Consider the following 55964-nt stretch of genomic DNA (forward strand, 5'->3'; position numbering starts at 1 on the left):
CTCAGGATGCCACAAAAATGGCTCCTATAGTTCTTGCTTTGAAAAAGAAGAAATTCATACTGACAAATTGATTCTGAACTGGAAACAGGACAAAGAAGAGGTGAAAACAGCCCATTCTTTCCCTTCCAGTCATAGCAGATCCCATTCAAAAGCTAAGATTGCCTAAACCAACCCATTAACCTGTGTTGTGGGTTGACACAGAGATTACAGTGTGCCAGATTTCTAGGTATGGTCCGACGTCTTAGTCATTTTTGGTTAAACATTAATTAAACAAAGGGCTTTATTGGTTAACAGGTGGACTTCTTACTGACACAAGTACAAAAACCTTTCCAAAGGAAAAGATCATTTTGTGGCTACACCACAAGGATGAACCTTTGCTGCTCTGATGCAGAATTGCCCTGTACATGTAAGCGGGTCTTGTGAAGTTCCTTGTCCTTCAACCTTATTGGACAAAACCTGGGTAAGGTAAGGGATCCTGTCTTTTATTATGTGACTTGATACACTTGGAAAAAGGAGCCAAGCTTTTGAACTGACAGACCTCATCAGACCCCAACTCTACCCATACCACAGGTTCCAGTTCTATCAGTGGGTCTGGAGAGGTTTTACCTTCCCTGCAAACCTTTCTGCCTCCTGTCCTCAGACCATCCAAGTGTAACAAGAGGATTATTTGTCCGACTCTCTGGAGCTGTTGAATGTGACTGTGCAAACACATAGTTACAGTCCAGCACATTTTTATAGTCGAGTACATTTTTATTGGCATCCATACCTGGAGAACAAGAAGAAGTGATAACGACAGAGGCTCGTATGGCTGTGAAGTGGAGAAAAGCCTGTAGTACAGCAGTCTGAGTTCTGCCTGAGGCTGGGAGAGCTACCAGAGCCCACACCACTGCACAGATGCAGTAATCAGCAATGTGAGGGCAGAGCTGGAAGCAGAGCTGATTACATGGGGCCGTTCTAATGAACAGCCTTGTGAAAGTCTCTTTGCAAGGCAGTTTGCATTTTGGAGCTGGGCTCATGTTTTAGGCATGTACACTCATACTTGGATTGGAATCCTTTGGTGATGTTTGGTGCCCTTAAAACCATTTCATTAAATAATGGAAACTATTACATTTGTGATTTTGTCTGCCACTGCCCAGAAACAGGCCGTATGGTACAGAGATGCCTTTCATTTTTTAAGTGCTGCGTGGTCTCAGCTTGCAAGAATATTTGATAAACTGTAGCTAAACTATAGGGAAATAAATACTTTCTTTTAAATCCATAGCTGTTTTTTGAACTTGGGAGCAACCAGTTAAGCTAGATGGATTTTGAAAGGCCCTACAGTGTTTTTCTGTTGAAATACCAAATGATAAACACCATTTTTCTTGTGTCCCTGCAGAAACAAGACAGCCCGGGGTAACATAAAATTTTCTTTTACTTCCTTCCAACAATGGCACATTTCTTCTTTTAGAGGCTGATTAATATTTATTAGTGTAGTAAATGGCAACTTAAATACATGCTAGCAGTTCTGCAGTATATCATTAATTTAAGAAAACAGGACACCTACTATCAAACTACAATGGGTCCTTCTACAGTGAGTAATGGTGGTGATATGGCAACCTTTTGAAAGGAGTTACTGAAGCATCCTGGTAGTGATTTAAATGGCAACATGTTACCACGCGGGAGCAGGTCGCTCCAACTATGATTACATGGGCAGTCAATGAGTAAGGCACCTTTGGGTATACACAGCAAGTGGCAACACAAAAATAAAGTGGGAAAACAGGCACAACCTGGACATGAAAATTAGTGTTCTCCTCATAAAGAATACTGTGAGAAGTCCTCATCCTTTGTCCACCCTAGGGGTGCAGGAATGCACTTGGCAGGGCTAGCGGGCATTACTGCGTGTTTTGCGGAAGGCTAATCTTAAATTCTTCCAAAAGAGGGTTTGAAGTTGAAGCTGGGAAGGACACTTTTGGGTCTGTGTTTCAATTAAGAAGGCACTTTGAAGAGGGGAATTTTTGGGTTTGAGTGTTTTTCTTTCTGGGATACCTGAGTTGTTTTCAGATGTGCCCTTTGGAAAGATGAACAAGGTCTCTTAGTGTCATAATGAAAATGTATTTAATCCATAAAATTACTCTTCTTTAGAAGCATCAGATAAGGTTAGTTCTACTTTGTTAATGGTTTTATTTTTCAACTACAATGATCTGCAAAATTACTTTTGTTACTTTTGTATTCATAGAATCGTAGAATAGTTATGGTTGGAAAGGACCTTAAGGTCATTCAGTTCCAACCCCCTACCACAGGCAGGGATGCCTTACACTAGACCATGTCACCCAGAGCTCCGTCCAACCTAAGAATTCTCACTCAGGTAGTAAGGATCTTAATGCCCTAACACTTCAGTCCTCATGTAAAGACAAATCCAGCAGCCTGATACAGAAACATGCAGGGAGGGTGACACAGATACCTGGTGCAGGACCAAACCAGAAAGCAACTACTTTATATTCATGTGCTTATAATGCACAATAAGGAACTGGCATTGCTGGATCAAGAGGTCTCTGCCATTTTCAGGCTAAAAGATTTATAACCTTGATCTAAACTGTTCCTGCTCCAGGATGGTTTCACCATGGCTTAAGCACCACAACTGGCTCCCATGGTCATTCCAAAGCTGGCCTTTGTCTGCCCTACCACCCCCATCATCTCAAATGCCTTGTCTGAACAATGCCTTCTAGATCCATCTACTGACCTTCTACAGCCACATATGTCAGCTAAACACAGCCCTTTGCCCTGAAACCTCCTTTCTGGGACATTTCTTGGTTTCTTCATGTACGCCCACAGCTTTCTCAAGAGGGTTTGCCTCATTCAGTTTCCTCCCTTCCCAGATTTGCCTTCCTACCAGGTGGACAAAGCCACTGCTTCCCTGGCAGCATGGCCACCTGGGCAAGGGATGCTAATGGAGCTTGAGAGGATCGTGCCAGGCAGCCACCTCCCAGCAGGTCCACTCACATGGGAACAACTGCCTCTGAGCAACATGGCCAAGGGAAAAGTGGAAAACAAGTCTTTGATTCAAAATAAAATGGCAAAAAGTGTGATTCATTTTCTTCATAAACACTCTATGTCATTTCTTACTTTATGGATAGACTTACAGGATTCAGAGACTCAGACTGATACATGACTTTAAGAGCTTTACTCACTACAGATAATCCTTTGATGATGAAACTAAGTGCGTAAAGCTTTGGAAAGAAAGACTTTTCATGAATATAGCCAAATTAGGCAACCCATATCGTAACAGCTGTGGTCATAACCACATGTATTGCTGGTTTATTTTTTTAATCTACATTACTGGATCTATTTTTGACTACAAGCAAGATGACTCATTTGATCACAACCAGTGAAAAAAACATAGTATGTTGCCACAAAATATGTCTTAGACTTGATGCGGTATTATTTCTTTCTCACCACTGCAATCATATATCACTTTAAAACCAACCATGGGCAGAATCATCCCATAGAAGAATTTGGCTTGTTTTATTCAATAATCGACAGAAAAGGAGCTGCCTGGATTTAATTGTCATTTGTCTGCCTTTCTGATTTGTTTCTTCCATTTATTTTCCTGTCCTTTTGCTTTCATTGCTCTGCTCTCATTGAGTCCAGGAGATCAAAACTTCTTCAGAAATATTTCAACTAAATCTGTAGTTTTACTACTACTATTCATGGAAGAGGGGCAAAAACTTAACCAAAAGCAGCTGCAGAGCAGTATTTTCTACTTCATTTATCCCTTTATGTTTGTACAAAAGAGAAAAACTGAAAATTAGCCAAGAATGTAATACCGCAAATTCTCTCACTAGAAAACACAGCATAGTTTGCAGTAATCCCTTTCACCATTGCATTAGCTGCTCTCAAAGAGGCAAAGGGCTTTGCCAGCTCACACAGACTCCTGTGTCGTTGGGTATGTGGTGGTTCACACCAGCGCATCGGTGTGTGCTCCCTGGGTCTCCAACTAGCTCATGGCATGATAAATTTATAGTTGTGGCCTCTGGACCAGATTTTCACTTGCACCAGTCAAGGAGCAAGTCAGGCAGCAGTTTTACATGCACAGTATCAGTGTGGGTCTACTTTGGGTAGAGCAGGGCCAGGGCTGTGTGAGGCTGAGGCCAGCTCTGACAGCCCAGCAGCATCAGCCTTCTGGTTATCAGCGAAATTCACATCCAGCTCAAAGGTTTTATTCCTCTTTCTGCAGCGGTGCCTTTTATTTCTTGAGAACAAAGCAGTTCAGCATCAGTTCCAGGCAGAAATTTGGCCCTTTCCTCCATGTGGGATTCCTGAAGAAATCAAGACATTCCTAAGAAGATCTTTGTGCTCCTTCAGTACTGCCTTTCTCCTGCAACAGGACTTCAGCCTTGTCCATCTGCTCTCTCCTAAACCCCAACCCCACAGCCTAAACCCAACTCCCCAACCACGAAGCTTCAAGCCGACCTTGCTCCATGTCACCTCTTTGCCTCCCCTGAGACTCATCCTGTTGCCCTGAGATGCCTGAGCAAGGAGATGATGCCTGTCTACATCTCAGCACTTAATGGGCTCCTTTCCTTTTTCATCCTCTTCTTCCCACCTTTTGGTGGACCTCTGCTGCATGAGGATAAAGCCTTGAGCCAGGCTCTCCACCTCGAGGTGCAGCCCTGATTAAAACTGGATCAGGATTAAAAAAGGAGATCCAGGCTTGGCAACCTGCTCCTCTCTTCTGAGTGGAGCATCTGGTGAGAGTGTGTGGGGTTTGGGAAGGGCAGGGACGATTTGGCCTGCATCCCCCAGATTCAAAGTCAGAAGTGCTGGAAAACCGCTTGCTCCATTCTTCAAAGCCACGGCTGAAACAATACGAGTGGCAGGAATATAAATGAGGAATAAAGCTGCAAACTCAACTGAATTAGACCTTGCAAAATCCATCTTAGAAAGTACAGATTCTGACCTAAGAAATGAGTATTGCTTAGGTTGCTCTAAATCACAGAGAATGATGCCCAAGGAGAGACAGCCCTCCACAGATGACCTAATATGTCTTTTCCTCCCCTGTCCTCAGTGACTTCAATAAACTCCTGACCTTGCAGGCTGATAAGGACCAACCCAACAGAGACGGGAAGTCTGGATTCACCCTCAGCATCTTGTCAGAAGAAGCAAGGAGCTGTGTTCAGGAATTATTACTAATGCCAGCCTTTTGCTGCCATTATATCAGCTAGCAACTATTTTTTTGTTCGAGGTCCAGGCTTCTGCCTTCAGAGCTTAGCTGACCACTGAGTGCACTTCAGGATGCAGTAGTCTGGTGACACCTCAGTGAGGATAGTTTTGCCCTGATAAAAGTGGCTGGTGAATCAACAGGAAGCTGAAATCCCTGTTTCTCATAATTGAGCATCTTTCCCCTTTGTCCATTCACTGGCAATTTATGGGGAATGACTACTGCAGAGATTTAGCTGTGTTTAGTCATAGGATGATTTTGTCTCTTCCTAGCAAAGAGCTAAGTATAGCACAGACTCATTATTCAGAGGCCGTCAGTGATAACTACCTCTGGCATCCTTCCCGAGGCACAGTGTGAGAGGCCGGGTCCTCCTCAGAGCCGTCTCCAGCTTGCCTTTGCCTCTCCCTGACTGCATGTTGCTCTGCATCGCAACCTGCCGTGATGCCAGAGCAGATCTCCTTCTCAATGGCAGCTTCTATGGTTGTCTATTCCTGAGTCATCATTCCTGAGGCTGAGTTGTTCCAAAATCTATAAACTATAATGGTTACCATCCAGCTTGGCTGAGTTTCCCAAGTCTGAGAGCACCCACCATCAGGAGCTTCTCAAGGGGGTTCTAAACATGGGAAATAATCTGCCCTTGATTTAGCTTTTCGCTCTGGCTACACTTAGCTATCACTTGCCATGACTTAATTGGGTTACCATGAACTACAACAATTCCAGATGCAAATATAAGCATCTAGGGTGTTTTTAAATCATATTCTGATCATGGGGCTGTATTATCTTCCAGTATTAAGAAATCATAGAGCCTAATGGAACTTTTTACAAGGGTGTGTAATGACAGGAAAAGAGAGAATGGCTTTAAACTGAAAGAGAATAGATTTAGCTTAGATAGAAGGCAGAAGTTCTTCCCTGTGAGGGCGCTGAGGTGCTGGCACAGGGTGCCCAGAGAAGCTGTGGCTGCTCCATCCTTGGCAGTGTTCAAGGTGAGGTTGTATGGGGCTTTGAGCAATTTTGTCTAGTGGAAGGTATCCATGGAACTGGATGATCCTTAAGTTCCTTTCCAACCCATTCTATGATTCTATGATTCTAATTACACACTGCATCAAGCATTGTTTCCATGCTGACGAAAAGCCTTTGCTACGCGGGGAGAGCCTGATCACTACCCTGGCACCCAGAGCCTGCTGGTGCACAGCTTTACAGCTGCTATTTAAAACTAAACCCAAGAAACTAACATCCCCCAAACCCAGCACTTTTACATGTAACATATCCCTACAACACAGATTTGCCTCCCACAAATGGATCACTTTCCCTCCATGCTGGTTGGAGTGTTCTTCCCGCTGTGAATGCAAACAGGAGCTGATGGGGACCTGCAGTAGCTCTCCCTAGGGCCGTGTGGCAGCGGGCCAATGTCAGCACTCCCTGGGGTGTCCTGGCCTCTCATCCCATGCCTCGTGGCTCCTAGAAATCCCTTTGTATGTCATTGCCTATTTCCCAGGTTGCTGTGTGCATTGGGAAAGGGAGCTAATGTCACCTCATTGCCATTTCAAGTGTTTCTTGTGGCTGCCAAGGTTTGAAAAGCAGCATGGGTTTGAAAAACAATATCCCTGGTGCTGTTCCCTCTACTCACTCCCAAAATGCCTCTGGAAGGTCAGGTTCAAACATCCTCCCCAGAGGGACTTCATCGCTCCAGAATTTCTCTTCTGACATTGCTTTTTAACCCAGATTTTTGAAAGATGTTAAAATACTTCTAAAAAAGCCACAGTCATCCTCGCTGTGTGTCAGAACACATTCCCAATCCCAGGGGCTTGCTAGCCCCTCATGCCTCTGGCCTGCTTGTTCTGTCAGGCCAGCATCTCCTACACAGCTCCATCCCAATTGCTTCTCTTGAACAGACTGAATCCCTTCTCTCTGGGCTGGATCCTAGGAGGCAACAGCCGCTCAGTCCTGTGCTGGAGCAGAGCACCCAGCACTGTGCATGGCTGTGGAGGAAACCTCCGAGCTCACCAGCTGTGGAATAGCATTGCCACTGTCCCTAAGTGGGTTTAAGGCAGGACTGGAGAATTTAGAACTCAATAGGCACCCAGTTCCCCATAACACTGATTTACCCCTCTCTGCATAGACCCAGGTATCCAATCCCATGGCTGAAAGAGGCAGAAACCCTTTTCTTCTTCTGCAGACTGAGGGACATTGTAGGAAGCAAAGCAGAGCATGGCTGGAGCATGGGAAGGGAAAGGCAGGCAACCTGCATTGCTTTCCTATCTCTTCCAGTGAGGTACCAGCCTTTGCTGTCATTCACTCATTTTCTTTCCACATGGCTGCTGTAAACTGTATTCCTTCTTTTTGTCCCTGCCCGTGGCAGAAATGTTGGAAGCAGATGATCTTTATGGTCCCTTTTCCAACCCAAACCAGTCTATTGTGTGATTTTCGAAAAGCATATCCAGGTGCTGGGGACAAATAAATCCTGCCAGGGTCACATGAGTGACAATGAGGGAAAGGGACACAACTAATCATGAAGTTCCCTCAGAAACTGAATACAGAAGGAGCCCAGGATATCTCTTTCCTTTCTCTGCAGGAATATACGCAAGAAATCTTGGGAAAACATACTGACATGTGAGATATTAAATCAACACAAGACTTTAGGATTTCTTTTATCTCTTCAAATTACAGTTGTAACCAGACAGTTCAGCCCTGGGCTGTGTTTGTGTTCTTGCTCCTGGTAGCTCTGTGTTGATCACAGAGCATGAGCAGGCAGCTGGATCCTGAGTTCTGCTCTTTCAGCATGGGTTTTTCCTGGACTCAGGCATGAAGAGGAAAGAGAACAGCGGGAGACAGGGAAAAGGGAGAAACCAGGGAAGAGAGCTGGGAGCAGGAGCACACAGAGCCCTCTCACCCTCACCTGCACAAAGGGGCTTTGTGCTGGGCCTCCTGGCCAATGCAGGAATGTCTGTTGAAAGCTATAAAGAAGACTTTGTCATTTCATGTGAAAGCAAAGCCCCCAAAAGCAATAATAGATTATCGTTCAACGCTTCACATATTGAAATAACATAAGGAACACGGTTTTGGAGAGTTTCTTTTGAAAAAACGTTCCTCATCTGTCTTCTGTGATAAACATTTTCCCAGCATTTTCCTGTCTGATTTGGGAAATCCATTTCCCTGTGCTTGGTGTCAGGGGCTGGGACAGCAGGACAGAGGGACGGTGGGACAGAGGGACAGCCCCAGCCTGGCCATGAACGGCTACTTGCCTTGAGAGGGGCCAGATTTCCAGGCCCCCAGGCCTTTCCAATCTCCCCCCCATATTCCCGCTCTCCCCCCTCCCCCTCCCCCCGCCGCTTCAGGAAGAACCTCCTAAAACCACTTTTATTTTCTCTTTTTCTCTTTGTCCTATTTTTTTTAATTAATTAAGGCCCGGGCTCTGCTTTGGGGAACTGGGGGGGGTTGCGCTGGGATGCGCTGGGATGCGCTGGGATGCGCTGGTATGGGGGGCGCGGAGGGGTTCGGCCGCATACACGTGCGCGCTTTAGTCGGAACGCTCCGCCCCTCGGCACGCCATTGGGCAGGAAAGTTTGTCTCCGGCGGCGGATTGGCTGAGGGCGGCTCGGGGCAGCAGCGATCGCCAATGAAAGGCGGCCGTCGGGCGGCGCGCCCAAGGCGAGCGGCGGACACGGTTCGGGATGGAGCTGAGCCCCGGGGTGCAGAAGGTGGGTCCGTGCGAACAGGCAGGTCGGGGCTACCCGTGGGCTGCTGCTTCCCCTTCTCTCCTCCTCGCCGGGGCTGCGCGGTGCCGGGGGTGGCTGGGTGCTCGGGAAGGCGCGCCAGGGCTGTCCGGTTTAACCGGCTCCGCTTCCTTCGCCCCCCGGATCCCTTCGCCTTCAGTCATCTCCTGTGCAGTACCAGCGGCTGCGATGGGCGAGGAGGAGGGGGCAAAGCACGCCCGGGGCGAGGAGTGGGCAAAACTCATCTCTGGGTCTGCCCAGCCACACTGCATCTGGGTTTGTTTCTATTGCTGTATAAGAAACTCACTTCAACAAAGCTTTTGCTGAAAAAGCAACTGTTTGTCGTCTAGGCTGACTTGTGTGAGTCTCTGACCACCACTCTTCTGAGCCTGTATCCTTGAGGGAGTTGCTGGTCTCCCTTTAGACCCGCTGGAAAACCTTTGTTCCTCATGGCTCTGGCTGTCAGAGGCTTGCTTTCCCTGGGATATCCTGGGTCTTGGCCACAGTGTCTTTTGATGAGCAAAAGAGCCAGAATAACTAAAAGGCCCTCTTGGCATGGCTGAATGGAAGGGATTTTAATTGCTAAATTAAAATCCGTGTGGAATGGGTTGTCACGGAGCAGCTGCTCCTGTGACCTTACTTGCTGTACCTTTGTCACTGCATGATTAGGAGATGAGTTAAACACCTAATGTCAGCACTTCTCGGTTTCAACATCGTTGTAATCCCATCTCTGATGCCAGATGGCCCTGTCTGCGTAGTACCATGTGCAGTGCTTGAGACTGGCCTCTGTGGCTCTGTTGGGACCTTCCTGGTGCTGGATGGCACTGTGTGCTGAGAGCTTATTGAGATGTTTCTTGCCAGTGCTGTCCTGGGACTTCCCTCCTGGACTGTCAGGATGGGGAGCTCAGCCTGTTTGCTGTTGAGGTGTAGCTCCCTCTATGCTATTGGGTTTGAGCTGTGCAACTGCTGGATCTGAAGAACTATTTGATGAGTTCTGTGTAAAACAGGATGCTCCTTAAAGGCTGTCCCGGGCAAATGTTGGCGTCTGGCAGCAGGGCTTCTGTCTGCATTGCAGTCTGGGTGGCTGGGGCTGTGCAATGCACTGTCCACTGCAGCACGATGCTCCAGCTCTGTGTCCTGCCTGAAATATCTGATGCTGTGAGGTGGGATTGAGGGCTTCCTCCTTCCTTCCCTCCTTCCTTCTTGTGCCCAGCTCTGCCCATCTCCCCTGTCCCAGCTTGGTGAGGACCTGCTGGGGAGATCTCTGGTGTATCATCCCTAGAGATTGAGCAACGTGTCCTCTGCCAGAAGGTCCCTGTGGCTGGTAACCTCTTAGGCATGTCCATAGGGTGCTGGTTGCTGCAGCTTCCAGGGCAGGGGAGAACATCTTCAGATGCCCCCTGGGGAAGTTATCACCAGGCTCTGGGTGGAGATTGATCCTGTAGGAATGAAAACTGACCCTTTCTCATGGGTAACTGCCCCTGTGTGCTGGTCAGTCTAGTTTTGTCCGACAAACAGAAGCCCAGTTCCTGCCTTGCCTAGAGTGCTGCTCATGGGGTTTGGAGGGTTGGAGTAGGGTAAAGCCCTGCCAGCAGCCCCAGGGTGGGGGTATCTTGTAAGGAAGCAGGGCTAGATATGAGCAGCAGGGAGGGCTGAACAAATCTGTGCTGCTGAGCTTAACTATGCCCTAGTAAAGCTGACACTGCATTGGGCCTGTCTGCCAGGAGCTTCTTGAACATCGCTCACAGGGGATGGAGCAGTGAGGCTGCATAGTGGTACAAAAAGGGCTTGCAGTGCACCATGAGAGACTTGTGACTGCAGAAACCACTTTGTGAAACATGTGGCAGGATCCTTGGCTCCCCTTGGTGGAAGCGCAAAGAACAGGACATTGTTATTAATTTCACTTAAATCTGTGCCGTACAGACTGTCTGCAGTGGAAGGGTGTAGATCTGCTGTGAGATCCACTCAGAGCACTGGTGCGGGGCAAAGAGCACATGATGCCCGCTGTCCACATAATCCCTCTGGTGAGCTGCCTGTCTCCTGCCACCTGAGTGAAACTGGGCATGTCAGGATTAAAAAAGGAAAAATCCCATCTAGGTTGCCTTTCAAAAGGGATATGAATGACATAATAAAGATAGAAAAATACAGACCCTGAATCACTGTCTAAATAATGCATGTCCAAAGACAAATGGACGTCTTTGCAGTAGACGGCTGTTTAATTTCCTGAATCATGAGAAGGGCACTTTTTCTGGGCATGGGGTGGAATGCTGTCAGATTTTAATTTGGCTTGGCAGTGCCGTGCAACCAGTTTGAGCAAGTCGGGGAAGGCAAGTCTGGAACTCATTAGGGCCTGTTGCAAGGCCCTGAAAATTCGATTTTCAATCACTGTTGGGTTTAATTATTGTTGATGTCTTGCCTAGCGTATTATGGGATTCTTTCTGAGGAAATTAAAACAGCATGAGCGGGCCGGCATTCTGTTTGGCAAATGGGTTGTTTAGATTAAATTCTAAATGGAGAGTTAAAACGTGAAACAAAGATAAAGCGTGATGGCTGGCATTTCGTGTGTTACTGGAGCTGGTTCAGCTGGACCGTGCAGGCAGCAGGATTTGTGTACTGTTCTCACTAAACTCAGTCCATTTTTGTCAGGGGAGGAAAATAACCCACTAAGCTAAAAACACTGCTCAAAGCCAAGGTAAAGTTTACTCAGTTAATACAAATTTTGGTTCTTGAACTTTTTCTTTCTGCAGTTCTTTAGCAATGGGTTTTTGCAGGCATCTGAAGGAGACGTAGGACAGGAAAAAGGCATTGCTGCTGGTGTGATAAATTGGTCCCAGTGCATGCAGGAGTCTGTGTGATGTGGGTGGAGACAGAAGCCTCCCTTCTCCATCAGCAAAGTATCTGGACACCTGAAGACTCCTCTGCATATGTATCTGCAGATGTGAATGGGAACACTATTAAGAGTTAGGAAGTTGTCCTTTCTAGAGGCCAAAAATGTAGAGCTTTTTAAAATACTTGAATGCACTGGAGACGCAACTTCATTTTTTTCATGAACTGTGTCCCTTGATCAAGGTGTGCAGGGCACTTTGCCTGAATCCCTACCTGTGATTTCACCTTGGAGTGGTGAGTACTCGGGTAGATGGCTGGCATCATGGAGAAAAGTAGCCTTAAATAATGGGGGCTATGCCCAGAAGTCATCTTCTGCAGGACACATCTGAGAGACCTCTATTCTGTCCAAAACCACTTCTAGGCCATTCAGAAACACAGTGATAAAGACAAGCGCTGTAAACTGCAGTGAGTGCCTACAAAGCCATTTTTTAGTTGTTTAAATGTGCTAGGGCTTGTTTGTATAAATGCTGTCAGTAATGGTACAAGCAGTTTTACCTCTGCTGTTGGAAGTTGGATCTCATAACTGGTAATTAGACCACCAAATGTTATTCATCCCTTGTAGACTTCCTTCATGTTCATGCTTTCTGGTTATAGTCTCCACGAGCAGAAGCTTGGGTTCATTATGAAAAGGTGGTGCCTTCCCTATAAATCCTCCTCTTGATGGACAAGGGGTTTGGTCCCTGTGCTGGCTTTTACCTGGCTGATGGCTGGGGAGATGGCTGTTATCACCCAGTGTGCCCTCTGAGAGCTGTGGGACTGAAACCCTGCCCAAGAACAGTGCCCTTGTGTTGGAGCCCAAGGGAGGAAGTGCTGCTGCAGCTGTCATGGGGAAACAGATGTTGATCTTAATGAAGAAACCCGCTTAGCACTGAACAAGTATTTATAGATATGAAGTCATAAAGCAGCACATGGGTTAAAGAGCTTATTTGGGACTTGGACTCAGAGCTAAGCTCAGCCCCATAAAATACAATTTACAAGTTACAAAATCCCGCTTGTCTTGTAGTGGAGCTCTGTCTGGAGTATTTGTTTAGGTTGAGAACTTTTTATTGTTTTCAAAGGAAATATTGTATTTCAGCCATTCAGGAAAAGAGGTATTAAGATGTCCTAGCTTGATGCCCCATTTAAAGATGGGGCTCAGAGAAAGGGAAAGATTTCAGGGCAGCTATTTGCAGTTTTTGGCAGAACAAGAACTTCCTGATGCTGGTTACCAGCCTGATTCCTCATACTTTTACCATCTCACCTACTCCTAACCCTTTGACTGCACCTCTTCAGTTACTAAAAGCCTCCAAGCTGCTCCAGAGCTGCTATTTCCTTCTGCAGTGGGTACTCTCTCCTTTCTGGGTGTGCTGGCTTTGAACTCCCCTTCAGTGTCCCTGCTCATGAGTTAAAGCCTTAAAAGCAGTTGATACAACTGAAACAAAGAGCAGCTTTGACTTAATTACTGGAAGATAAGGCATTGTAAATTGTTAATGCTTAGTTCACTGGGTGCGATATTTCAAACCTGTTCAGGAATGGCTCCCCTGAATCAGAGGGGCAAGGGAAAGGGAAGCTGTCCCTTCTTTAGCACAAGGGACTGAGTGATCCCAGTGAATTCAAACAGGCACTAGTGGACAGGAGCATGTGTGCCAGCTGGCTCAGTTAGGTCAAATGGTACAAATAAAAACACTAGGGAAATGGAGGGGATGGCTGAGTAGTAGGAAATAAGGACAATGGAAGATGTTTTTCTGCTAGTACTTAATTGTAGATGCTGTTAGCTGTAGCTTTCAGACAAGCAAAAATACATGCCTCTTGTGCCTGCAATGTTAAAGCTGCAATAAAGAGAAACACTGAAGCATTAAAGCAGCTGGGTAACTGTTTTATACAAACTGCTGTTCAAATATCATTATTAATTTCTAGCACAGTTGTATGTATCTGTCGGAAGCTTTAAATGTTGGAGGTTTATTGCCTTACCTACTAAGAAAACAGGCTAAGTTCTGTTATTTTACACAGTCCTTGGAAAATCATTCCAGATAGTGTTTCAATGGGAAGGAACCTGCCATAGAATGAAAAATCTGTTTTATCAGAGGAACATGGGGAAGCAAATTCGCTCAGAAGTGTTGTGGCTGGTTGCCTGTCCCTTAGCAGTAGTTGAGGTAGCACAGCTCTTCAGCATCTGCAGTAGATTTCGGGGCATCAACAGCCACAAAATTAACTTGAAATTATTAATTTGTTTTTTTCTGAAGACCTAGAAACCTGTTGCTCAGAACCACCTCTCTTTGGTTTATTCACTCTCTATAAGAAAGCAACTTCTGTCAAAATTACAAAGCTTCAGAAGGTGGAAAAAGTATCCCCTGTTTTCCCATCACACATGCTGCCAAGTCTGCTTAGACTACTAAAGAGCATCTTGCAAGTGTCAGCTACAGCAGGGAGTCTGCAGAAGGGCAGCTAGCAGGCTCCTATCTGTCATGTGTCTTAATCCAGAGCATCAGGATATAATAACTGATCAGTATTTCTCCTAGCTTAAAGTAGCTGCCCTGGATCTGGACATTTAAGGTGGGAACACAGACCTGTACACCAGAGGCTGAGTAGCTTCTCAGTAGCTGTCAGAGCTGCTAATTCACTCTACCTTGCCTGTTAAATGCTTCATGCCCAAACTATCTTTTTTTTGTCATTCTTGTACAGCTGGATGGGCCTTTTGAGAATTTCGGAATTGTTTATGATAGTGACAAGACCGTATAGAAATGCTGGAGCTGATCCAGTGAGGCTGTAGTGCAGGGAGGATGGGTGGAGGAGAGGGATGCGTGGTCCAGCCATGCTTCTGCCCTTTGCTCTGCTGTGAAATGCTTTTGTGCCCTTGGCATGTCGTTAGCTCTCTTGTGTCTTGATCGTTGGTGTGAAATGAGAATAGTAGAGGTGAGAAGGTATTTAGGAGGACCAAATCAATTATGTTATATGGAAACATGATAGAAGCAGCTCCTGAATTCCAACATGTGAATGTACCCATAGACCCCCATTCCTGATGGAAGTTCAGCATCTTTTCCATGGGCTGGAGGTGGGAAGGACAAAGTGAAGGTAAATGGGGATTATGATCAGACACTTACCTGAGCACTCTGGAATCCAGCACAGCTGCTGTTTAATTAAATTTGGGTGGTTTCTTCCCATTCTGTACACCTACTCACAGCTTGACTTGGTTTTATAATTAAGACCAAGTGTCTGAAACACTGTCTTGCTTGTGGAAGAATCTATTCATCTTACTTTCCAATTTGCCCTTCTCTTATCATTAATTCACACATTGTTAGTGGAGAAAGGAATGCTGCCAACTATGTGCTCTTGGAAGAGCTAGTTATTTGCAGAGGCTCTGGTTCTGTTGTATCTCTCATCCTGTAGGTTGAGATCTGGCAGCTCCGTTGAAATACATTTCTCACATACTGGTGCCTTTTCCTGGTCTTTATGTTGCTAAAATAAAAGGCAGCAAACTTCTCACTCTGGAAAGTTTAATATCAGTAAGTGCTTCCAGTATTCTGGACAAGACCAACTCATTCACTGGTGACTTACATCCTATGGGGAGAATTGGAGATGAAAGACAGTCTTTTGTTAGTGATTTTTTTCTGTGAGTGTGATAATTTAGATAACTGCTTACTCAGAATCTGGCAGGGAAATTAATTGTTTTCAGGTCATGATTACAATAGATGTTTTCTGTCTATGAAAATGAGAAGAAAAAAACAATCCTTCACTGTTCTCAGTCAAAATTATAGTAGCAAGTATGTGTATTAAGAGTAGTCTGTTGCCCTTGCACAAATCTATTCCACTTGCAGATGCTGGCAAGGAGTTCCCTTCTAGTTTGTCTAGCAGAGCCCAGAGTCTCCCCTCCTGCCTGCCCTTCTGCTGGTCCAAGGTATGTTTTGGACAGTTTTCTTCTGTGCTAGTGCTGGGAGTTGACTCCTGAGCAGACCTGAACCTCACTGGGCATCAACTATTGTCAAGGAGGATGTTTGGTCATCAGCAGGCGTGGAAAACAAATGTAATGCCCAAGATGTAAAACTGTTGGACAAGTTGATGTGTTCCAGGAGCAGCGGTTCTGCTGCTGTGGCTCTTCTGCTCTCTTGTAGCAGTGTCCATAGTGCTGACACTGACAAAGTGGAAAGAAAAATCCACTTCCCTGGGATCATCTCCAGAGCTGAGGATTTTGTACTTTAGTTTGTCCAATTTTGAACCATTGTTTAGCTTATGCCTAAGTGAGGATTGACTCTTGACATGTTCTTCTCTTGTACTTTGTGAATGCAGAGCTCAGGCTTCAGCATTGCTGAGATGCATGTTTATGGATACCCTAAGGAGTGCTAGTGATAATTGCCCTTGCACTTGCATGTACATGCAAATGCTAGCCAAATGATTAGAGGGCCTTATTTAACCAAGCACCTGTGAGTTCAGATTTGTTGGACTAACGTGAACCTTTTGCCAGCCTAGGATCCACTGAAAGGAAAACAGTCTTGGTAACTTGATCAGGTAACTGAGAAACTTAATGCTAGTGCATCTGGTTTTCTGCTTGAATTAGGAAATTAAAATAAGACTGAGACTATTTCATATGGGGTTTCTTGTTAGTTCAGTGTGATTATTACTTAAATGCTCCTTTACTGTGTATAGCTATTAGAAACAATACCTTATTTAAGATTCCCAGTAGTGTAAAGAACAGTATGGGTTCAAAACTATGGTAGGTCCAGTTAGTAGAAGATTTGCAGGGAGCCCCATAAGATATGTTCATTGCTAGAACAAATGTCCTGCTGTGCCTTAAGTTTAGGGCAACCTCATAATGTGCATGCCCCAGGCTTGGTTTCGGTGATGGCTCTGCTCCTGCTGCTGCTTTGCAGAGACAAGTCTTTCAAATGAGGTACTCTGAAGGAAGCTTTGGATGCAGCCCCAGGTCAGCCCAGGGTCTCTGGGGCTCCATGGAATGACCAGCCCCAGGCTGTCTGGCAGCAGATGAGCTTTGCAGATCTCTATGGTGGGGAGGTTCATGCCACTGTGTCCCTGGCCATGCCAGAGAAGATTTTCTGGCCAGTAGCTGGTGTTACATGTGAGGAGAGTGTTGGAACTCCCTGGCTTCGGTCAAACAGACTGCTGGTCTTTCCCTTCCTAGAGGGGAGGCAATTGCATGTATGCTCAGACATGTGTAAGATAGTTGGGTGCAACACATGGTCATGTCTAAGACACAGTTATAGCAAATTTGCCCTGCTGGACTCAGAACAGGAAGGAAAATGCAACCAAAGAGGCTTTTGGCGTTCACAATCTGGTTTTATTCCTGCTTTTAACTGAAACACAGACCTTTGGATGTGTTAAATCAGTTAAGCCCAACAGCAAAATATTTTCTGCTGCAGCCCAGGTAAAAAGTTTCTTAGCTTTAATGGATGATGGTGTAGTTTTCCAGAGCTTACAGTGTTCCTATTGCTGTGATACCTCTTCTGTTAGATATAAACACTTGCACTCTCCAGTTATTGAAAATCCTTAAGGAAGTTTGAGTTAGCTCCCTATTATTATGTAAGCTTAGCTCTATTATAGTCAAGTAATGATGACAAATTAATTGCCATCTGTCCAGCTTCCTAAACTCCTCAATTGTGCTGAGCAAACTGGTCCCACCCGTGTGAATCTTGTATGACATTTCCCTTTTTCTTTGTTCAAGGGACTTTCTCAAAGTTAGAGTTATTAATCTTCAAAATGTGTTGCAGCTGGAGGAACCCACCCAAAGTGTTCATGTGCCCCTTTTGCTTCACTTAAGCTCTCTTCTGCCCTGACTGTGATTTATTGAGGTAGGTTATCCAACACTAAGACTGCATGATGGCCTTCCAAAGGCTGGACAGAAAGGTTTACATGGGTGCTGGGGAGTGCTTGGGAGAGGTGAAATGAGGACCTCTGCTCTGAAGGGCTGTTGTGAAGTTGTAGTAACTTTTCGGAAACCAGTTTTTCCTCTCCTCTCCCTAAAAAGGAGGAGAAAACATACTTGAGGTAGTGACGTGACTCCATTGCCATTTTTAGTCTCCAAATAAGGTGCTGTGCAATAAGTGCTTTTGGGATCCAGAAGCCTCCACAGAGGCAGGAGGGCCCTTCTCTACCAGTCCTTCTGGAGCGCTGGCTGCAGTGGCTGGTCCCCAAAGCCCTTTCAAAGGATAGAGAGCAGTGAGTAACACACGCTGCAGTGCCAGGGAGGAATAAGGCTCTTGTAGGGTTACCCTTCAGCCCACTCATGGATCTGCTCCAATGGTACTTGTGCTCTCTGCTGGCATTGAGCATGGCAGTTTGGAGCAAGCAGAGTCCTGCCTCATGTCCCATCACTGTGTGTGAAATGAACTCTTGCAGAAGGGTGTATGTTCTTTGAGTCTTCAGCAGCTCTTGGTTAAAAACCACATTGACTAAACTTACCACAACTCTGAACTCTATTTCAGGTTTGGTTTGAGGATGCAACTGCAAATTAAAGTGTCAGCTGGGTTTGTGACCCTTGTGACAGGTCCACACCTCCATCCACAGCAGCATGATGGACAGTGCTGCTGGCCAAAGGGCTGTTTTCTTCCGTCTGAGGCTGCCCTGCACTTTGCTGTGATATGTGGTGTATGTGCTGCTAATGGCAAAACCATCCTGTGAGAAGATACCTTGGCTTTTCAGGGAGTTTGTCTTCTTAGGAAGTATGGTCCAAGCATCCCTGATCTGATAAGCATCTCCTACTTCAGTTATCATCCTTTGGTTACAGTGACTGATTTAGCAGCTGGAGCTGACTCCACTTTCCTCTTTCCACCTTGTTTGTCACTTAACCAAGACCCTAGTTTTGTGTTCTCATGACATTGTAGCATGCTTCTGCTGGAGATCAAAATGAACTTATCAGGCCTGTCTTGATGGTGTGCCTTGTGCATAGCTGAAGGAAGATGATGTAAGGAGCAGACAAATAAAAGTAAGCATCACCAACACGCAAGTGCCAGACTCATGACTTCATTTCCCTTATGCGGTTGCAGTGGCAAATTCTTTAGCAAAGGTGGGGACAGGCTGCAGGCAGTGAAACAGCCCCCATGGCACATGCTCACTATATGTGCCTGTGATAGCTGGTGTGTCTGAGCACAGGCAGGTCTGAGTTAAGCCTATTTGTGGTCTAGAAGCTTGGTCTCCTTGTCTGTAGCATTAGCATGGTTGTTTCTAGTGGAGCCTTTGCTGGGAAACACCTAAGCTTAGACTGAAGTCTCCTCTTGGGTACATTGAAACTCTGGCACTGAGCTGGTTGTGAGTGTGAGAAGCTTCTACTTGTTGGAAGGATTTTCAAGTCATGTGGATGTAAACCCCATCATTTTCTCTATGTGCCATTGAGGATGGTCCTTTCATACCAAACTCCATTGTCAAGCTAACTTCAGTACACTCTCTGGCCAGGGGTCATTAGCCAAAGTGTGCTGGGCTGGTCAGGGTGTGATGATGCACAGCAAGAACCTTCTGGAGTCTCAGCTGAGCTGCAAATGGAACAAGCTGGTGGAGTTGGGATTCTGACCTGCTCATAGCTTCCAACCAGAGGTCCATCCTGACAGACCTGCTTTGGAAGCTCAGTGCTCCTTTCCAAAGGAGTCCTCAAACTGCAAACCAAGGTGGACCCATGTTTGGATGTTTTCCTTGTCTCTTGTCGTAATAGGCTCTTATTTTCCAGCCACTGAGTGAACTTACCAGTGTCTAGGATGGCCCTGCCTTTGGCGAGTGTAATAGTGAACCATGCTATTACTAGTGTATTCCTGAGATTATTCAGAGATGTTTCTGTGGGTAGAATGGCCTCAATTTCCTATCATTTCACTAGCGAAGAATTTCCTCTGCACTGGTTTGCTTTCTTGCTTTTAATAGCAAGAATACTATAAGACACAAAGCCAAATCAGAGCTCTCAAAATGTGTTGTATATCTAGTCACGGTGAGCAGAATTTGCTTTTCTTCCAAGTGGTTTGTTGACACAGGCCTGTTTTTAAAGGCATTACAAATGTCTTCAAATTCTTAAACTCCAGTACTGCCTTGTTTAACATTGCTGCTCCCAAATGGGCTTGGGCATAGGTGGAGTCTAAGATAGTCAAGGGAGCATTTGTTTCACATTATCTTACTGGGTTGGGTTTTTTTTTTAAGTATCCTCTGTCTGTTTCTTAAAGAAATCTCCTTTTATGCATATTCAAGGAGCCGGAGCAGAGCTGTGAGGAGAAGCTCCATATCTGGGCAGGAAGTCCTGCTGACCAGGCAGTCCAAAAACCAGTCAGCGGCGCCTGTTGTGTTTGGCCCCTACAAAGAGATGGAAATGAGTGGCTCAAACCTCCCTCCACTTCTGAGGAAGCAAGGGATAATGCTGTCCTCCAAATAGAGATGTGGCTGTGATTTGGTCAGCCATGAGGAGATGCTGCCCAGAGGGCCCTCAACTTGTAGTGCAAGGCAGAGCAGCAGTCAGTGGTTATGTGCACTTTCCCCATCTGGAGGGGCTGTGCCACCCTTTGGCTTGGAACTACTTGTTGGACTTGTCTATGGGTCTGTTGTTGTTCAGTCCACAGTGATGTGGGGCACCACCCTTTTGATCCCAGCTCTGCCAGCTGGCAGGCTTTGGGATGCTCACCCTGCCCTTGGCAATGGACAGTCATGACCAAGCCATTACATGGCAGTGTTTGGAGCTGGATAGATGTCTAAAACAGATCCAACAGCTTGAAGGCAGAGATCCTCCAGCTAATTGGGGTGATGGGTAGTGCCAGCCTGCTCTGGAAGGCTGGCACAAGAGTGTTCTGGGAGTGCTGATTCAGTAGATAGTTCCATGGGTAAGACTGAGTAAACATCAGTTACCCTCAATTACACTTGGACCTAGGACATGAACCAGAAGCCATGGTTGGACAAGTAGAATGAACTACCGAGACAGGGGCTTGTTAACACTGAGGGCACAGCGTGAAACACTGGGTGTACATATCAATGTGGAGGTCACAGGCTGGTAGTCACCCCAAATGGCTGTGATGTCCTGCACAGGCACTTAGACTGTGAAGTATCAGGCAGGTTATGGGGGTTTCATGTACTGATGATTGCTACTGATAAGACTTTTCTCTTTGCTTTTCCTCTTGTATGTAATGAAGCTTTTCCAAATGAGTTTATTTAATCCAGATGTCTGTATCTTAAATAAACAGCCATTCACAGTCACTTGCCCATACTCAGCTTCTAACTCATTAAGATCAGAGTCTGTTAAAAATCTCCGTCAGTTAGTGGGTACTGAGCACACGATTCCAGAACTGGCAAGATTGTGTGGTCTGTGGGGATCTTAAACATCTCTCTTCTGGAGAGCTGGCACATAGCTGAAGAATCAAATGGCCTATTTCTCTGGGGCAGGGTGGAGAGAGAGAGAGAGAGAGTGTGTGTGTGTGTGTGTGTGTGTGTGTATATTAAGGCTGTTTTAAAGACGTGTTTTTATGAATTCCCAGAGCGAGAGGTCTTTTCACTGGCTTCAAAATATCTATAAAAGCTGCAGGTGAAAAGAGGTGAAAACTACAGGTGAAAGCAGAGGCACAGATGAAATAGCAATCCCGGGGGCTAAGTGAGCTGAAATGGGCCATTTCATACCCTTTGGGCTGTGCTTCTCAAGGGCAAGCAGCCTTGTGTGGAGGCTTGATAGTTCTGTGCAAAAACGACTATGTAAAGGCTCGTTTACCTTAAAATTGGCAAACCAGTACCCAGCTCTTTCCAGAACCATCTGTTCATGAAAGCTTTGTCCTTATTAGCAACACTAGGCTTTCCAAGTAAATTAAATGCCTTTCCTAACCAAGTGCCATAAAATAACCATTTTTTTTTCTCTTGAAAACTGGAGTATGAGTTTGAATGTCAGAGGAGACCTTGGGGGCACTCCAGATCCCTGCAGGAGCTTTGAGGAGCCCAGGAGCCACTGCTGAAAGCTGGATGGGTGGATCTGGGCAGGAACAGGAGGAAGGAGCAGCTGCCAGTGTCATCAACAGCTTTGCATCCCAGTGGAGCTGTGAAGCCCAGTGCTGCTGGGCAGAGCTTAGGGCTGGTCACCAGCTACACCACTGCCTGCAGTGCCCAGCCACCCATGCAGGATGCCTGCAGAGCCTCCTCAAAGGGGGATTTAACCACCCACAACACTGCAGAGGGAAGCTGAGCACGTTCCTTCACTGCATACTTTAAAAATACCCTCTGTTCTTTTACTGCTGTTGATTCCTCCCTTGGAATATGGGCTTTGGCAAAGACTGCCTCTACCCCATCTAAAGCTGTGGAAGCCTCTGCTGGGGAGGGAGGCAGTGTGCATGGACAAGGGCTGTGAGTTGCTGAGTGGGGGAGAGGGGCTGGAGCTGGGTGAGGAAGATGAAGAGCTGGTGCTGGAGGCTTACGTAGTCTTTCATTACAAGATCATATGCTGTCATAACACAGAAGCTCATATGGACTAGATTAATACTGAACAGGCAAGCAACAGCCTCTTCAGCATTAGAAACTTCTGCAGCCTTAACTGTCATTCTGATGGGCCCCTGTAGAAAGACCAAGGAGGTCCAAGCTGCAGTAAAGCAAGCTCAGCATCAGGTTATGACAGCACACTTCATGTCCCACTGGAGGAAATTTTACTTGCACAGAATCGTTTGCAAAATATAAGGTAAATAAAAATAGCATGTTAATGAGACCAGAGGCCTCTGTGTATGAGATTAAGCTGCTATCTGGGGTGTGTGCATGCTTCACTGTGCTTGAATTGTTGCCCCCCTGCATTGCTCCGGACATGCCATCTTCTCTTTTAAGGTGAAAACCTTCATCCCAAGCATCTCTAAATAAACTTGATCAGGTCTGCATGGACGGTGCTCAAATGGCCTCTGGGAGGTTTGAAGTTTCACAGGACATAAGGCATGGCTGAAGAAATCATTTGAAGGACAAAACACAGAATTAGTCTTCTAGTCTCAGGTAATCTTTGAGGATAAAGCATTTCCAACTCCAGTGTCTTGTTCTTTTCCAGATGTCGCTGAGCCAGCCGCAGTCAGGAAGAGGTGTGCCTTGTTTACGCTGCAGAGGGATGTGCACGGGCTTTGAGCCACATTCTTGGAGGTAATGTCCTGGTCCTGATGACCCTTGTCCTGACACTGTGCCTTTGGTCCCGTTGATGTTCAGAGTCCAGTGACTGCATATAAAGAACTGCAGAGCACTTGAGGTGTGTTGGGAGGTGCAGAGGACACAGTCTCTGGCTAGGACAGCTGCTGAGTTGAGGAGATGCTCATGCTCCCTGCTCTCCATCCCCTTTCCCTCACTGGTCCTGTTTAAACCAAGCTGGAGCTCTCATGCCTGGGGTTTGGGTTTCTTTTCCACTTCTACCATTGTCCCCTCCCTGGGAGTTGACTATCTCTGCTAGATTGGTCACAGGTCTTGTCAGCAAGATGTGGCACAGGAACAAAGAGAACTGGGTGAAGAGATAGCCCATCTTGTAGAAGGGTCTCACCTGACACGGGACCATCCCTGGCACAGCACTGCATGGCTGGTGCTGTTCAGTGGGATGTTGGAAAGGGAGCGTGGCCCTGAAGCTTCTGCACATGGCTCTGCACAAGCCACTTGATGCCCTGCATAGTGTGTGCTCTGAAGTATGTATCCTCTGTGTACAGGATCTTCTGCCTGCCACATGCTGCCTTCCCAGCCTGTCAGATTGTTTCGAAATCAGTTTCTGAAAACAATTATGTCCTCGCTCGTTTTGGAGGCAGAGAAACGATGACCAAAAGGACAATCCTGCCCTGTTGGCAGGAGGTGTGCCAAGTGCCTGGCTGTCACTGTTGTCCATGAGGGCTTTGTGGGTGCAGAGCTGGCGCAGTGAAAACCCTTGGTGGGGGCTCAGTGCTGTGTTCTGCTTGGCAGCACCACAGTGGCTGTTGCTGATGGCCATCCTGAGCATCCAGACAGCTGAAGTGCCAGAAGGGTCTTGTTATTTGACACTTTATTTTCTGCTTTTCCACTTAAAAACACTAATTAAAGTAAATGGCCACCCATATTAGTAGCTGGTGGGGGCTGACCATACTGGGTGTTTGACTCTGGGCAGGGGCAGCAGGCTCCTGCCCTGTCTGCTTGCAAACCCAAATGGGAGAAACAAAGGGGGCTTTGAAATGGAAGGGACCAATCCAGATGTCATTAATTAGAAAAGAATTGGTGCCCTCTGAGGCTGTCTTGCAAAACACTGGACTCTTTTCTGTGAGCCTGGAGAGCTCCTGAATGCTGTGGGACAACCAGGTCCTATCACAGTGGCACATGGGAGCCTGAGGTCTTTAGGCATGCTGCTGGCAAACTGCAGTAGGCTTCACTGTGTGGTAGTGTCCTACAGGCTTCAGTTCCCGAGATCAGTGCCTCAGCTGTGTGGAAATCCAAACTTTAAAACACATTTGGTTAATCACTACTTTTTTAATTGACTTAAAGACTGGTTTGCTTACCGCTTGTCCCAGGATCCTGCTGAAATACTTGGGGTTGCATCAGAGTTACTTTGTCCTTTTTGCTGTTAGCATTGATTGAAAAGCTGGCCAGCAGAAAGTGGCCTTATAGACTCAGCTATAAATCATAAAGATGTGATAATTAAAATTATAGACACTTAAGTATCAATTCCTTTTAGCAGTCACATTTGTAATGGTATGTAAAACTTTGTAAAAGGTAATGCTGGCGCTTAACTCTTGGAGACTGGTGAGAGTGGGGATACAGTGATGCTTGAAGGGGCTTTCAAAGTTCACAGGAAGTGGCAGCTTCCCATGGTGGGCTAGAGGCAGCATTATATCAGCAGTGCTGCAGCTGCTTTTGCTTGGGGTTGGGGTTTGTGGCTTTCTGCTCTGCCACTGCCAATCCGTTAGGAAAAGCTGGACACGAGCTGACAATGTGTACTTGCAGCCCAGAAAGCCAACCATATCCTGGGCTGCATCACCATCAGTGTGACCTTTGTACCTGGAGTACTGTGTCCAGCTCTGGGGCCCCCAGCACAAGGAGGACATGGACATGTTGGAGCCCACATGCCACAGGTCTTATGCCATAACCCTGCTCTGTGTTTAACCTTTGGAAGAGGCTGACCCATCGCATGATCATGTGCCTCTTATGGCCCAGCTCTCATCAAAAGCATGATCTTGGTTGTCACCCACAGGAAGATCTGTAAGTCATGCAAGTGCAGCCAGGAGGATCACAGCCTGAGCTCGGAGGTGGAGGACGATCGGAAGATTGGGCGCTTGCTCTCAGACTCCAAGTACGCCACACTCACTGCCCGCGTGAAGGGAGGTGATGGCATCCGCATCTACAAAAGGAACCACATGACCATCACCAACCCCATTGTCTCCCGGAAAGACCCCACCTTTGACACCATCACATATGAGTGGGCTCCACCAGGGCTCAACCAGAAGCTGGTAAGATAATCCATGGCATGTTTGATGGGTAGTTGTTGTTTATGGAGATCATAATGTAGCTCTGGAATAAAGTTATCAGGGGGAAAATCAGTAAAACATACAACTTGCCTCAGAGAGCAAAAAGGCACATAACATTTTGTATTTTGGAAAACCATGTAAATAACTGGGGTAGGTGGGAGAGGGGAATGGATTGCTTTTGAGCTTTTATAGCTTTGCTTACATTTCTAGGAGAAGTCTTAATGGGTTTTACAACTAGAATGCTCACTGCTTTGATAAAGCTCATGTCCAGTAAAAACACTGCTGAGGAGAGATCCCATCTCTGCTGTCCTGCCAGTTGTACAATACCTGCACAGCCCAAGCAGGCATGCGCCTGCTCCAGAGCCCTGGGCTGGATGTGGGAGCAATTCTGCCAGGCCACCTTGGGGTGTCAGGACTAAGGTTTGGTCCCTTCCCTGGGCACCAAGGAGGCAGAAAGCTGTGCGAGATGTGGGATGAGGACAAGAAGTTAACTCCAGAGGTGGAGGTAGCTGGGCCACTTTCACTAACCTGGAGGCCTTTTCAGCAAACCCTTCAGGAGATCATGCTTCAGTCTGCCTTGGGAGCAGAGAAAATAAATCAGTGTGGAAAAAAGTAATGCTGCATCTACATCCAGTGCTGTGTTTGTAAATTATTCTGTTACAGAAATGGGCTTTAATGATGATAGCACAATAATGGTTGTCTTTAAAATAGAAGATAATTATTTTTTCTTTGCTTGATGAGGTAGTTATTAAAATCTTGGACTTAAAATAGACCTGGCATCTCAAGCTTATTAACCAGGAATGCAACTACTGCTCACTGTGCTGCTGTAAATCACAGAATGGCCAGCCCTAAACCCCCGCAGAATGCCGCCTTGTTTCCTGTTGAATGCTGTAGCACCTCAGCCCTGGACACCTGTCTGTAGGAACACTGAAATGGCCAAAACAGCATGCGTACAGCAATCGGCTCATGGTTTAGCTGCTTTGTAATGTTGTTCTGTTTAAGTTCAGCTCAGATCTGCTGGGCAAGCAGAGGAAAGGGAGGGGAGGTTGAACTTCTTGTGGGGGTGGGCAGTTGGGTGGTTGTTCCTTGGGGCTCTCCATGTCCTGCTCCCAGAAGAGCATCACTTTAGTAGGAAACATCCTCCTACAGCAGCCCAGGCTGAACTGAGCAGAGCACTGGGCTTGGAGCCCCTGTGCCAAGGGGCTCTCCAACAGCAGCCTGCCCCTGTTCCCAGCAGACTCATGGATCTTCCTTCCCTGTGGAGCAGGACCATGGAAACTCATGGTGCTAACATGTGATAGCTTGGAGGAAAGTGAAGCTGAGCTCTGTGGCTGAGAGCACCCTGCCCACAGCTCCTGCCACCATGGGCATGAACTCTGCCCCTTGCTGCTTCCTGAGGAACCTCTCCCAGATCCAGCACTGAGCTGGGGTTTTTTTCCTTACAGCTTAAACATAGTCAGGTCCAAATAAAAGAAAACATTTGTGTTCAGGTTTTGTAAAGAGAACTCCGGGTAAGAAAGGGAGATGGGGAGCGTGGCCCTGTGCTGAGGACAGGATCTGAAAACAAGACCCCCAGCCCCAGCTGCCATCCAGGCGAGTAGTATTGCTGTGCAGGAAGGAATGGAAGTGTGTTTTGGTGTATGGAAGTGTTAGTCAGCAGAGCGCTTCTTGAGGGAGAGCATTTAACTCACTTTTGACTGTATTGTGGTACTAAAACCATTATATACTAAGCTGTCATTAGTGGACAGCTTTTGCTCTTCAAATGAAATAGTTTAAAGCTGCTGGAAATTGCAACCAGCTTTTTTTAAAGAATTAAAACAAATGTGAAAATGCAGCTTCAGGCCCAAGAGGCAGACTTGATTCTTCTTAACTCAGTTGCCCTCACCCCCTTGGAAAGGCTGACTGCATGTGTCCTGAAGTCTGTATTGAGAATGCAGCTGGGACCTGTGGTGCTAATTGGAGCAGACCACTGGGCTTCAATGAGAGATTGAGACCCCCATGGAGCTGACTGCCTGACTGTTTAATTGTAGTGCCGCTGCTCTCAGCCTCCTTCCCTCCCCTTCCCTTTGGTAGGAGCTTGCCTAGCAGGAATGTTTGTTTAACCAGTGTTTGCCTTCCACAAGTCCCGGGGGGAATCAAGGAGCTCATGAGGGATAGGGAGAACAATGATGGCACTCTTCCCATCCAGCCTGATCGTTCAGCCTGCTGCCCAGCCTGGGATTTATCAGAAACCAGGGTTTCACAGCTCTGAGCTGGCTGCAGCGCTGTGCTGCCAGCATCTTGGGGCAGGGTCACTTCCTTACTGTGAAGGATGCCCAAACTCTGCAGTTCCTGGGCTGCTTTCTTCTTCTATGGGCCTGAACCCTGACCATAACCCCTTGTGGGTGCATGTTTGGGGTGATCATGTCCAGTGGGGGCACTAGGGAGCCTGGCAGCTTTGCCACCCACTGGGGCAAACTACCCCGCCTTGGAAGCTGGTAAAGTGGCAGCTTAGAGGGTACATGCTTCATGAAAGCTTTCGAACTCTTCATATTGCCTGAACAGGCTAGAAGATATTTTAGTTCAAGTAAACAGCATCCAGGAGCTTTGTAGATATCCTTGATGAATTTTGGTCTGAAGATCAATTTGACAAACTTTCAGGAGTGATGCTGGATGTCAGCTATTCTCAGGATAGCTTGAAAGGGATTTGGGCCAAAAAGCTATTAGTGCATAACTGACACGCTCCAGTGGCTTCCTTCTGAAGGCACGCTGGAAACCTGGGATTGTTTTTAATATCATTGTCTCGAAGTGAATGGTCCAATAATAGGAGGAAGTTCAGAGTGTGTTTTCATTAAGCCATGCCTGGAGAAGCAATGAAGTAGATATTCAGGGTCCTTGGGGAAAGTGAAAAGAGCAGATCATAAAATATCTGATGTGCAGGAGTTAATTCTGAGGAAGAGCATTTTAGATTTTCACTGTTATCTGCACTAAGGCAACAGAGTAAAGCATTTCACCATAGTAATACATGGTAGCAGCAGAAAAAACAACTTTTCCTCATCCTGCTTTCCCTGAGGTATTCTGTGGATGTTTTATGACATCAGCAATTATAATCTTAAGCATTCTGTTGATCAGTGAGTGAAATCCTACCATGTTTCTGGGCAGATATTGGTCCCTGCCACTGAGCACTCCAGCTGTAGTAATAAGAAAGGCTTAAGACTTTGCTTTTCTCTCTTGCTTTCAGCACAGATGTTTTGTACTGGCAATGGAGAGTCTGGTGCCAGAGTGGAACGAGGTGCTTCACATGCATGTGCTGGCATGGTGCTTTCTCATAGCACTGGTAGAAGTGTTCATTAGTCTTGGCACGTTTGTAGTGGATTAAGAATTTCTTCCATTAAGATCCTACTGTGCTAATGCTTTGCTAGTGCTCTTGCTGTAGCTGCACCAACCCAGTGCAGACTGTACAGCATTTGCTGTCCTGAAGTTGTGTTGTACAGCATGAGGCTTTGGTTGTTTTTCTTTCCAGTTGTTGGATAATACCAGCAATATCCTTGTTTTGTAGGGCAGTGCCTGTGTGAGGCCTGGGAGGAGCTGTCGGGAATTCTTTTCTCTTGCTTCTGTAGTTCCTATTAGGATTTCTCACTTCTGTGAAAGCCATCTGTGCACCAGATCACTTCTACAGCGTCCTGTAGCTCTCTAACCAGCTATTCCCAAGCAGCACCTTCATCCATGTGCTTCCTTCTCCCCTGGAAAAAGTCCTGGATATCAATCTTGCCATTGCACAGAGGCATGATATACTGAGTGTTGATGTGTAACATATTGTGCTGCAATGTTAGCATGCACCCTAAGAAATAGGGAAGAAGCCCTGTCTCCATTAAATAATTCATCTATTGCTGCTGTGAATCTTCAGGCAGAAATCTTGCCCTGCAATGATTCTATAGGGCTGAAAGTAGCTGAGGTGGAAGCTGACTTTGAAGTTCTTACAGATGTGATGAGCTATTTGGTGCCATGCAGATGTTTCTGTATTTAAAGACCCAACTGACCTGGCCCATGCACAGTAAACAGTTAATCACTTCTCTATGGTTTGTAAAATTCAGATTTCAAATGCTGACCACGTCAGAAACAAATCTAATGCAGATGGATGCTGGTCTTTAAAGTGGAATGGCAGAGTGCCAACTGGCTGCCCCATAGCTCTTCACACTACAATAGGAAAAATGCCTTGAGTGGGAACCTCCCTTCCCTTCGGTACCAGGCCAGCAGAAGTTAACTGTACAGACCCCGCTATCCTGCAAGTGCTAATTCAGTGTGGGACAGACCTCTCGCAAGATTACACTTTAATCTGCTTTTAAGACAGTGGTTAGTAGCCAGTTGAGTAGGAGGCTCTATTTTTGATAGCTTCTTGGCATTTACTTTCCATGTTGCAGGGCATCAATGACCAAACGCTTTCCCTTTACTGCAAAATCAATAACTGTGCAGCATTGGCAGCTCTGTGTTACATACAGACTCAGCTGCTGACTGCTTTTTTTCCTGAATTAAGATTCTGGTTTTAATTGATAAAAGGGGGAGCTTTTACTGTAAACTATGCTGCATGCAACCCATGAGGGCTATGAGGTGCCTTGATACAGGCTCTGACCTGCTCCTTGGAGCTCTCCCTGTCCTGGCACAAAGCAGTAGGAAGCTGCCTGGTCTTGGGTTTAGATGTTTATAGATTTCTGGTCTTTTCAGCAGCCTGGGATAGTGGCATGTGAGGGATGGTGCATTGGGATCTGGGTGTAAAACTAATAAAGCAAGTTTTCATTGCTTTCCTATGGAATTCTGGGGGTTTGTTTGGCTTAAAAAGAAAACAACACACAACCAAAAATGTCCCAAACAACCAAAACATGAAGAAAAACTCCAAACCAAATCCAACTCCCACCCAACCTGTTTTCTGAGGATGAAATGATTAACAGTAGCCTGGCTGCTACTTGCATCTGAGTAACTTTAGCTTTTCATTCCTGAAATGCTGGAAAAACATAAAGGGAGAAAGGAAGGACCATGTTTTCTGCCACTGCTGCATAACGTGAGCAGAGCATCTGTTTGCAAAGCCCTGTGGATGTGATGAGCGCTTCCCTGCCAAAGGCAGCTCAGTAACTGTTGGTGCTCTCCCCATCCCAGGCCATGCAGTACATGGAGCTGATCCCAAAGGAGTTGCAGCCGGTGGCAGGAACGGAGGGAGCCTACTACCGTCGTCGGCAGCTGATGCGACAGCTCCCACTGTATGACCAGGACCCGTCCCAGTGCCGCGGCCTCGCCGAGGACGAGCTGAAGCTGATGGAAGACTTTGTGAAGAAGTACAAAGCCGAAGCACTGGGCGTTGGGGAGGTGGCTCTGCCAGGCCAAGGCGGTGCAGGGAAGGAGGAGGGGAAGCAGCAGGACAAGAGCATAGAAGCCAGCAAACCCTCTGAGTCCACCAATGGGGCCCTGGAGAACGTGCCTGCAGGAGGGCAGTATGTGAGTGCTGTGGTCCATGGCGGTGGGATGGGCTGGATGGGGTGTCCCCGGCTCTGCTTTTGGAGCTTGGGGAGCTTTCGGGGAACAGCTTTGGTCTCAACTAGAGGTGGGTAAAGTTTGCCCCAGCTCAGGATGTCTGTTCCTTGTTCACAATGCTGCTCCTGTCAGCTTCTGCAGGGCTGCTACAGTGCTTTTTCAAGCCACTGAAGCAGTGCTGCAATGTTCAGTTGCATTGTGGCATGCTTTTGTAGAGCACTGTGAAACACCCTAGTGGGACTTGTGTACTCCTGCCAGTCCTGCCTGTCTGTCTAACAGGGCTGAAGAGGGATGGTTATAATCTCACAGCAAAAGCTGTGCTGAGCCACCAGGGTAAGTAAACCCTCTGCTAGACGCACAAGCAGTGATCTTTGACTTTGGATTCTTGGCATCTCTGAAAGATTGGGCATGACACTGCCCTGTGTGTTTGTGAGTCAATAAGGTAACCGAGACATCTTACTGCGAGTCAGTGAGTGTTTGCAGCTAGGCATCCAGACCGGAGCAAGTGGAAAGACTGCAAGCGACAGGAGGTGGTGGCTCGCTCTAATTAATGCAGAGCTGTGAACATGGAGATAGTGCTTCCAGGGCTGTAATCGCTTGGGGGAACTTTGAACAGATGTTCCTGGGCATAAAAATACATTTCCACAGGGAAATGATTGAGATTCCCTAACACCCTTTCAGATTTATATTCTCCCAGCGCTGTCTGGAGTGGCCATTGTGGTTGCTGAACAAATGCTTATCATAAAATATGGTGAGTGAAAATATATCAAACTGTCCCTTGTGAGGGTGACTTGCAGCAGAGGTTTTAAAGCTGTAAAAGAAAAACGGTGTCGGAGGGTTTATAAGGGAAGATTTTTCTTGCCATTGCTGCACTGAGATTGTAACATGTTCAGAGCAGTTTTCATTTTCATTCCATATTGGGTAATGTATCCCCTCTGCTATGGCCTTTTCTGCTAACATGCATCTGACTTTCAGAGCCCAGTGATACAGTAAAGGTTTTTCACCATTGCAACAAAATACTGAATCAGGCAAAGAAATTATCTAAAAAATAGCCAAGAAAGGAAGGTTTCTATTAAACATTTATTAATAAAAGTTAACTTAGCAATGCCTGTTTACTTAGACTGCAAGTTTGTCCTTTCAAAATTACATAGCTGTGATGTTGTTCTCCTTAGTTTTAAAGCATCATTTTTCTCAAGGCACTAGCTGAAAAACCACTTCAGAGCACTTGTAGAAGATCCACTTTGACCAATGCTCAGTTTACAGCAGCCCCATTGAGTGCTGTGGTTTCTTGCTAAACTAAGACAGGACTCCTGTTTCCCCCCTGTAAGAAAACAGTGCCCATTTTGATTTGATCTCCTGTGTGGGAATTAATGCTGCTGACCTGATAGGAATGGACTGTGTCCCAAGATCTGAAATGTGCTGAACTTCCAGAAGAACTGCTGGCTTTTATGGAACTGCAGTGGGAAAGTTCTGCCATAGAAAAATGAGATAGATAGCACTTTGCAATATGTGTGAGGCTGAAAGTAGATGTGAGCGAAATGAGCTATATGAAGACTGAGAATAGATGTGAAGGGACTGAGAAATGAAGTGCATAAAGCCAGTGATACTGGAGGCCTTAATGTTCTCACTGTATCCAGGGTTGAAATGTACATCAGCACACTCCAAAACAAAAACAACATTACCTTTGCTCTAGAAGAGAATGAACCCAGAAAGCACCAAAGCTGCACCAGGAAATAAGCTGGAATTTCCTTGGGTGTTTGTGTGGTCCCTGTGCTAAGGTTGTTAAACCTCTTATTGCACACTCAGGCCAGCTGTGTTGAAATTGGTGTGCAAAGGAAAACATACAGGGCCAATGTAAATCACCATGAGAAAGGCATCTGAGCTCAAACAGCTTTTTGAACCCATTTCGGCTGTAGAGAAGGGGCCCCATCACTGCAGTAAGTCTGTCCTAGGAGCTGAGTGTTCTCCACTGAGCATAAAATCATCTTTAACCCCCTCAGAACTGGAAAGTCTTCTCGTATTATAAGCAACTGTGCTGGAATAAAAAAAAATCTGAAGCAGTTGATCAGAATTAGCTACTGTCCCCAAAACCTTGAGGCTACCAATGTAGGGAATGCTCTGGGGAAGCCTTGTGGCATCTGGGGCACTCATTCTGTGGGAGCTGTGATCGCAAAGTAGCAGCTAGTGGAGAGGGTGAATTTGGAAAAGCTTAGGGGAAAGGGACACTTTCTTGGCCAACACATCTGGTTACTCTGCTAATAAAGTCTTCACTCCTCTCCTTACATGATGGAGATGTAAAATAAGTACCAAGCTGTAATGCCATCTTAAATTTGAAGAGCCACTTTATTTAGTGTAAATGACAGGGTGGTGGAAGTTATATGATGCTTAGGAAAAGCCCTGTGGATTACTACCATAGAAAGAAACAGCAAAATAAGTTGTTTTTCTAACAGTTCTTTTTGGCAAGAAACTTGAGCTCAGAGTTGGAAAGCTGCTCGTGTTTGTTCTCACTGTTAGATCCTGCAAGATAAGCGGGGCTGGGATGGATGGCTCTGGTGGTTTCTCGGCATTGTCACCCCCAGAGGCAGCTGCAGGGTTGGGCTCTGCTGCCCTGACTCACCCAAATCTGGTGCCTTGGAGAGGTATCGGGCATGTAAGGAAAAATATGGCCTCAGTTCCATACAATGGGTGCAGAATTCATTGGTGCCCTTCTGCCCCCACTGCCAGTGAGGCTGGTGTACCAGTAGTGCCCACATTGAGCATGGCATCCTCAGGTACTTTTTTCCTTGTTCATACAGACCAGAAATAGCACAGCTTCTGCACCACTGAGCTTACTCCTTTGTCGGCGTGGGTCTTGGGAGTACTTAGAAATGCATCTGAAGCCCTTTGCAGTAGAAGGAGTGGTGTAAGCAGACATATCCCCTTTCAGACTTGTGGAAAAGCCAAGCCAGGAAACATTTTGCCCCTCTTCTGTTGCTGCCTTCACTAGTCATACTGAATTTCCTGGTAAAATGCCCATCAGTGTGGTGGAACCGCTCCAAGGACTGCAGGGCACCTAATGAAAATCCAGCCTGAACAAGGAGGAGGCAATAGCGAGGTGTGCTAGAAATAATAGTAACAAAACAAAGAAAAGCCACTTGGTGGGTGTAGATAGGCCTGTAGCCTTCTGCTGTGTAAAGGGCAAAATGAGTTTAAGAAAACTCCCTAGATGCAGAGAACAGTCTCTTTGGCAGTCAGGCTGTGAACTAGCAAAAGGGTGGATGTGGTGGGAAACTTGCCTTTGGTTTGACGTATGTATAGCTCACAGAGAAGCCCCACTCCCTCTGTGCCCCATAAAGGCTGTTTCTGCTACTGCTTTACTGGGCTTGTATCAGGGAGGGTCGCAGAGGGGTGAGTTTCTCAATCTGTTGTGGCATCAGGGTGGTGTTCCTCAGGTTGTGGACCACAGCTTCCCTGTGCAATGTCCCCCTCTTCCCTTCCTGCCCCATCCCTAATGTTCTCCTTCAGCTCAGGAAGTTTTATTTAACTTCTGGTGAGAAATTCTGGTTTTGTGTCTCTTCTATGCACCTTTTGAAGTTTGCTGGCTTAAATCAGAGTATTTGTGAGCAAATCCATCATCTGAATGCAAGGAAACTCCCAACCCCTTGCTGCCTGGAGCATACTGGAGGGGGGCCAAGGCCATGCGAATAGTCTGGTTGGGCACAGCAGCTGAAACCACAACACATGCGACACACAAGCTGCTTCACACTGCATCTTGGTTTCATAAAAGCCTTCAGCAGACTGGTAGTAGAAGTCTGGCCTTGCAGCCAAGAGTTCTGCTGGAAGAGACTCCAGCCGCTACTTAAGAGTGTTTTGTTTTGTTTAGGGAGTGACAAAGCACAGGCTCCAAGTTGTTATCCTGACCTGGACTATCCAGACTTAAATGGGTATTTAAATAACAGCTCATCAGTTGTCAGCCTCCAAGAGGAGAGCTTTAAAGCTTGCTCTAAGCTAATCGCAGGATCACTCTGCAGGCACAGATAAAGAGTAAGCCCGGTTGGCCTTGTGTGTAATGTGCATAAATGTTAATTAATCTTCAGATTAGCCAAGTCTAATAATTGGGCTGTTATAAATTGAAAGCACTGTGCTGAAAGTGACATCTGTCTTATGCATAGATGTATATATTAAAACATAATGAGAAAAGAACCAAGTCTCTAATCTCTATGCAAATAACATCTTTGCTGTGCTGCACTTCGGCACTAGAGGATGTTCTAACTCTGGGAGCCTTGGCATTTTGGTGGGTTTGGTTTTAGCTTGGGAGGAGGGTCCCAAAGGCCAGACACTTAACTGATGGTGGGCAGTGCTGTTCTTACCTGCCTGGATCTGGCTGCAGACAAAAGTAAACAGTATTCCAGGGGAAGACTAGCCAATATATATTTCTAATGACTTCTAATTATTTTACCTCTTGATACTCTGTCCATGCATAGCACTGGTCCAAATGTTTGCACAGGATGTGAAGTGTGGTAGGCTGAGAGGTGTTGGTTCTGTTGGCTTTGGATGCCCTGTGATGCTCTGTGTTGTCTGAGTCCTACTGCACAATTGAGATGTTTTCCCAGCACTTTTCTTGAGCTGCAACCATTGCTTTCTCTTCAGTTCAGCATTTCCTTGCTCTTCCACCTCGCTACACTGTTTCTATAGCCTCATTTCAGGCTGGTGATACAGCTGTGAAGTGGGGCTTTGGTACCCTCAAGATTCCCTTCACAGAACAAGAGCTCAAATGAAAGCAACCAAAGTCACGCATCTTATCAGTCCTGGAATTAAACGTTTAATTTCTACTGTCCTCCTTGGTGCTATGGGATGTTGAGCAGGGGCACCGCAGGTCCTCCAGTTTATGTAGAAGCAGGAAGCATTGAGGATGTGCTTGGAGAGTGTGGTGCTGTGCTTTGCTAACTGTGCTCTTAACCAGCTACATGGTCCATGCTCACCCCACTGTCTCTGTTGCAGCACTGCGAGACCTGCAAGCAGGCATTGCCCGAGGACTACCCGGTGGTGTACGCTGACAGGGCGGGCTACTCCCGGCAGTGGCACCCGGCGTGCTTTGTGTGCTGCCGGTGCTCCGAGCCCCTCGTCGACCTCATCTACTTCTGGAAGAGCGGGGCCGCCTGGTGCGGGCGCCACTACTGTGAGAGCCTCCGGCCGCGCTGTGCTGGCTGCGATGAGGTAGGGACCAGCTGCTCCCTGACCCTGTTGGGGTCTTGGGGTGGGCTAATTCAGCGCTGCTTAACCCACCTGCCTACCCGTGCCTCCTGAGATGTCCTCTGGAAGTGGCATCCTTCTGGTGCTGGTCACCAAGGCTGCAGCTCTGGGGAGCTGAAGGTGTCTAAAGAAAATGGGGCAAAACAGGGCGATATTAATGATAGTCTCAGCTGGCGATGCTGTATCTGTCTAAGAGCAACAATCAAGCTCTAGTTGTATTTAAAACCTGATGGTTTTATAGCTCTTAATTGCAGCCCATGACTCATTGCTCAGGAGGTCCTACATCTTTTAATTAACCCTTCCCAAAGCCGGCTCCATGACTGGCTATTTGGTGGGATGCATGGGGTGGACTCTCCCTGTTCCTGTCATGCTCCAGCTTGGTGAGACAGTGGAAATAAGCAATTGTCTGTCTGTCCTGTAGATCATCTTCTCGGAAGACTACCAGCAGGCAGAAGGCATGGCCTGGCACAAGAATCACTTTGCCTGCCTGGAGTGTGAGACTCTGCTGAGCGGCAAACCCTTCACTCTGGACAACACCAGCCTCCTGTGCACGACCTGCAGCAAAAGCAAACACCTCTGAGCAGGGAGCAGCCTGGGGCAAAGTGGGTTCCCTGAGCTCCCAGAACTGGGGTTATTTGACAAGTACATGAGAAGGGAAAGGTTAAAATACAATTAAGAGCCTGGCTATTCATTTGCAAGCAACTAAGTGCTCCCTTGCATCCAATACAGCTTGCAGGAGATTATTTCCTTGGGGAAGAAGCAAGAGAAACTCATATGCTTGTGAATGGGAGGTACATGGTGTATCTGACTAGGAGGGACTGAAAGGAGGTTCTGTGTTGTGCTGTTCTTTTTATAAAGTCTTTCCAAGCTTCTTTTGATTATGATCTTGCAATAGGCTTTTGGAAATAACACATGTCAGGAGTGTTTAGTGGCATACTAAACCTATGGCCGCGGTCAAAACCAAGGGTTATTCATATTTTTGGAAATCCATACTGGAAGCTTAGACTAACAGGCTGCTGACAGCTGTACTAAAGCCATGGGTTTGAAGAATTTGATTAGCCTGGGTGATTACTTTCTGAAAGCAAATTATATAAAATTGCAGCAACATGTAGCTGTAGCTTTCTCCTCCTTAGTGTACTATAATGCATACATAACAAGTTGGCACACAGAGAGACTGGTTTAACCCTGGGGAGATGGGAAGGGTGCAGCTCTGCCCCAGGACGCTGAGTGCTCGTTGCTTGTGAGCTTTAGTCCTGAAATGGGAATGCAAAACCAGGCTCCCCAGCCTCTTGCCTGCCTCCAACCGCTGTTACTGCAGGCAAGTGTGTTTCCACAGAGCAGCATTGTGTTCTACTGCAGTGCTGGACATTGTTAAGCACTTAAAGTGTGGGCCTTTATTTTGGCTGGGTTTGACCAGGAATTTTGTAGAAAGCAGCTTTTCAGCCTAAGCTGTCTGGGGGGTTGTGCCTGAAATGCTGCAGTGCCAAGATTTTCCTGTAATGTTAATGACCCCCTCCAAAGACCAGGGAACTGTAACTTCCCCTTGGAGCTGGCACCACCCTTGACCTGGGCTTTACCCTGCTCCTTGTCCCGCAGCTCTCCCATCCCTAGGGAAGGTCCCTGTGACCTCCTGGATCTGACAGGGATGACACTATCCCAGGATCTGGCACTGAGTCTCTGCCATTAGTATTTGTTCCCTACATCAAGCAATGCTTCTGGTAGTCACTGAAAATCTCAGCTAGTCCAGGCTGGCAGATGTCTGTGTGCTCAGTCTTTTTTCCTATATTAAATGTACATTATTTGCCAGAGAACAGGAATAGTTTTTGCAGAGGTGAATGTGCAAGGAGCTTGCAGCTGCTGGGTTTTCTTTCTGCTTACAGAAGATGCTGGTTTCTCTTTAAACCATGCTCCATGCTGTGGATGTTTTCTTACTTATGATAAAATAACTTGCAAATGAGAGTTGGGGGGAACTGTACTTGCTGCAGGGTTGGGGCATTTGAGCTGTGGGCCAGCTTGTGCCCCTCTGCCACATGTGTTGGGGGTATAAAGACATATCTGCATGTAGGGCACAGTGCTGCTTAAGTCTTGCTCAGCCCTATGCTGCTGCATGGTTGATATCCCTGGAAATGCTGGGGTGTTTAAAGGGGGTAAATGAAATGGAATAGAAACATCCTGAGGTGGCAGCTGCAGCCATAGCTGTGGGGTGATGGATGTGTGTTGCAGTGTGACACGATGCCTATGCTCTTGGGGTCCTTTGTCCATCTTGGGTTAGTGAATGGATGTGCTGAGTGCCAGGGTTGGATGCTTCCAGTCAAGAGAGGATGTACAGACCTCGAGCAATGCTAGGAATAATAAAGCTCCCTTGGATCAGCCTTGGGTACAGGCTCTTTGGTTGTAAGCAAAGTGGGAATGAAAAATAAAGCCCAGTGCTTATTAGCTTTATCGCCTCTTCATTTTTTTCTTTGCAAAGGAAATGTTTTTACATCTTTGTAAATTTGTTTTTTTAAAGACACTTTCTAAACTCTGTGATGTTAAAACAGCCAAAAGTGCATACACTCAGTGTAAGCAGTGATAGGAATAGTGTAAATCACCAATGAAAGGCCAGACATTAACATCGCAACAGCATTCCCTGATGGAAAGTCAGTGTCCATTTACAACACAGCTGGTTACCTCTTAAGGTGATCACCTACAAGGTAGGTGCATGGTCATTGCACAGGTGTCTGCGAGGAAATTAAATGGAAAAATAAAATCAACAAAACATCAAGTTTGTCAATGTGAGAGGCTATTACCTAAACTGCTGCCATCACAGCATGCTGCCCTCTTCTCCCTGGCTGGTCTGTGTTTGTTTTGCCTCGGCTGGCTGCATAGTCCTTGCAGGGTTTGTGATAGAATGAGCCCCTTCCACTGCAGCCAGGGTTACAATAGAGACTCAAAGGGAGGAGGTGGAGAAGAGGTGGTTCTTGTTTTCTGTGCTGAAGAAGAATGTGCGTGGTGGGAGCTTGGGTAAAGGTCAGAGCAGAGGCATGGGGAGAGAATGGGAGTTTGGGGGAGTGCTGGCACCCCAGTGTAGCAGCAGGGCAGGAGGCATCAGTCTGGTGTTGTGAGGGCACGACTGGGCCATTCCACCACCCTCCCTGCAGTGGGATGGTTTCTGAATGAGAGGTCAAGTACAAGTATTGATCTCAATCATATCACCTTGGTTAGGTTTATCTTGCTGCGCTGTGACCGCAGTCTGCACACAGTAGCATCAAGTTCTTGCACAGTCTATCTGCATGAACACAATCTTTGATCACTAATACCTTTATCTGGCTACTTGGAAAGAAGATGCCACTATGGGCATCAAAACCCAAAGCTTTGGATTTTGATTTTTGTGATCTGCAAATTGTAAATCTTGTCTGAAGTCCCTGTTTCAGCATACACATGCTTGCTTCAGGCTTTTTGGACTGCTGGCATCCACTCAAACCTTTCAGATATTTCTGCAGCTTGTAAAACATTGTCTGCTAGAAAAATCACTGCAATTACACAGCTTAACAAAATCCTGGACCTCTCGAGTGTTAGGAGCAAAGGCTTGAAATTAATGCATCTAATAGCTCAAAATGTATGTGATTCTTCAGTTTTGCTATTCGAATTGAAACTCAGTGTAACTATGAGAAGATATTCGTGCCAAGTGAAGACATTACACTGTGTCTTGCTATGGGTTATAATCTAGAGCAAAGGAAGCTGCTGCAGCTGCCTTCTGTAGGTCATGAGCTCTGGTTTTCAAGATAGTTACATTTACAGAGGTTTGCTGGTCTGGCTAATACAGAGCCATCAGTGAGCATACTGGGGTCTGTCCCGGAAAGTAATAAAACCAGTGCAGTTTCACAGGGTTACCACGTACAATAGGATAGACTAAGGGCAAAGACTGTGTTGTGTGACTGTCTGAAAAGCATCTTGTGCCACAGCTGTGTCCAGACATGGATGCTGCTCACTTCAAACGCTGCTGCATGACACAAAGAATGGTACAAAGCACTGGCGTGTGCTGGTCACAGCAGCCTGTAAAAGCTGAACTGTTGAGCTGAGTGTCTCACATGGGGGGTTTGAATATCCATTGAATACTTTCATGAAAGCACAGGGATAAATTGTCCAACGGTCAATTTAGCATCATGTGTTTCAGTAACTAATACCAGTATTTTAACCTGTGAATCTGCAAAGGACGAACATATTTATTTCCTCCTGTTGATGGCCAAAGATGTTGAGTGCAAAGACTTTGTGCCTCCTACACAAACATTTAGCTCCAATTTAAACTCAAATGTTCTGTATAATCGCTCTCCTAAAAGAAGACTGACAATACATTAACATGTTCCTGGAACTTTAGTTAAACTGTTCTTGGATATGAAAGTCTCCTAGGTCTTGCTTTGCTTCCCTTCCCAGTCTCAGGGCAGCAGCTTGGGAGCTGCAGGGGGATGAGGGACGAGGTCTGAGCTGCTGCTATCACAGGCCAGAGCAGCTGCCATCCCTATGGCTGAAATGCTGTTGGTAAAAAGGGCTGTGACAGAGGCAAAGAAAGAGACTGTAACAGCAGCACAGGGGCCAGGAATGTACAGAGGGATGCAGTTAACATGAAGTCACAGCCTAGGAGGCAGCCCTGCCTGCATAGGTGTGCATTTACTGTCAAGGAGCTGGCTGTGGGGCTCCTGGGGAAGCTTCCTCATTGACTACAAAACATGTGGATGCTTGTTCCTGCTGGGATAAAATTAACTCATTGCCCAGTGCTGTTACTTACTTGAGGTTAATGATTTAACCCACTTAGCGAGTGTGATTACCCCCAGTATTTCCTTGCAACGGTCTGAGAGGGGAAGCACTTTGAAAACAAACTCTTTAGTACAGGAGAAATGAGTATTGGCGTGCAGTAGCTCTGGCAGGGAGCAGTGGCTGTGCCACAGCCCTGGCCCAGAACTCACACTCTGGCACATGCAGGCAGCCAAGGGGTGAGCCTCAGGACCCAGCTGGGGTACAAGAGGCTGTGCTGAGCACAGGGGATCCTTCTCTTGCTCCCTGCAGCAGCAGACCCAACCAGGAGCTCAGGGTGGGTAGAAGGGAGGGTAAAACCCAGCAGCAGGGAGAAAATGACCACCGACTGGGTGAAAACCACATTTCAGCTGAAGTTTTACAAGCTGAAGCTTTTCAAAGCCAAACTGATCTGAATCTGCAAATATTTGCAGTGCCGTCTCATTTGCAGTCCTTTTTTTCTAAAAAATATTTGAGGAAGAAGAAGGGACTGTTTGTGATTTGGGAGGATTTCAGCAGTGTAAAGGCAGAGGCTGTTTAAGTACATCTCCTTCAGATCACCTTTGTTCTCACAGGTTTCCCACAGTGTCTACCTTCCCTGCCGAACCATGCATTCCCTAGCACCAGAGGAGGAACCAGATCCCATTCAGGGGGCTCCCTGTGCCCTGTCCTGGAGCCTTCACTGCTAAGATGGGGAGAAAGCCAAGACGTGAGCAGTCAATAGAGTGATACCTTTATCCACCTCAGCAAGGGCTCAAAGGAAGGGAGCCTTTTGCTTAAGTGAATGCTGGATCCTGGTTTGTATTTGCAATATCTGGACTAAAACAAAAAAGCTTGAAGTAAAATTTCTCAGCTTATATGGGTAAGAGAAAATCAGCTATTTCTGAGACAGGAGAACAGCATCCTACCTTCAAGGCTAGATGTCACCCAACCCACCAGTGCTGAGGAACTGGTTAGCATAGTGCAGCAAGGCTTGCTCCCACCACTGCTTTATATAGGCTTCCCTAGGCAGGGCCAAAAGGAAGGCATTTAACAAGTTCCCCTCAAGGGTTTATGGAAAACACCTGGGCACTGTGATTTATTTATGAGCCCTAAACTGGTGAAAGGGGAGCTCTGTTTTCAGGAGTAAGTGAGTGGTGACAGGGTGAGAGCTGGGTGCTGCAGGGCACAGATAGTGTGAGGGCCTGAGGCCAACTCTGCACATCCCAAGGCTTCTAGGACTGTGCAGAAAAGGTGGGAAAACCCTTAAAAGAGAGGAAGAAATATGCTTTGTGAACATCTTCCTGCAGTGCACAACTTTGGGTGTGAGTGCAGTTCTGCACTGCATGACTCTTCCTCTCCACTTGGAAGAGGCTGCTGTGCTCTGGCCCAACAGTTGGAAGTTTAGATCGACAGTGACTGGGCTGTGTTTCAGATCATTCCAGGCAAGAAAAGCTAAGCAGTGCTCTCCTTCACAATGTACTTCGAGACAGAAACTTGTTTGCTTGGATACTTCTCCAATAAACAGACTTGGTGCTGACTTGTTGGAATCAATGAGATTGTTATTTACCTTGATAGTAACACCTATAGAAAAGTCGTTGATCTTGAGTATAACTCAATAAGAATCTGATACTTGGGTGGAGGACAATTGACTTAAACAGAAACTTTTAAACACTTATTAATTCAGTCTGTTCTTAAAAGAATGTAATTTCAGATACCTGTTGATAAAACTCAAAATTCAGTGGCTTCAGGTGAGAAAAACATAACCCACAAGCAGAGTGAGGTGGCTATATAAACACTACAATAAAACTTGCTTAAAAGCCTCAGAGAGAAAAACTAAGAGGTGAAAAAACAAGTCCTCATGAAGTGCTGGTGTGTTTCAATGGAAACGCTCTTCCACAGCCTTGCAACAGCTGCTGCTTTAGGACCAAGCTAAATAAAGTTCATATGGCTAAGTGCTATGCTATAAAAAGTGAGGTTAATTATGCCTACATAAATCTCATTTGAGCTTTTATTTACACTTTAACTAGACTTCTTCAGCCAAATCACCAAATAAGTAAATGTCTCCACAATGAGGTTTTTATGTGTTGTTGCCCTATTTCAGGAGTTGGTGCAGGCAAGGATCTCCAGCAGCCCCATGGTGCAGTGCTCTTCAGATAGTGCTTATCCCATCCTGCCTTGCACATCTGCTGGAATACCTGATCTATGACTTTGTGTGTCCATGTATTGTGTTGTATTGCTAATAAAGGAAAACTGAAGAGAACAAGGGTGCAAAGTGCCTTCTGAACAAATCATGCTGAACAGTGTTCAGATAACTGCTTATACTTGTTTAAGCAACTTCCATGTGTCAGCTCAAAGCATCTTGCAAACAGGGAACCCCGTTGAGCAAGGAAGTACAGCACACCCAGCTGTGGTTGCTGATGTGAGGCTGAGCTGTGGCCTTGCTGACATATTTCATTGCTCCACTTGCTTGACAAGGATAATTCTCCCATTGCTTTCTTACAGCCTTTGTTAGAAATTGTCCCATTGAATCACCTGGGTACCCCTGCCCATCCCTCACTGCTAGGCTCAAAACAAGTAGCCTGGGTTAGTGAGAGCTGTAGGAAGGTGGCCATGGGGTGGCAAAGGGCGAAACATCCACATGCAGTCCAGGTCTGCAGGTCCCAAACACAACAGGCATGCTCGGTCCCCTGGAGTTCCAACTGCCCATTCTTTAGCTCCATCTACCATCCAGAGGGGGAAAGGGGATTTTCCATGAGCAGTTTCTGTCCTGATACGCCTTAACTGGCAAGGAATAACAGGTCTGGGGTAAGAAAGCATGGTTTGCACCTGTGAATCACCCAGCACAGTGCCCACTTCCAGGCTGCACTAAGCCACATTAGTTTAGTTGCCCATGGTGGCAAGGGCTACAGCTCCTCACCACTGGGGTGAGAAGGCACTGTGCACAGCTGTATTATTGTTGAGCCAGATGTTTCAGTATGAGCTTAGCAAATTCCTTCAGAGTCCTGCGACGGTGCTGAAGCATGGAAACTGTCAAAGAGAGGCATTTTCTCTGCACATGAACTTTAAAAGCCGAATGAGACACAGGCCAACTTAAAGACCAGTGAATAAAGGTCCCTTTTATAAAAGAGACCTATTAATACTTGGCCAAGACCTTCCCTTGAGACTGCCTAAATAAATTTACTTAGATTGACAAGTCTTGAAAAACAACCCTTTTAGTGAAATGGGACTCAAAAGCCATTCAACTGGAAGGCGCCAGCCTTCTGGTTTTACAGCTCTGAATTTACTCAGAAAATAAAGGTAATCTTTCACATCCAAGGAAAACTTGTTGCAGCAATTCTTCCTTTCTGTTAACCTTACAGAGACTAAATAATCACATAATCTGGGAATCTACAAATTAATAACAAGTTGCCTTTAATTAACTACTCTTGATAGATTGACTGTCTAATGTTGGGATGGACCTTCCTGTGGCTAGAAAAGAGTGGAGTCATGCCAAGCAGCTTCAGTAGTGCTGCTGTGCTAGGGAAGAGGAAGGATGCTGGCCTGCCTGGAATGGAGAACAGACAACAAAAAGGAGTGGTGGTTCCAGGGTATCCCTCTGCAAACACCATCAGCCAGTTTATAAACAGTGTGAGTACAGTGGTTTCCTTGTGTCTGCACTAGAGCTGTGCTTTAATGAAGTTCCTTTGTGTTCCTGGGCTTCTCGATGACTAATGCATATTTATCTGAGTTTATTGCCGAGTCTGTTGTGCTCATCCCTCTATAGGTACACCATTGTGGCTCCCATGCTAATAAAGGAAGTTTTAAACCATGTGATGAGAAACTCAAGGTGAAACAAGAAGGGGCAGGTTAGGATGGAAAAGTTATAATTGCTCCAGCAAGAATTGCATTCCTATCAACCAGGCTTGCAAAAACCCAGTGATGACAAACAAGGTTTGTTCAGTCTTAGAAAGGCACATGCCACATGGCTATCCCCCACACCCAGGGACATCACCTCCACAGCATCCCATGGGCACGGAGCCTTCGCTCCCCTGTACAGGGGGTGAGGTGTTTTCCCATAATGGAGACCCAGCCATCAGGTCCAGGCTGCTCTCCAATGTATTAGTGCATGGGAAGGGCTGTGTATGGCCCCATCCTGGCTGTGTGACGCCTGGCAGCACTTGGACGCTCTTCCTCCCCATGTCTCCCAGACCAGCAATGGGCAGCATCCCAGCGGTCGGTAGCACGAAGACTGCACTTTTGGGCTGTTTTCCTCATGGAGCTGGGCTGTGGTTAGGAACTTTCCAAGAGCCAGTTTGTCTCAAACCATGCAAGGTGTCTGCATGGCCTTAAATGGGCAAGATGCTGGAGTTACATCTTCTTTTTCTTGGCAGGGAGGAAGCCAAACCAAGCCCTCAACATGCTTCCTGCTGCCCTTGCACACGTGCACATGCCACAGACCAAAATGAAATGTTTTGGTCTTCAGCCTTTAATTCACCAGTGCTTCCTCCCAGCACAGAGGCCAGCAAACAGATGGGTGTTGTACGAGCTGGGCCATGGGACAGACAGAGCTGTGCTGTTCTCGAGCTGCTTTTTCCATGGGTGTTTCCATGTCCCATGGTGCCAAACCGCACCTCCCGGGTGAGTGCCAGCAGTGAGCATGGGTGAGGCTGGAGGCAGCTCAGGAATGGGGACAGGACCTGCAGCCTTGCAGTGGGTGGCTATGGGCAGCATAGATACTTCCTGACTCCTTCCTGGCTGCTGCCAGTGCCTGCCAAGGAGACCAGGAGCATCAGGGAGGGGGAACGTGCATCTGCCCTTTGGGTATGCAAACCAGTGACAGCGTTCAGTCATCCCCATTGCATGTCAGAGTAGGTTCATAGTGAGCTACAAGAGACTGTTCTGTTTCTACATACCTGCTTATATCTTAGATCTTCCAGCAAATTAATACCTTCCCACATTCCCACTTTACACACCATGAGTAAATCCAGACCTGCACTACTTGGTAACTTTAGTTTTCATCCTTTGAAGCAAAATGATGTTGCAGTTCGAAGTTTTGGTTTGGAGAGGAATTGCTTACTTTCAGTAGCACCATCTTGCATAGTGCTGGCATCTGTCACATAGCACATAGCCCTCACTGGTCACTGGACCCAAAGAACCTGCACATAATGGAGAAAGGGAGACTTGACCAAAACTGAGGAGACAGGCAGGAGAGCCTGGGTGTGCTGGAATACAAGAGCTTGGTGAGGAAAATAAGCCTTCCTCAGTAGTCTACCTGATCTAAAACAGCTCCAAGTTTTGTACCAAAGTTTATTTGCCTGCCTGTGACAGAGTGCAAAGACTAAAGCCTGCACATCCCCCTGAGTGCCTGCGGGGTCAGTCAGCAGCTCTTTGCATCTGATTTTTAAATGACAGAGTTTAATCACGACTAGATGATAAACTCAAAACAAACATGACACAAGCAGGACCCTCAAGGCTGGTCAGCAAGCAGAGCTGTTGTATTCACCTCTGGCTCTCTCAGGAGGAAAGGTCAGAGCATTCATCCCATGGGAACACTCCCTGTCAGTGTCCAACAGTCCCTCAGCCCAGGTTTGTGCTTCCTCCTGCCCCTGTGGAGCTGCCAGTGCTCCTGGCCTATGAGAAAATCCTCCTCTTCCCTGCCCCAGGCTCGGACCCAGGTGAACAAGGGAGTTCAGCCTGATTTCACACGGCCATTATGAGGGCTAATACACCGTGACTGCCACTCTGAGCTTCTTCCTAGTGTACTAATGGGAGAAATGAAAGACTAAATTGCAAAGGTTAACAGTTGGTGGCCCTCCTTATCCTCTGTGCAAACGAACGCTGCCGGAGGACCCATAATACCCCATGAATATTCAGAGCACAGCTCCCACCCACCTCAGGCTCCTTCTCTATTTTTGAGAGAGGAAAAAACAGTATTTGCAGAGTTGCTTTCCTAATATTTTGGCTGATCAGCTTAATTGTTTTTCTCCACAGCCCTTAATCGTGTCTGTTCCTGAGCTATTACTCAGGCATTACTTCCACAGATATTAATGTGTATTTTGTTTAAATACCAAGTGCCAGTGTCAAGCCCTAAGCCCTGTGCTGTTGGGAGGAAATCCAGGCAGTGTCTTGCAGGTTGGCAAGGGCTGGGGCTCCGCCAGGGCATTAATCTAAACTAAGAAACACCGGCTGTATTTTAACACTGTCCAAATATTAGCACTGCCCAAAGGATGTGGAGGTGTTACCGTGACATATCAGCATCCAGAACACCACCTCCCGTCACCGGAATGTTAGATCTCTAAGGCACCTCTTTAAAAGCAGGGCTTGGCCATAAACTATACAAATGAGAAGACTGGAAGCAAGCAAGGAAGAAAAGCCCAGATGCCTTTATGAAACGATGTCTCTTTCTGAGGGTTTCCATTGTGGCTCATCTAAAACCACTGCCACATGGGTGTCCTCCAGCTCCAAGAGCTGATGAGCTTGTGCCTGAAGCTGTGGCAGAGCCCTTCCCTGGGTGCTACCTGACCAAACCATGGCCCTGGGTCACTGCCATGTGCACAGCTCTGGGGTGAGGCTTTGTTTCAATACATCATGTTGGGTTAAAGGAAAGGGACACCAAGACCTCTCCATCACTCTTTGCTATCCTGCTGCTGCGGCACAAGTTGGCCTCAGGAAAAGCCAACGCTTGATAAAACTTGTCAAATCCCAAAAGCGCCACAATAATGAGGGAATAACCCACAGCACAGGAAATAAGCCCCTGAGGAGAGGCCACTTCAAGGAGTTCCTGGTGGTTCTGGAAGCTGCACTAGCTCCAGTTGTGCTGCCTAGCACCCACACTGCCTTCCTTAACGTGCCAGAGATGTGCTCATTGAGGAACACCAGGCAAAAGAAGAGCCCTGTGATTTTTTTTTAGTACAAACAGACTGAAAAAGTTACAAATGCCCTATCCTTTAATGCTTTTTTTTTCCCGAAAAAGGACAAAAGTTAGACAAATCAAACCCCAGTGTTTACAGTCGAAAGCAACCAGCAAAGAAACTGCATCTTCTGCTTTGTTTAGGATATACAAGAATTTACATGACTGTCGGGCACGATATTTAAACCATAAAAGTTCAACATATGGTGCATGCTTTCCACTAACCACAATAAGTGCCACGTGAACCCACACATCAGCCAGGGACATGCAAGCGGCACCAGCTCTCACCACACCACTCTTTCCTGTTCTTCAGTGTGCTGGGGCTGGCTGGGATGGAGTTAGTGCTCAGCTGTCTGCAGCTGTCCCATACAGACACTGCCCTTTGCTGCTGGTTGGTGTCTGAAATGCCCAGCCCATAATACTGTGACACAGACATTGAGGGTAGGAAGTAAAGCTGCTCTTCAAGAGGAATACCTTTTGGTACCTATGGAAATAAGGCCAGTGTCACAGACAACACTTTTTCCCATAGGAAGGAGCTGAGAGCAACCTTGGCCCAATTTTGGCTTGTTTTGTTATTACTTTTTCCAGAAATCCTGTCCTTTTCTCTTTCCCACCCTGTGGGCAGTTTCAATGTAACTGATCTATCTGAGGCTGCAGCCTGCTCTTAGATCTTCATGAGGAAACCTTTCTTTCCTTTTCTATTATTCTTCTTTTCTTGGTCTGGCTTTAAACACTTCAGCAGGGCATGGCGTTTGGATTTCTGGCTGTCGTGTCCCAGTCCATAGTCCCTCATGTGATTTCCACCTATGCTTCAGAAGAGCATGAAAGTACCCTGTGATTAAACACATCGGTTCACATTCCCCCGTGGCAACTTGCTGCAGCCAGTTGAGTAGCAGCAGGGAAAACCTGGCCCACTCTGGCTGGAGAGGAGAATTCTGGAATCAGGTTTCAGAGGCTGGATAACAGCCTGGAGAAAGAGTCAGGGCTGCAGCAAGCACAAGTGCTGAATAGATGGAGAGTGTAGAGAACGTTCTTCATGGCAAAGATCAGAGCATTCAGGGAGAAGTATCTATTGACAGCACCAGAAAATTTGCCCCAGGATCTCCAGGATTTTTCACTAAAGCAAGCCAGGATTGTTCAAGGGTTTTCCTACAGATTCCTGGGAAAAAGGCTGTTTTTCCTTTTCGATCAGGACACTCTTAAAACATCAGTAGCTCCTGCAAAACTCTAATGCTAAGTTTTGACCAATTTTGATGGTCATACAACCAATGTTGTGTGAAGATAAATGTATCTTCCCTGACACAGCTGTTCTTTATGGTTCTTAGCTACCAAAAATCTGACTTAGAAAGGCTGCCATGAAAGTGAGAATCTATTTATCCTCTTCCAAGAAGGAGCAAGCTTTCCATCAGAGTTAGCTTCTCGGATCACCTTTCGTTCTTGATTTCATTTAGTTTGCAGAAAAATTCCAGGCAGAGGTGAATCAGGGTCTGGCAAATCAGTTCTAGCATGGAAATGGATGGGTTCATGGATTTCAAACATGGGGTATGCCTGCCTGCCCCAGGAACGCGAGCTCAGACCAGGGATGGGGATGGGTCCTGAGCATGTCTGTTGTGTGCTGTATCCCCAGGTCCACAGATCCGCCACCATTCAGGGGACAGAGCCCTCATGTGGCACAAGGGCTGACTCTAGAAGTGCATCTGGCCGGCAGGCTGACATGGAATGCTTTGGGCTGGTTTTGACCGCAGTCAGATTTTTAGCCCATACCATCTGTTTCCAACTGAGAAACAATGGGTTGGCAAAGCACCAGCCCCTGATGGTGGGGATCAAGGGATAAATCCGAAAACCCAAACCAGATGTATTTGGTTGTAACAGGAAGCCATTGCATCGCTTTGGGCCTCTGACAAAATGCATATTCAAAGGGCTGTCTATGGCCTCAGGCAACCAGCCTCTTGGTATTAAACACTAACCACAGCCCCTACAGAGCCTGCAGCTTGCTCACGCAGCCTGTTCCCAGCCGGCAGAAAGCAGAGCGTGCAGCATCTGTGCAGGAGCACCAGCCCCTCCGAGCACAGGACTCAGTCTGCTGCCTGTTTTGGCTGCTGCTAGCAAAAATTCACACCAGACAGCTGCAAATAGCCTTTCTGCCCGAATCCCAGAAACATCCAGCACCGCCGGCACCCTTGGTGTCCCCAGTGCCCCAAGATCTGCAGGTGGGCTTTCTAACAATGGTGGTGCCAGGTCATCTGTGGACCCCATAGAGGAATATGAAGACAGCAGGGACCAATCTGCTTTCACACTGATCTCCCTCTTGCAGGTGATGCTGGAAGATATAATCAGTGTCCTCTCATCTCCTCCTGCCCTTCACTGGAAGTTTAGGGTTGTGCTTGATGTTCGCACGTCAACACCTTTTCCTGTAAGCCAACGCAGCAATGCTTCTGCTTTCTTTTGTGCTGCTGAAACACTGATTAATTTAAGACTTGCCCTTGCCTCATAGCTAACATCTGTATTTGCATGCAAAGATAATTCTAAGCATACATGTAGAGGCCAGCCATCCCCTCATGGATGATAGGCAGCCAGTATCGGCATGGTAAGAACTAGGATGAAGAGAGGTGCGTTGAGTGGTTATCACAAAAAGCCCAGAAAGAGCAGTGGGGACAGCAGTGGGAAAGGACATCATGCAGAGGGCTGTGTTTGGCCACAGTGGAGCTTTTGGAGGCTGTGGTGGCTCACTCATTGCTGCTGAGCTCATGGGTACCATCAGTGGGGTCCAGGTTGCACCACGTTTCCTCAGATGTCACTATTTCATGCATCTTATACTCCAAGTCTGGCTCAAGCAGAACGGTGAGCAGTTGCTGCTCTTACACTCTCCATAAGTAACAACCCTGTGACTGCACCACCATTAGCACCAGTTCCAGGGCTTCGGGTAACTTCCAGCTGGATTTCAGCTTTCTCATGTTTTGCCATGGTTCTTAATGTCTGCATAGAAAATGTCAGTAATAGTGATGATTATTTTCTTTTTATGATTTGCTGCATAACCCAGAATTTTTTGCCTGCTGAGGCCTGCTCCAGAGCCAGGTTCTTTATTCTGCACTATCTCTGCAAGAGTGCTGTTACGCCATGTCCCTCTGAGGATGCCCATGATCCCAGTGTTTCCTTTGTTCTATTTGTTTTAATGCAGAGAGGAGCTCTTTTCCTCCAAGTAGCTTAGAATAAAATAGAAATCTTTATTATTATTTCATACATCTCATCAATCTTTCCCAGGTAACAGCCAGTGCACAAGCCATATCTGAAAGCTGCAGTGAAACATCATTGGAATTATCCAGCTCTGGGGTAGGAGCTGAGGTGGGAGCAGAGAGCCAATGAAACAGCTACAGCAATGCTCTTGGCACCCGCTGCAGGGTGAGTGCTGCTCTCTACGCTCAGGACATCTGAGTGCTATTATTTTCCTATGAATTCAAAACAAACAGAAGCAAAGAAACTGGAGCCATGATTGCTGGATTAAAGGTGTGGTGGTCCGAGCAGTTCAAACACTTGTGTGTACCCCAAGAGCCTCCCCAGCCTGTCGGAAGCAGCACACAGGGTGCCCCAGCCCTGCAGCATCCCCCCTCCCAGGATCCACAGGCTGCATCCCATCAGCACTGCCACGGGGTTGCTCAGTTGGGAAAGAGCCAGTGGAGAACTGGAAAGGGAGAGGAGCAGAAAACCCCTGTGAAAATACAACACTGACAGTAATCGACGTATCCTGGCACAGCTTTTAACTGCAGCTGGATGCAAAATTCCAGCTAGTTTTGAAGTATCAAATATAAAGTGAAATGTGTGAGCCCAAATCTCAGCTCTCTGTGAAAGATCCCAATTCTGGGAAAACACATTTCAAACATTTAAGAAAAAAAATGCAATTGAAACACTTCAATGACCTGCAGCTATCATATTTGCTCAAATTTGTCTTGGAACCTCCCTAGATTTTCCTCCTTAATCCCAAAATGAATTTCAATTTATTTCATAAGTTCTTAATGCCTGAACCAATTAATGTATTTTCTTGTCCTTAAAACCATACTTTTTATGATAGTGAGCCTTGTAACTAATTCGTAGTTATTTTGAACCCAAGAACTATACAAAATAAGAGTCAGAAACACTTGCTTGGCTGGGAAAGCGAGAAGCTGCACAGAGGAGCACAAAACCTCTTTTGAGCTGCTGCCCGATTGCTAATTACTTTTCTATTGCAAGGGCAGCCCTGAAGGAGCAAAAATAGCAGAGAGCAAAAGATAAGATCTCTTCTCTGCTAGGCTGTGCTTTGACAGTGATAAGACTGTACATGCTCCCGGCTACAGCTCAGGCACATAAACATGTCACCTATCTGGGGGAACTGAGTAACCTAGGAAAAGAAAGGGAAAAAAAAGGCCTGATAATGCTGCATTTCAGTGGGTTGCAGAATGTGTCTAATGAGTGTTTTCCTTATACCATATAAATGGTCTTGCTGATCCTTTTCTCTGATTTTGTAGGCATGGTGAAGAAAGCCTTATGATTGTGGGGTCTCTGCAGAGGATGCTTCTGCCGTCCCAAGCAAATAGACCTGCCAGCATCAAATCACCAGTGGTCCCCAGGAACTGCAAACCTGCCACTCAGATTGTGCTACAAGGTCTTGAACTGCACAGCCACGGGGCTCTGTGTATTTGTTTCCTAAGCAGAGCCTCATATTCAGTACCCTGCTCTGATCCCTGGCAGGGAAACCATGGCATGAGCAGTCTGCAGTAGCGGATATGACACTGGTGCTACTCTGCCCTGCATGTGCCTGCTTACTGCATGGGTAGACACTGAGTATCTGACCCTTGAATTAGCCTTAAGGGCTTTTTTCCTTCCCATGTTTGTCATAAAGCAGTGTGAGCATGGCTAGCTGATGTCTTCATCATCTGAGCTGTTCCATGTTAAAAATAGATGCAACAAGTCAAAAGGGCTCCAACATCCATGGGGATTACCACAATTCTTGCTGCTGCTTCATGAATATTGCCTCAGATATGAAGGTTTTTTAATGCTTTTCCACTCTCTAGGCTCTCATTATAACAGAGCAGCTTACACTGGAAAATGTGCTTTATATTCTTTGTTGTGTCCCTGGGGAGTCCTGTTTGTGCTCTGTTGACAGGGACGTGGAGGGGCAACCGGAGGAGCATCCCACAACTGGGACCTTCATCAGCTCCTGCATCCCCACCTGAAAGCTGATCCCAAGGTTATCCTGCTCCCTTTCCTCCTGGGATGCCTTCCTGAGCTGTTTCATCATCCACAAGGTATATGGCACTAAATACAGGGTTTCCCAAGGCAGCAGTGAGGGAGTATCAATGAGGGATTGTCACTGAATGACCATGGTCCTGGCTGCCCAGTCCCAGCCGGTGGCGATGGACATCCCACACTAAATAGGCCTCACCCATTTTATTGCCAGAAATATTGGCAGCACGAGCTGGCAAAACCCCTTCTTGTTATAAAATGACTCAGATTAATTCTTAAATGTAGCAAAATAAATTGGTTTATCTCTTAGGAGTCATTAATATGCGAGTTTTGTTTTGTTTGGGTTTATGCAATCAGGAAATATCCCTAACCCAGAAATATCCCACTTCATCTCAGGTTTTCCAAAATTAATCTTCTTTTTATTCCTAATTAGCTTTTGGCACAGGACTTTTTTATAGCAATGTTTCAGCCAATGGGAGATTTACAGAGCTGGGCTGTGAATTTCTGACATGGCAATAAGAAAGTTCTGGATTAGGGAAATGAAGCTGGTTGTCTCAAGGTATCCCAGTGAAATAAAGCCAGCTTAAACCATGGCATTCTCCCATGTCATCCCCTGTGTGCCTGGCACACAGCCACCCTGGCATGGTGTCGGGTCTGCCAGGACATTGAGCTTGGAGCACTGGCATGGAGGGCAGCCCCAGTGTCTGCAAATGTGTGATGGAAGCACTTTGGGAAGCAGTTCCTTAGCCTGTCCCAGCATGAGAATGCCTCTTTCCCTGAGGTAAATAACTGACAGCGAAGACACTGGTCTTGTCATCTCATATTCATCAGGACTGGTGCTCTTCTTCCAGCCAGGGTTTCCAGGCAAGAACCAGCTGCTGAGTGATCATGGGCTCTGATGCTCTGTGAGATAGACAGAGAAAGAAAACTCCAGTGTGTGATCTTTGTGTGGGTTATTCAGTGAATAGCAGAGTTTGGGGGGAGCAGGGTTTAGAACAAGACCTTCACGTAAGCTGTGAAGCTGGTTTATTGTTATTCTAAGGGCAAAAGATGTCTGTCTTGTAGCGGAGGAAATAGCACATCTAATTTACTGCAGAGCTGCCACCAATTTACTTGGTCTCATCACCAGTAAAAATCACTGCCAGATCAGCCAGAGCTGCAGGGCAGGCAGGGAGAGGAAAGCTACTGACATGGAAAAAACCCGTCTCTCTGCAGCCAGCAAAGTGGGAACTGCCTCACCATCACCAGGCACTGCTGTGGGCTGCTGGGCACTTAGGTGGTACCCACGTCTCCCTGTGTGCTCTGTAACACACCATGCATGATGGAGATACCTGTAAGAGAGGACTCAGAGGGTGGTTGGAGGTAGGTTTTCACTGGGCGCGATGCAGCACACTCACAGCAAAGCCCCCGTGCATCCCAATCTCTGTGCTGCAGAGGAAGGTTTAAAGCTCCCTTCAAACACAGATCCTAGCACTGCTGGAGCTACATTTCGGGCTCAGGGCCTGGCTGTCCCCAGGTCCCTGCCAGAAAGGGACACTGGCCCTGTGGCCCCCACAGCCCCCCAGGCCCCATGGCTCCTTGCTCTGCAGCACAGGGACTCACAGGGTGATAGTGGTTTGAATTGACTGCTTGGTGGGTGATGTCACCGGAATCACAGAGAGGAAAAGGCCAAATAAGGCAGCAATTCAGTGAAAATATGCCCTAAAATGGGAGTTTGACTGGTGATTAGCAAGCACAAAACAGAGATATGAAATTACCATGTTGAGAGCAAGAGAGCCCTGCACAGCCCCAGACACTGGAAATAAACCCACCAGAACCTGGAAAGATGAGAGGAAAAAGCAGCCTGATTCAGAGCAGTTTTCTCCACAAAGGCAGGCTGTGTCAGCAGGTCAGTGTGTGTAGAATCTCAGTGCTAAGATAGATGGACAGATCAATGCTGTGAGAATTCCTTTTTATCCTGGGCAAATACTGGTTTTGGAAGAGTTTCTTCGGTATACCTTCGTTTTCTCAGTGTAAAGAGATGAACCTGCTCTAGCAGGTGAAGGAAACATTATTTTATGCGTGCTAGAAGCAAAACCACATGGTGAGGCTAAACTAAAATTGAGGAAGGGGGGAAGCTTCTTCCCCCCACCCTGTCCCACACTGCTGCCTGCAGCTCCTGGGACTGGAGCAGGCACTGGTGGCCATAGGGGTGGCTTCGGTGCATCCCTCCTGGTCTGGAGGTGGTGTTTGGGTTATCCCAGTGAGCTCAGGACCCTGGAGGAGGACAGAGCTGTGGAAGGGGACTGCAGGGAGTGAGTTGGCACAAGGGAGCCCAACCAAACCCACCAGGAATCCATTGTCCTCCTGTCTTTGATGATGCTGCACTTCCCTGACACTAAGAACAGGAGAGCACGAACTGAAAGCACAGCCACTGTGAACAATTTATCATGTTTATTGCATGAAATTGCACTTGGGGCTCTTTTGTCAAAGGACTGAACTTGTTTTATAAACCCTTAAAGACTCAGGGGCTATGGAGGGAGGCAATGGGAAACTTTAGGCTCACCTGTCAGTTTGCTCTTTTAGTCACAGACAGGGCATCCATTAACAAGTTAATCAGACACATGCTGCAGCAACTAGAGTAACAGCCAATTTAAGCAAACCCACAGTTGTGCTCAAACTGCAGCCTGCCTTTGTGGTGTCTGTAACCCCAGGCAGCTGCACAGGCACACAGAGTGGGGGTGCCCAGGAGGATGCTGGATGACTCCCTAGGCAACAAGTCCATAAAGAGAAATTAAGGAGCTAGGCAAGGCCCCCAAGCATCCCTAGTTATGGTGCTGGGGAGCATGAGAGGAGAAGATGGCAGAAAACTTCCCTTCCAACCCAAACCATTCAATGATTCTATGAAAATGGCCATGCTCATGTGCCATCCCCAAAGAGCATCTCTGATGCTCTTTGTCAAGTCAAGCCAGGCCAGGGTGCCTCTGCTCACACAGCTGTGCCTTACAAAGCTTTGCTTTCTTTAAAGCACAGGATAAGGATTTGAACATCATCAAGTTTCTGACCTTGTTCCCATGCAGCATTAATAATAAACTTAGTAGTGCAGTTATTAATAACAGCAATGACCAGGGTGCTCTGCTAGTGCAGATGCTGGAGCACAGGCTGGCAGGCAGAGCAGGAGGGCAGAGCTGTTTCCCTTTGCCCTGGCAGAGGCCAGCCATCACCCA

The 55964-nt window shown here is 46.7% G+C and overlaps 1 protein-coding gene across 1 annotated transcript; it reads left to right on the forward strand.

Moving 5' to 3' along the window:
- The first annotated feature begins 8855 nt into the window (after nt 1–8855).
- Nucleotides 8856–38340, forward strand: LMCD1 (LIM and cysteine rich domains 1). The gene is made up of 6 exons (XM_005149487.3): nt 8856–8895; nt 22751–22839; nt 24893–25148; nt 30297–30632; nt 35649–35864; nt 36322–38340. Exons 1-6 carry the CDS (start codon nt 8869–8871, stop codon nt 36478–36480), a joined length of 1083 nt encoding a protein of 360 aa, XP_005149544.3. The 5' UTR covers nt 8856–8868; the 3' UTR covers nt 36481–38340.
- The last annotated feature ends 17624 nt before the right edge of the window (nt 38341–55964 follow it).

Source organism: Melopsittacus undulatus, chromosome 9 (genome assembly GCF_012275295.1).
Source record: "Melopsittacus undulatus isolate bMelUnd1 chromosome 9, bMelUnd1.mat.Z, whole genome shotgun sequence".
NCBI lineage: Eukaryota > Metazoa > Chordata > Aves > Psittaciformes > Psittaculidae > Melopsittacus > Melopsittacus undulatus.

Excerpts from the sequence above, each read along its gene's own strand:
- LMCD1 (XM_005149487.3), top strand. The coding sequence starts at position 8,869 with ATGGAGCTGAGCCCCGGGGTGCAGAAG. Across the intron at positions 25,149-30,296 it reads CAGGGCTCAACCAGAAGCTG|GCCATGCAGTACATGGAGCT; the intron begins GTAAGATAATCC and ends TCCCCATCCCAG. Across the intron at positions 30,633-35,648 it reads TGCCTGCAGGAGGGCAGTAT|CACTGCGAGACCTGCAAGCA; the intron begins GTGAGTGCTGTG and ends TCTCTGTTGCAG.